At 34.2% G+C, this 60,948-nt stretch overlaps 1 protein-coding gene across 3 annotated transcripts; it reads right to left on the bottom strand.

The window, feature by feature from the left end:
- Window positions 1–30,233: 30,233 nt before the first annotated feature.
- Window positions 30,234–58,120, bottom strand: LOC112776109 (callose synthase 9). 3 transcript variants are annotated; one of them, XM_025820111.3, is made up of 53 exons: window positions 57,916–58,120; window positions 57,509–57,642; window positions 56,903–57,108; window positions 56,320–56,417; window positions 55,374–55,537; window positions 54,328–54,424; window positions 52,851–52,961; window positions 52,645–52,770; window positions 51,242–51,331; window positions 50,130–50,227; window positions 49,922–50,039; window positions 49,359–49,484; window positions 48,087–48,163; window positions 47,934–48,012; window positions 46,976–47,098; window positions 46,399–46,501; window positions 46,054–46,177; window positions 45,769–45,958; window positions 45,590–45,642; window positions 45,243–45,303; window positions 45,067–45,148; window positions 44,930–44,979; window positions 44,270–44,356; window positions 44,083–44,168; window positions 43,866–43,890; window positions 43,482–43,576; window positions 43,291–43,372; window positions 42,652–42,812; window positions 42,421–42,541; window positions 40,968–41,065; window positions 40,779–40,869; window positions 40,542–40,702; window positions 40,366–40,475; window positions 38,886–39,020; window positions 38,614–38,682; window positions 38,353–38,530; window positions 38,121–38,235; window positions 36,800–36,919; window positions 36,294–36,409; window positions 36,118–36,201; window positions 35,914–36,026; window positions 35,192–35,244; window positions 34,941–35,117; window positions 33,754–33,801; window positions 33,017–33,175; window positions 32,594–32,707; window positions 32,430–32,518; window positions 32,051–32,209; window positions 31,873–31,975; window positions 31,581–31,700; window positions 31,266–31,316; window positions 30,991–31,173; window positions 30,234–30,684 (listed from the first exon to the last, which is right to left on the bottom strand). In XM_025820111.3, the coding sequence occupies exons 3-53, from the start codon at window positions 57,102–57,104 to the stop codon at window positions 30,448–30,450; spliced, it is 5,712 nt and encodes a 1,903-aa protein (XP_025675896.1). In that variant the 5' UTR covers window positions 57,105–57,108; window positions 57,509–57,642; window positions 57,916–58,120; the 3' UTR covers window positions 30,234–30,447. The 3 variants fall into 3 exon arrangements, with proteins under 3 accessions (XP_025675896.1, XP_029151419.1, XP_029151420.1); XM_029295586.2 differs by having other exon boundaries at window positions 57,509–57,639; window positions 57,916–58,092; XM_029295587.2 differs by lacking the exon at window positions 57,509–57,642 and having other exon boundaries at window positions 57,916–58,084.
- Between the last annotated feature and the right edge of the window lie 2,828 nt (window positions 58,121–60,948).

A 60,948-nucleotide genomic window follows, 5' to 3' on the forward strand; every position in this document is an offset into this window, starting at 1 on the left:
GTTAGATTATCAAATTATTGAATTAAGTCTCATTTTAGTCTTTGAAAGATAAATTATATTGTTTTAGTTATTAATTTCTTAATTGTTATAACTAGATCTTTTATATTTAATAATATGTATTAATATAGTTTTTCATATATTTTCTGTCACTTCAAACTCAGTACTGATAGTGACGTGACTTAAGTCTTGTTATGCTAGACATATTAAAATGATATTGTATGCATTTTGACGTTAAAAAAAGTATTAAATGACGATGTTTGAGGGTTTGAACAATATTAAAACGTTATACTCTTTCTTTTTGAATAATTAACCCTCAAACGACATTGTTTAGTGTTAAAATACGTACGACATCATTTGAATATGTCCGGTGTAGCAAGATTTGAGTCATAGTCACTAACGGTGTTGAGCTCTAATAATAAAAAATAGACTACATTAGTGTACTTTTTTAAATCCAGATGACTAAATTATAATAATTAAAAGTTTAGGGACTAAATCAATATAACTCGCCAATCTCAAAGACTAAAGTAAAACTTAACTCCCAAATTATTTTCATAGAATTCTCTTAGATATTAAATAAAGTGTATATATATACTAACAACAGAAAAAAGTTTTAAATAAATACTTTTATGTTTATATGATTATAAAAAATAAATTAAATGATTGTATATAAAAAAATTATACTCGTATATTTTAACCATAAATTTAATAAAAGTCAAATGTTATATATACCACTTTTATATATACCCTTTTTTTTTCATTCTTAGTATTCAAAGTAATTGATAAAAAATTGGAGAAGATAAAAAAATTTAATTATTCTATTAATTTTTATAATTTTACTAAATTTTTAGTTAGATATTTATATTTTAAATTTTATAATTTAATTTTTATATTATATATAAATTTATAATTAGATCCTTGTTAGTTGTTAACTTTTAAAAAAAATACAATAATCATAGACTATTTACACTTGCATTTATTATGTAATATCACGTCAACAAAAGAGCTGTTTTTTATATTAATTGTGTGAATAATCATTTAAATAAACCATTATAATTGAATTTCTGTGTAAAATATTTTATGTATATCAAAATTAAACTCAAAATAAATACAAAAGAAATTAGTGTGAACATAGTGTATATTTAATAAAATAATATTTTAATAGTATAAAAAGGTTCTTAGTGATTAACTTGATGCAATGCACCTTACTCTTGATACGTCCTGTTTTTACCCAAACTCCCTCATAGTTTTGTCTCCGGTTACCATGGCTGATTATCGTGAATCTCATAGTCCTAACCATGAAAATGGTATTGGTGATGGTGGTGCTATCAAGAACTTTAATGTTACTCTTTCTCCTCTTTCTTCATCAAAGTCTACATCTGATGGCACTACCACCACCACTGCTCTGCTTCACCCAATAACAATAAATGGAAGTAGTAATAATAGTGAACCGATGAGTGAAAATAACCAATTTGACCTGAATCAGAAGTTGAAAGAGAAGAGAACAGGTGGATATGATGATAATGATTATGTGAATCCTAGTTTCATTCATCATTCATCATCATCATCATCCAAAGGTGCAAGTATGAGTGATCATGCAACAAAAGAGATGCTGAAAACTCATCAAATTGAACATGCATGTCCAATGAAGGAGAGCTTGATTTGGACAAAACAAAATCTCAAAAGGTATGATCATGATTTTCTCTTTAAAAAGATTGACGGGTCTTCTGTTTCAGAAAATATTTTTGAAAAAGTAGTATTGCGGCCACAAGGAGGAGTGGGAAGAGGAATAAGAACAGTGTATCACAACAATAACCGCAACAACGAATCGATTAAAAACAACATCAACCAGCAACACCATCACCACAATGATCCAGATAATAATAATAATCAAAAGAAGGTAACTGATGATGTTGTTAACGATAGTGAGGATGGAAGAATTAAGAGCCTTCCTTACAAAAAAAATGGGCCGTACACATGTTCAAAGTGTATGACGGTATTCGAAACATCACAAAAATTTGCGGCTCATACAGCTTCTCATTACAAGCATGAGAGTAAGGCTCAGAGAATGAAGAGACAAATGGCCAAAATGATGCGTAGAAATAAAAAAAGGACCCGTGAACTTCAGCAACAGCAGATCAAGGATTTTGGAGGAGGAGAAGGAGGAGAATCTGCTTTGCAGGTGGAAGTGGAAGATCAAGACCATAATAATAATAATATTAATAATTATGATGCTCCACCTGGTTTTGATATTCGTTTTGGCGATGACAAGATCAAGATGGAGCCTTTTCCATAGATATTATTATGTTATGTTCTTCGATTCTTGTTTGCTATTTGAATTCACAAGTTCATTAGTATTTTGTTATGGGTTATAATTGTCATGGTTATGGGGTTATATATATGTATTGTTAATTATGTTATATTTTGTTGAATTGTGTAATTTTAGTGTGTTACGTATGTATTGGACATTGATATTTTATATGAAATATTTTATTGTATGTCTGTTACTGAATCGTGAATTTGAGCTATATGTTTATATGAGAATAGAATAATGATGATGATGTTGATTTTGTTCTTCTGTAATTCTTTAATGGCAAAAATGTTGATGGTGCTTTGCAGGTTAATAAATGGTAATAAATCTTCTAAGAAAATCAGAAATTTAGTGAGGTGATAATAATAAATAGGAGTGAGAATGTTATTCAATGTTTATTTATTTTTAATTATTCCCATTTAAATTGAATTTTGGAAGAATAAAAAATGTGATATATAATTAATACCATCTTAATGGACTAATATTTTTAAAATGATGCCTTTCACTCACTCTCATCTAGACCCTGAGACCCAATCATTCCATTCCTTCTCTCTTTTTAGACTTGACCTACTCAGCCAAGTTGGGGACTACTCAGATCACCACTGGCCGTTCTTAGCTCGTCACTCCTTTCTTAAACGTCACTGATTGCTTCTTTCATTTCTGGTATTTCCCTCTTCGTCCATCGTTGTGGGTCATCATTGCGTCTTTCTCGTATGTCACCATGCTGAATTGCGCCTTTGTTCTCGCCTCATCGTGCCTCTCTTCTCGCCTCAATGTCGCCATTATTATTGTTGTATTGCCGTCTGCTATTACTGTCACATCGTTGAAGCTGTTTGTGTCTTTCATTCTCCTTTCTTGTGGTCTGTTTTATTCTTACAGTGCTTCATTCATGAGGGTCCTTTTTATTTAAATTTAGATATAAAAAGGTTATACTGAAAAAAATTACTAATTCAGTTGTTTATACTTCTGTGCTTTATTTAAAAAGAAAATAAATTTATAATTTTAGAAATAAGCTTTTTAATATATTTTGTTTTGCAGAAATATCTGATGTCTAATCCGATCAGCAAATGAGTAGATGAGATTGGATAAGCGTGTAAAAAATGTGGATATCGTATTTTATCCGATCTGCTGAGTTTAGTGCGGATCAAATCAAAATTTTTGTCATATCTGATTCACGTACACCTCTAAGTGGATGTGTGAGTTTGTGATATAATACTTAAAATTAGGGGTTGACCAATCCATCTAAAAAGAAAAAAAAAAGCAAAGAAGGATATTTACAAAACAACTTTATTAAGTGACCAACTAGGAGTGTAGCTAACCAACTAGTAAAAAAAGAAAGCCTATTAAGAAAAAAGCAAAAAAAAATAGAATTGGACCCTAACATGAATTCAAATTATCAAAAAACATTTAAAACTAATTGAAAATAAACATTCAAAATCTAGAAAAAAAAATATAAAACCAAATAAAAACAAACATCCGAAATCATTGTAAAACGAATATTCAAATCCTAATAAAAAGAAATATCTTAATTGTAACAAAAAAAAACATCCAAAATTTAACAAAAAGAAAATATTCAAAATTTTTTTAAAAAGTCCAAAACCTAACAAAACGACATATAAAAAATATTGAGAAAATCCAAAAATTTTAAAAAAAATCCAAAACTATTATAAAAATAATTCAAAACCTAAAAAGAATAATAATCCAAAACATAAGAAAAAAAATCTAAAATATATTAAAAAAACATATTTGAAATCCAGGAGAAAGAAACATCTAAAACTAGTTAAAAGAATTATCTAAATCCTAGATAGAGGAAGAAGAAGATCATGTATGGCGATTGCTGTGCAGATGATGGGCGGTGCGGCAGGCGCGATGCGCGATGAATTGGTGAAGAAGAAAAGAAGAAGGAAGAGAAAGAGGAAGAAGAAGAAGAGGAAGAAAAAAAGGAAGAAGAAGAAGATAAACATGCACAACGCAAATATTGGAGGCGTGTTTTTTTGAAATTTAAAAAGTTGGCTGCATTTTAGTTGGTTAGCTATACTTTTTCTTTACTAAAAAAAATAATATATATAATTTAATTAGGAAAAGAATTCAATTATTTTACTTAGATTTTGCGGCTAATTTCTTTAGATATGAAAAAAGATTGTGTGTGTAATTTATAGTAATGATTAATTAGTGTATTTCTTTATATGAATTTTATATTTTTAATTTTAAATAACAAATTAGATTTTCAATTTTAAAGAATAATGAAATTTGTAATAAAATTTAAGAGTCAAATTTCTTAAGTTTACATATTAGAGAGTTCGATTTTTGTTAAAATAATTTTTTTCTAGCATAAAAAAATTAGAGGATATAATTTACACATTTAAAAAAAATTTAATACTAAAATATAAATTTAAGAGCCAGATTTATATATTAAAAAATTAAAAATTACAAATTTAATTCTTAAATTTATATTTTTTACATAAAAATACATCAAATCTTTATATTATTTTAAAATATTATTTGAAATCCAATATCAAAATTAAAATGCGAGATTTTGCGGCAATCGCTGTAGACAACAGAAATATTATATGATAGAGAAAGAGTACGTACTCCGTACTCAGAGAGAATGAGAGAAGGAGAGAGCGGGAACGAGTGTTTGAGGGCGAAACACAGTGAGCATGGCGGCCATGCCGTCGGAAGAGATAAGGGGGAGAGTGTGGGTGGAGGTGCATCCGGTGTCAAGGAGGGTTTTTCACGAGGGGGTTTTTCAAATCCTACAAAGATCTCCTTTAGAGATAAAGTCATTGGTCCAGAGAAATCGAAGGCGTTTGCACTTGCAGGATCTCTATCTGGGGATAGTATAGCCACGGTGGTGGGCAAGCAGGGCGATTCCCAACCTCCATGTGTAAACTTCACTGAAGAAGCCAAGCTTTGTTTGGCAGAGCCTTATCGAGAAGTTTTAGTGATTAAGGTTCTTGATAAAAATTATAGTTACACAGCTCTTTCACACAAGCTTCGGATGGTTTGGCGCATCAAAGGTGGCTTTGATTTGCTTGATGTGGGGTTTGGGTACTTCATGGTAAAATTCGATGCATGTGAAGATCGTGAGAAGGTCATGCTTGGTGGTCCGTGGTTGATTGAGGGGCACTATGTTGCTGTAAAACCGTGGGATATATATTTTCGGCCATGTGAGCAATCCTTCGGGTCTACGCTTGTATGGGTTCGGATTTCGGGGCTCCCAATCTGGTGCTATCAGGAACAGGCCATGATGCGTATTGCTTCTGCAATAGGAGTTCCCATCAAAGTGGACTTAGCCACTAAATTGGCTGAGAGAGGACGATATGCCCGAGTATGTGTTCAAATAAATTTAGGACTGCCAGTGATCAAGCATATCATTGTGGAAGGCGTAACTCATGTAGTGGAGTATGAAAGTTTAAATTTAATTTGTAACTCTTGTGCACGTTATGGTCACGATATGGCACAGTGCTTGGGTAGAGACTCTAGGGAAGGAAAGAGTGTTGATTCCGATGCCACCAAGCCACGGGACGGTACAAAGGCAGTGCCACATCCTGAGACCAAAAGTCACAATTCAAATGAAGTAGAACCTAATGTGGTAGGTGGCGTTACTGGCGAGAATCCTGCATCGAATTTGCAAGAAGATTTGGAGGCTAATAATTTGGAAGGAAATAATGTTGAGGAGGCTTGCATGCATGATGAACCAGGCTGGGAGCAAGTTGTGAGGAAAGATAAAACCAAGCTGGGTCAGAAGCAATCTAACAAGGTCCAAAGAGGCATTCAATCCAGAATCGATTCGGGTAGAGTAATCAGGCCCACCATTCACTTCTCTCACACGAATGGATCAAGCTCCTATCGTGCTAGGGTCGGGTCACGAGTCAAGGTCGGACACAGCGCTTCCCGTGTTGGTGAGACGTCGATCTCCTCAACCCGACACACCCCAGTGCCTTGCGGGTCCTCTCTCCGGAAACGACCAAGGTCGGGGTCCCTACAGAGCTCGCCAGTTGAGAAGAATGGAGGCACGGTGGTGGAAGCATCGTCATGTCTTCCTGCAACCGTGAAGGAGGGTGTTACCGTGGCGGTTTCATTGGAGAAGGAAGGCGCATTGCCGGCTGTTACTGCGTCGGTAGGCGGGATTAAGGAGATATTCCAGGGAGATCCGGCAAACCTGAAGGTCACGGGAGTCACTTCCGCTGGGCAAGCCTCGGTTTGAGGTTGGTGAAGCACTTTGATTTCCTTGTTTTATATTTTTATATTTTATATTATGGATAGTTTAAATATAATAGCTTGGAATATTAGGGGTGCTTCTAATAAGTTAGCCCGGGTGAATTGTAAAGAGCTGGTTAGGAAATTTAAACCTGTAATTTTTATTGTGGTTGAAACTCACTATCCTTTTCAACACTTGAAAATGTTCTGGGAAAGACTTGGTTATCACCCTATTGGTATAGTGGAGGCGTCAGGACACAAAGGGGGTATTTGGTTCCTTTCTGCAATACAGGGTGTTCACTGCAAATGGGTTGATGCTTTCGATCAGTGTGTTACAGTTGAGGTTCAGGTAAATAATGTGATTTGGAGGTGCAGTGGTATCTATGGTAGTCCTCAATTTAATACCAGAGTTTTGCTATGGGATTATCTTGTTACTCAGTCTTCGTCTTTTTGCGGGCCATGGATTGTTCTTGGTGATTTTAATGAAGTACTATTCTCTCATGAATCTAAGGGTTGCCTCTTCTCGAGTCATCATGCAGATCGGCTTGCTGCCTCTCTAGGGGATAGTAATCTGTTTGACTTGAAGACTATTGGAAGACAATTTTCTTGGTACAGAAGGGTTAAAAATGGTGTTGAGGTGGCGAAAAAACTTGACCGGGTTTGTATCAATAGTGGCTGGCTATCTCTATTTCCAGAGGCTTACGCAGAAATTTTAAATAGGCTTCAATCTGATCATTGTCCTATCCTAGTACGCTGTACAGGTCGTCCCCAACCGAAAAAGAATAGACCTTTTCGGTTTATTGCAGCTTGGGCAACTCATCCGGGGTACAGAAATATTGTGAACCAGTCATGGCAGGCTGGCTACAGAGAGATGCACGGCAAGCTTTCAGAAGTGCAGAAGAATTCTTTGGAGTTTAATTCTAAAGTGTTCGGCAATATTTTCGTTAGGAAATGCAAATTGGAGAGACAGATTAATTTCCTTCAGAAGCGACTTGAAGTAATGGAAGATTTGTCTATGCGACAAAACGAAAAACAGCTGATTGAGGAATTTAATAACACGCTTGTGCAGGAGGAACTTCTATGGTTTCAAAAATCCAGAGAGCAGTGGGTAAAATTTGGGGATAGAAATACCAAGTTCTTTCATGTCCAGACTCTTGTGCGGAGAAAGCATAATAAGATTCATGGTCTCTTTCTTCAAGATGGGGTGTGGGAAACGGACCCGGATGTCCTTAGAAGGGAAGCTGAATCCTTCTATAAACGCCTATTCTGCCAGTCGGAGGATGTAGACTTAGGTTGTCTTGGTGATGTGCCACTACCTTCCCTGAATGATGAAGCCTATTGTAGCCTCACAGCGCCAGTTACTCTGGAAGAAGTTAAGTCGGCTGTTTTCAGTATGCATTCTTTTAAGGCGCCGGGCCCTGATGGGTTTCAGGCTTTCTTCTTTAAAGAATACTGGAAGATTGTTGGTTTTGATGTTTGGACTATGGTTCGTCATGCGTTCTCTGGTTTGGATATGGATCCAAGGATGATGGAAACTCTTGTGGTTCTTATTCCGAAGGTAGAAAACCCGGTTTCCATGAAGGATTTCCGACCAATTAGTCTCTGTAATGTGGTTTACAAAGTTATAACGAAGGTCCTGGTCAATAGACTTCGTCCCCATCTCAAAGAGATTATTGGGCCCCTTCAAGGAGGGTTTATCCCGGGGAGAGGAACCCCTGACAACATCATTGTAGCACAAGAGGTTCTCCATTTCATGAAGAAGACAAAGTCAAAGAAAGGCACCCTGGCCTTTAAGATTGATTTGGAGAAAGCGTACGATAGAGTGGATTGGGGATTTCTGAAACAAACCCTGGTGAGTTTTGGCTTTCCTCCTCCGACAGTCAATCTGATTATGCGTTGTGTCACTGCTTCCTCACTGTCTATCCTCTGGAATGGGGATAGATTAAATAGCTTTACTCCGAGCAGGGGTCTTAGGCAAGGAGATCCTATATCACCGTATCTGTTTGTGTTGTGTATGGAGAGATTGTCCTGTTCTATTAATCAGCAAGTTGATAAGGGCGTGTGGAAGCCAGTTGCGGTTTCTAGAGGGGGTCCAAGAATTTCTCATTTGATGTTTGCCGATGATTTGCTTCTTTTCTGTAAAGCTGAAAAACAGCAAGTTCAAACTGTAATGGTAGCTTTGGAAAATTTCTGCAGAGCCTCTGGGATGAAGGTTAATGTGGAAAAATCTAAAGCGCTATGCTCCAAGAATGTTTCAGCGACAAGAAAAGAGATTTTCACTGGAGTCTCCTCCATCAGATTCGTTCAGAACTTGGGCAAGTATTTAGGGGTGAACCTTAATCACTCTCGGGTGACACGCGCAACTTTCAACGATGTTTTGGACAAGATTCGGGGAAGGCTAGCCAGCTGGAAAGGAAGATTGCTTAATAAGGCAGGCAGACTCTGTTTGCTCAACTCGGTAGTGACTGCGATTCCTACTTATCGCATGCAAGTATCTCTCTTCCCTAAAGGGGTAACTAATAAGATAGAATCCATGATGCAAAACTTTCTATGGAAGGGTCAAGCTGATGGTAGAGGCCTGAATCTAGTTAACTGGAAAGTGTTGGTCACTCCTAAGAAGTTTGGAGGTCTGGGAATTAGAGATCCCTTTTGTGCCAATATTGCTCTTCTTAGAAAACTAGTTTGGCAACTTTTTCACCATCCCAACAAGCTATGGGTTCAACTGTTGACGGAGAAATACCATTCTTCTAAGGATGATTGTTTTAGTCGGTCTCGAGGAAGTGGATCTTATGTTTGGAAGAGTATATGTCGAGCTTGGGATATCCTAAAGGAAGGTTTTAGTTGGTGCATTGGGGATTTGGAACAGAACTTTTGGTTTTCTAAATGGAGAAGAGAGGGGCGACTGTGTCAGGAGATGGATTATGTTCACATTTCTGATTCGGATCTCAGGATCTTGGACCTTTGGTCATCTGGACAGTGGAACCTTGAGAATATTTATTCTCCTCTGAATCAGTCTCTGCAGAGCAACATTAATTCTTACAACCCAGATGTTCAAGCTGGTTCAGAGGTCGGTTGGTGTTGGACTGGTGCGGCCTCAAAGGTTTATGATGCTCATAGTGGTTATTTATGGCTCAGTAAGAAGATGTTTAGTTGGGAGGATAGGGGTAATTGGCTTTGGCTTTGGCGTCAACATATTCCGGAAAAGCACAAATTTTTGGCCTGGCTATGTCTTCGGGAGGCTCTTCCTACTGCTGCATTTCGTTTTAGAAGGGGCATTTCGCACACGGATAGCTGTCCACGATGTTTCTCAAGTCAGGAGTCGGTTTTACATTGTATTCGGGATTGTCCAAAAGCCCAACTTGTTTGGCAAGCTTTAGGGATCTCCGATCAACCAGTGGATTTGATGAGTTGGTTCTTACATAATAGCAAACAGCGCCCCTTTAGATTCTTTTCTGGTCTCTGGTGGATTTGGTGTTCGAGAAACAACGAGATCTTTCATCCTCACGAGCATTGGACCACAGACAAGGTGATTGGTATGGCTTTGTCCTTAGAAAAGGAGCTCCGAAATATTTTTGAGTTGCAACGACTATCTATCCCCTCAACCATTAGTGGCTCTTGGATTCCCCCCTCAGTGGGTACCTTTAAGATTAATTGTGATGCTAGCTATCCTGGCAGTGGTGCTCGAGTTGGTTTTGCTTGTGTTAGCAGAGATTGGAAGGGAAGGTGGCAACGAGGCTGTCTGGGAACAATTGAGAGTCGTAGCATTTTGCAAGGAGAGTTGTTTGCTATTTGGAGAGGCTTTCTTTTAGCATGGGACTCGGGACAAAGAGACATTATATGTGAGACAGACTGTGTGGAGGCTTTTACTATTGTCAATAATTTACAAGATTGCTCTGGGTTTACTGATCCTTTGGTGTTAAAAATCCGAGATATCATGTCTTGGAAATGGCGTGCTGATCTTCGGTTGATCTTGAGAGATGCAAATACAGTAGCAGACATCATGGCAAAGACTGCAATGAGGACTATTTCTCCCCAAGTGGAGCTTCCATTGCCTTGGAAGGAGTTTGAGAGTAGTATTCAGCGGGACTGCCTTTCTTAAGCAGTTTCTTGTTTTTTTTCTTTCTTAGTTTTTGTTTATTTTTCTTTTAAGTCACCAAAAAAAATATGATATGATGAGGAAAACAAAAGCTTCACGCAAAAAGAAACATGCGTGTCATATTTAATCACGGTAATTTTGCTTATGACGTGGTATTTGTAATTATATTTATTTGAAAGAATGTCAATCTAGTATTGGATATGATGTTATTTAAGCTAGATTAAGATTCGCCCGTTGTGAAGTATTAATATGAGTTTATCTCAATTTTTGTCTAATACTAAATTTATTAAATTATTTTGACAATTTATATGTAAAAATTTATATTCAAATAAAAGCATGCACCACATATGCAAATTTGTTATCAATTAAGTAATAGTAGTAAAGAAAACTATGACCAAAGAAAATTCTGGTAAGGTTTTGAGACAAATTGAAAACTTGGTTGAAGAGAACACTAAAAAAGTTAAAACTAGAGAACATGTTAATCTCATTCAACCTATCGATGATATGAAAATTGTTGATTTAAGTGTGAGGGAGACTTCCCAAGGCATAACCAAAGTGTCATACAAGGAATTACTTCTCACACTGACAGGACCTCATTCTCTCGGGGATAACTTTTGGAGTGGGATTCTATTGATGAAGATGATCCTGATCCTGAGGACCGGTGGTACAACGACGCGGATAAGGAAGGGCAAGAGGAGAAACCTTTTGACCCATACCCCAAGATTCCAGTTTTTCAAAAAGAGTTTGAGGAATGGTGCAAACCATGAAAATATGCGCTCATCGTAAAAGTGTTGGAAAAAAGAGTTGGCATTGGTTTTATGGAGCAACTACTCAGAAGAGACTGGGCTATCAAAGGTAAGATTAACGTGATTGATATGAATTGTGACTATTTTTTTGTTCATTTCACATATGAAGCGGATTACTCGCATGCACTGATGGAATGACCTTGGATGGTGGCAGATCATTATTTGGTTCAACGTTGGAGACCCTTCTTTTTGGAGTTAGAAAAAGCAGTCAGAAAGATCGCAGCTTGGATTCGCATCCCGAATCTCCTTATTGAATTATACAACCACCGCTTTTTGTGGACAGTTGGTTCCATCTTAGGTCACATGCTCAAAATTGATCGTACGACCTCTATTCATTCTAAAGGCCACTTTGTTCAGATATGTGTAGAGATTGATCTTGCAAAAAAGCTAATTCCCAGAATTTCAGTTCTTGGTTCTGTGTTGAACGTTGAATATGAAGGACTCTATCAAATATGTTTTTCTTGTGGAAAATATGGATACCGGTCGAAATAGTGCACTAAGTTACTGGAGGAACAAACGGATAACTAGGGAAGTGGGGCCACAGTCGTGGCAACCACCAATCAGAATCTTGAGGGAGATGATCATCAAAAAGGAAAAAAAAGATCGAGATCCTAATAATCAGCATCAACCAAGCTATGATTAAGCACCACCAAATTTCGGACCATGAATGATGGTTAAATGTCCAATTAGGAAGAAAAAAGGCTTAACCGATCACAAATTTGGTGGAAAAAATCAAGGGATAATATTGAATACCAATCAAGAGACAGATATTAGTGATGATTCTTACCAAGTTGATAATAGATCTTGTTTCAATGCCTTGCATGAGGAAGGTGTGTTAATCACGCACGATAGTGAATTGCATGGGAATGAGGAGTCTATTGAAGCCACTAATGCTAGGTTTGAAGTTTCCAAGGCCCGTAAAGGAAAAGAAATAGTGCAACCGACCCAGAAGAAAGTGCTAAGGCAAGATGTGGGCAAGAATCATCTTTAACCCCAGGAACAACTAAGATCACACCCACTTCTCCTCCCAAAAAAAAATCCGAACACTAAAGCTATGGAAGGTGTAGTCATGGAGTACATGTGCCAAATTGCAAGGGATCAATATGAGGACTTCATGGCAACGGAAGGTGTAAATTCATCCCTCGGAGACTATGTCGTTCGTAATAATCCCATGATCAATCCTGATTCATCGCTTTCCTCCACTCCACGCCATGATTTAGGGCATAGGAGAGGTACTGCAACAGGGAGACCACCTGATGCGGTGATGGCGAATTCAGGGGATGGAAGTGTAAGGAACATGGATCCTTCCCTTGCATTAGTGAATGAAGCAGCCCAGGCTTCAACTTTGACTTAGTCACTATCCTTAGCGACTTCCTTTCTGACTCTCGTTTATGATGAATATTGTAAGCTGGAATTGCAGGAGTGCAGGGGATAGAACATTTCCATCCCTGATTTGTGACATCAGAAGAGAATATGACGCAAATTTTCTTATTCTACTAGAGACGCATATTAGTGGTACTAAGGTGAATTTGTTAGGAACAAAATTGGGTAGGATAGTTCCTTCGTGGTAGAGGCGACTGGTCATTCGGGTGGAAAATGGTGCTTGTGGGACTCTACTACCTGGAAGGTTGATGTTCTTGAGCACAATAGGCAGTTTGTTCATCTTAGAGTGACTGGTAACAACTATGATTCTTGGATGCTTTCGGCCGTATATGGTCGTCCCCAACGACTAACTAGGAGAATTCTCTGTAATAGCATTCATAGTTTGTTTGATAGTGTTAATCTTCTTTGGTGTATTTCAGGAGATTTTAATGCTATTTTACATGACTATGAAAGGAGTGGTGGTTCAAACAGGATTGAAAGAGGAGCTTGTTCTAATTTTCAAAGCTGTGTCATTACAAGCTTGTTGACTTCAGTTTTATGGGTTGGCCTTATACGTGGAAGAGAGATAATCTTGTTGAAAGATTGGACAGAGGTCTGAGTAATTTGGATTGGCAGCTTACTTTTCAAGAAGTTGTTTTAAAACACTTGCCTATGTTTAAGTCAGATCATGTGCCCTTCTATCTTCAACTTAGTAACTCTGGATCACAAAATAGGCAAAGAAGGCCTTTTTGTTTTGTTGCTGCTTGGCTCTCTCACCCAGATTTTAGAAACATGATTAATAATTCTTGGGATATGCAGAACTCTTGGATTGAAGGCATCAATAATTTCAAGAATTCTTTGAAGGATTGGAACTAAAATGTGTTTGGTGATATCTTCAAACGAAAAAGGACTCTTCTTAGGAGACTTCAAGGTATCGCATCTAGCCTTGATCAGAGCAGAAATGACTTTCTAGAGAATCTTCAAATAGAACTCTGGAGAGAATATGAAAATGTGCTTGTCAAGAGGGATAGTTGTGGTTCCAAAATCAAGAAGTAAATGGATCGAGTTTAGTGATCGCAACACTAAATACTTTCATGGTTTCACCATGATAAGAAGAAGGGAAAATAAGGTGACCTCGCTCCTTGACTCTACAAGAAATCTTGTTACTGATAATAATATTTTGGAAAATATGGTGTATGATTTTTTTTGTTGAATTATACCTTGATTCTTTGCTTGATATTCCCTTTATCCTTAACAATGCTTTTCCACATCTTAATACAGAAGAGTATAATGATATTTGCAGGGATATCTTGGATTCGAAGGTTAAAGAAGCCGTGTTCCATATGGGCAACTTCAAATCTCCTGGAAGGGGTCTTCAAGTAATTTTTTCCAAAGCCAATGGGAGAAAGTGGGGACTGATCTGTGCTCTCTTATTTAACAAATCTTTGCCAATCCCAATAGAGTAAAAGAGTTATATGAAACTCTGATAACCCTCATTCCGAAGACTGATCCGGTCACCAGTCTTAAACAAATGCACCCGATAAGTCTTTGCAATGTGTCCTACAAAGTCATCACAAAGATCCTAGCTAACCGACTGAGGAGAGTAATGGAAAAGTTGGTTGCACCGACCCAATGCAGTTTCGTTCTTGGTAGACAGAGTACTGATAATATTATCATCTATCAAAAAATTATTCACTCGATGAGAAATAAGAAATGCTCTAAAGGTTGGATGGCTATTAAGATCGACCTTGAGAAAGCTTATGGTAGACTTAAATAGAACTTCATTAAGGATACTCTAATGGAGATAGGTCTCCCTAATCATATTATTAATCTTATTCTTTCATGTATTTCGACTGCCAGGATGAGGGTGTTATGGAATGGTGAAGAGCTTGACGAATTTTCTCCAACTAGAGGTATTCGGCAAGGTGATCCGATATCGCCATACATCTTTGTCTTGTGTATTGAGCACCTGTCCCAACTTATTAATGCGGCTATTCATCATGGGTTCTGGAAACCTATCCGCATTAAGTGGGATTCCCCTCAGATATCTCATATGTGCTTTGCTGATGACTTAATCCTATTTGTAGAGGCTAGCATTGATCAAGCTGAAGTTATTAATAAATGTTTTAATGCTTCCTATGAAAGCTCCGGTCATAAAGTTAGGCAGGATAAGACTAGAATTTTCTTCTCTAAGAATGTTGGCAATAATGTGCGAATAGATATTAGCGAAGCTTTGGGGTTTGCTAAAACTGATGACCATGGTAAATATTTGGGAGTTCTTATTCTCCATTCCAGAGTCTCAGGTCATACCTACTAAGAAATCATTAACAAGATTAATACCAGACTCAACTCGTGAAAAATCTTCTTCTCTTTCCCTAGCCGAGAGATGTACTCTAGTAAAATCTGTTCTTTCTACTATCCCTTATTATACTATGTAATCTGTTCTTTTACCTTCGTCTAATTGTAATGCTATTGATCATAAATGCAAGAGCTTTCTATGGGGAAACACTGAGAGCTCAAAGAAGATTCATCTCCTAAATTGGAGTAAAGTGTGTGTTTCTAAAAAAGCAGGAGGCCTTAGTATACGACACACTAGCAAAGTGAACCATGCCTTTATAATGAAAGCAGTGTGGGGCCTCATTGAGAGAAAAGACTGCCTTTGGGCTAGAGTTCTCCGATCTAAATACGGCAAAGGGAATGATATAATTCCCAAGGTAGAGAGAAGGAGGAGTAAATCCAACCTCTGGAAAGGCATATGAAAAGCGTGGCCTAACGTCCAACAGAACTACGTTTGGCGTATAGGAGATGGTTCGAGGATAAACTTCTGGAACCATAATTAGGTCCCAAATGTGGGCTGCTTGAGTCAACTTGTTAACCAGGTAAGTGCTCTAATAGATAAAAATAGTTCTCTAATGAATTTCCTTACTGTTGTAGGTAACTGGGATAAAAGGAAGCTGGAAATCTGGCTGCCAAAGGAGCTGATCAAGAAAAAATATTAGCTATCTCTTCTCCATCCCCTTGGAAGAACACTGACCTTATAGCTTAGAGCTTTTCTTTGGATGGGGCTTTTGAGATGAAGACAACATACTAGAATTTGAATGAAGAGCCAAATAATTCTGAAAGACTGTACAATCTTACCTGGAAATGGGAAGGTCCTGAGCGCATTCATACTTTTCTTTGGTTGATATCTCACGAAGCCATCCTCACAAACGTTGAAAGAAGAAGACGTCACCTTACAACTACAATCGTTTGCCCAAGATGTTCCGTGCATGATGAAACCATTCTTCATGTACTTTGAGATTGTGTCTATGCGGGTTTTAATAACTTTTTTGAGCTCAATCTAACTGATTAGTTAATTCATAACCTTGCTACCAAAGGGGAATGGGCCTACATATTCGGGGTTATGGTCTCCTCCATTTGGTATTTCAGGAATAGATTTAATTTCGAAGGAGATATTACTGTGGTTCGAGCTAAAGTTGAACAGGTGAAAGTGCAGTTTATTGAGATTGTCAAAGTCATCAAAACCATTCCTAATCATAATAGTTTTTAGAAGCAAGTTATTAAATGGAGTTCTCCTGTCGAGGGACGTATCAAGCTAAACGTCAACGGTTCTTTCTTCTCTCAAGCTAACAGTGCTACTTATGGTAGGATATTTCAAAATCATCTTGGCTAATTTGTTAAGGGTTTTACCTGCAACTTGGAGAGTTGTTCCATTACGCATGCGGAGCTCTTGAAAATTATTCGTGGACTTCAAATTGCATTTAGCTAACAATTTTATTTCATTAATGGTTGAATCTGACTCTAAAATAACTATTAATTTTGCAAAGAATGTTACCTAAATATACACCTGTGTGCTCCTTTTATAGTTGACATTCGCATCTTAGCTGAACATATCCAAAACATTCAATGGTTTCCTATCTTACGTGAAGCTATTCGAGTGGCACATCTTTACTAAGAAAGGACATGATATACTCTTTGGCCACAATATTCTCCTCCTGAGAAGATTTTGTTAGTTTTTTCTTTTCTTTTAGAGACCTCTTTCTCTAAAAAAAAACATACCACACAAAATTTATATTCAAATATTTTGTTAAAATAAACTATTATATGTTAAAATGTGTATTTCTAAATAAACCGTAAAACATATCATAGATACATGATTTAGCCATTTAGATGCTTAATTTATTTGGTATACTAATAAAAAAACAAACAAATAAATAATAATAATTCAACAATCCAAAACCAAGTTTTATCTCTCAAATACAAACCATGCATACTATTAGTATTTAATTAATGGTTTTTTTGAAAATTGATTGAGATAATATATATATATATATATATATAGGGCAAATTTACGTTATTAAATTGTTACACCCTCAATATTACGCAAATGCATTGTTTCCAAATCCAATACGTAAATATATTGATTCACAATTCTATATAAACCGCTACTGGTAGTAACGATTTACAGATGTGCATAAACCGCTACAACCAGTCGCGGTTTACGTGTGCGTGTGTGAGTGTAAACCGCTATAAGCTATAGCGGTTTACATGTAGTGTGCCTATTTCAAACAAAAAATGGACAATTAGATGATAAAGGGATTATTGTCCCCTTTCTCAGTCTGAGATTCTGCTTCCAAATAGATGAAAAAGAAATCAAAATAAAACAAAAGAAAATTTAACAAAAAAAGTTAACTGAAAAAGTTAAAATTAATTTTCAATACATATATATAGTTTCGTCTCCTTATATTGTAATTAAAATATAAATGTCACTTGTATATATTTTTCAAAAAATAATGTAAATTGTACTATCTTCTAAGAATTAATGGAGGTCATATATAGTTCAGTTAGAGAGTAAATTACACCAAAAACAAGAACAAAAAATACTGTTTTAATATATTATGTGTATAATACACCTATATATCTCTCTATTTTTATGTACTCACGTATCTTTTTATTTTGTATATGTTTGATTAAAAATATTATTTATATACTAAAATAAATTACTAAAATTAATTATTATATATTTATATATAAATATATATTATTTAATTTATTTTTAATATATATTTTATATTTTAACTTATATTTTATAATCGTAGATTTTAATATAGGCTTATGTATCATGGCCGATTTTATGTACTCGCTGCAACATCTTTTTAATTAGGCTTTTCTTGTTAAATATCAGAATTTTTTTGTTTGTTTGTTTGTTTTTTCTTTAAAGACAAACATAACTTCTATGTTTTAACTCTTGTTCACCGGAAATAACTAAGTGTAGTTTTTACATTCTGTTCAATTATTAAATTGAAAAATAATTTAAAAAAATATTATTTTTTTGCTAATTTTGTCATTCGATTTTATTTGTAATAAAAAAATCAAGAATAATTATCAGAATTTTGTATTTTTTTCATAGCCATGTTTTATAAATAAATAATTTTTTGTACTATTATTTTTAGTATTCTTTTATAAGTTTTGATTTTTTAATCAATTTTTTTATATTCTCTAATGCATATTGTTATATTTTTATAACGGAATTTTTAGTACTCATTATCCATATAAAATTTTTAATTATTTCTATTAATACATATTCTTTTGTATGGAACTTAGTTTTGTATGGAACTTAGTTAATTTTTATTTAATTTTGTATAATTTGACTATATAGACAGCACACTACACGTAAACCGCTATAGCCTATAGCGGTTTACACTCTCACACACACATGTAAACCGCTGCTGCCTGTAGTGGTTTACACTCACACACGCACACACGTAAACCGCTGCTGCCCTCACACACGCACACGTAAATCGCGGTTGGTTATAGCGGTTTATGCACACCTGTAAACTGCTACTGCCAGTAGCGGTTTATATAGAATTGTGAATCAATGTATTTGCGTATTAGATTTGGAAACAATGCATTTACGTAATATTGAGGATGAAACAATTTAATAACGTAAATTGTCCATATATATATTTTATTTTTATTATTTTATGTAATTTAATTTTAATTTAGTCTTATATATATAATAATTATTTCTGAAAAAAATTATAAAATATTATAAAATATCAATTATACTATACAATTAAATAATAAAAATATCGTTGAATAATTACTCAATAAAAAGAGAGACATTATTTATATTTATATATAAAGAGAATTTGAATTGTTTCATTTAAAATCTTCTTGTTTTTTTTCCGCAATGTTTTTGTCTCTCTCAATTATAGTAAAAATTTGAAGTTGATCCATTAAAATTATACTTGTTATAGATTTTTTAACTATTAAGCTATAATTTTTTGGTATTGTATAAAAATTAATAAGCAAAATGTGATTTGATGGATACAGTACCTAAATAAAAAAGCTAATATTAATAATAAATATATTATATAACATTGCCAAAATATTGAAATAAAAAAATTCAAATTAATATACTTTTAATGTATTAATTAAATTAATAAAAACATGATTAATATGCTTTAAATTTTAGATATTTTAATATTTTTTTTGTACTATTTTTGACCTTTCTACACTACTAACATGTTTTAGATTTATCACTGGTTATAAACTTAGTTTGTAGCAACATGAAAGAAAATATCTATCTATATAACTACATTTATACTATAAAAAAAAAACAAAAACAGAAAAAACAAAAAAATTAATAACAAAAAAAATTATGGCGATCTTGCAGAAGCAGAACGAAGTAATTGCGATGAAACGGCGACAGGCGAAGCAAAAAAAAAGTTAGAAGGAGTCGGCCAAAAAATCGTAAACAGGAGAGTAATAATTTGGTTAAATGATTTTTAGTTTCTGAAATATAAGGGGGTTGGGAGGTGCTGCAAAAGTTAGTATGCTAAAGAATTTTAAAAATAAATTTAAGTTGAAAATGTTGAGTCTGGTAGAAACAAAGAAGGAGGTCATGACTAAATTTGATGTTGTTCGTATTCGGGGAAGTGACAGAGCGTGCTGGGAGTTTGTAGGCTCGATTGGATCTTTTGGAGGACTGTTGTTAATATAGAATGAATCGGCTTTTAAAATGTATAATTGTTACAAAGGAGATAGATGGCTGTGTTTAGAGGGGGTCGTGGTAAAAGATAACTTTCATTGTGCTATTTGTTTGGTGTATGGACCGCATGAGAGAGCTGAGAAGATCTCCACGTGGGAGGAGTTGAGTTATATTGCAGGATTGTGTCAAGTGCCGCGTTCTATTTTTTGGGAGACTTTAATGAAATTCTGCTTTTGGAGGAAAGGAAAGGAGCAACTACATTACCAGCGTCTGCGGCAGAGTTTAGAACATGGATAAATGATATGGAGTTGGTTGATTTAGAACTTAATGATTGTAAGTATACATGGTTTAGGGGACAGTCGTGCAGTCGTATTGATAGGAGCTTGGTTTCTTTAGAGTGGCTTGATATGTACCCAGAGATGAGGCTAAGAAGTGGGCCTCGAGGTTTATCTGATCACTGCCCTTTGATCATGGAAGATTTCAGAAGATTCGATGGTCCAAGACCGTTCCGTAGCCTAGACTCATGGTTCACACATGAAGGATTCTTGAGGATGGTGAAGGAAGAATGGAGGAAAATAGGAGATGTACAATTCCTAGAGAAGATGAAAGCACTGTCAGAACCTTTACGTTTATGGCATAAGCAGCATTTTGGAGATATGACTGAGCGGATAAAGAGGTTTGAGGAAGAAATATGTAAGGTGGATGATATGGTTAGTAGTGGCCGATACGATGGTACAATAGAGGCAAGGAGAAAGGCTCTAGTGAAGTGCTGTGAGAAGTGGTATATAAGACAGGATATGCACTGGAAGCAAATGTCAAGATCTAAATATGCCACTGAGATGGATAGAAATACAAGGTACTTCCATAATATTGCTTCGGCGAGGAGAAAGAATAATCGAATTGAGGCTTTGGTGATTAATGGGAGGCTGGTGAGGAATCAAGCGAGAATCAAGATTGCGATCCGGGACTTTTATAAACGTCTGTACCACCAGGAAGCGTCCCCAAGGGTGACTTTTAGGGATGGATTGGTTAACCGGCTAGAGAGGGAGGAAGCGGAAGCCTTAGAGGCGCTACCATCAGTAGAGGAAGTGAAAAAGGCAGTATGGGACTATGAATCTTCTAAGGCTCCGGGGAGCGATGGGTACAACATGAACTTTATAAAAAAGTGTTGGGCTGAGATTGGCACGGAGTTCACTGCAGCTATGATGAAGTTTTTTGAGACTGCAAGATTGCCAGCGGACGCTAATGTCACTTGGGTAGCGTTGGCTCCGAAATTCGTTGGGGCTGAGGAGATAAAAGACTTTAGACCTATCAGCATGGTTGGATGTGTCTATAAAGTTATTTCAAAAATATTGACACTAAGAATGAGGGGTGTTATGCCAGGCTTAGTAGGGGAAACATGGAGTGCTTTTGTGAAGGGGAGAAAGATACATGATGGAGCTTTAATAGCATGTGAAATTGTGCAATGGTTAAAAATGAAGAAGAAGGCTTCAGCGATTATTAAAATGGACTTCCAGAAAGCCTATGACAGAGTTAAATGGTGCTTTGTTGACACTGTACTGGAGAGATGGGTTTCGGAAGAACATGGAGGGCGTGGGTGAGGGAGTGTGTTACATCGGCATCTATATATATCCTAATTAATGGATCTCCGTCAAAACCATTCAAAATGGAGAGGGGGCTATGTCAAGGATACCCTTTATCGCCTTTCTTGTTTGTACTGGTGGTGGATGTGTTGAACAGGATGATTGGGGAGGCGGTTAGAAATAGGCGGATATCTCCTCTATTAGTCCGTAGGGATAAAATAGAGCTATCACACCTACAATTTGCTGATGACACTATTTTATTCTGTCTGCCGGAGGAGGAGACTGTCAGGAACTATATGAGGCTTCTGAGGTATTTTGAAATGATGTCTGGGTTGAGCATCAACTTCGAGAAGTCTAACTTGATACCAGTGAACTGCAGCCAGGAGTGGGTCAACCGGATGTGTCAGCTACTAGGTTGTCAGGAGGCAGCTCTGCCGGTGCGGTACCTTGGCATTAACCTAGGAGCGAATCCGCAGTTGGTAAAAATTTGGAAGCCAGTGATTGATAAGGTGGAAGAAAAGCTCAGCTTGTGGAAAGCAAAGGTTCTTAGCAAGGCTGGAAAGCTGGTACTTATCAAGTCAGTTATCAACAGTTTGCCCATTTACTACATGAGTTCGTACAAGATGCCAAACGTGGTTGCACGGAGAATTATCTCTATGTAGAGGAAATTTTTTTGGAGAAAGGATGATGGAAGACCGGGTATGGCACTAGTGAAATGGGAGATGATCCAGGCACCTAAGAAGCTAGGAGGTGGGTGATGTGGTGGTCCAAAATGCGGCATTATTGTTTAAATGGTGGTGGCGGTTCTCCAAGGAGGATTGTCCCCTATGGAAGAGGATTGTATGTTCTTACAATAGCTTGAACCCAAGTCACTTACTGTCAACTCAGATATTACCGAAGAGGGGAGGACCGTGGAGGGACATCTGTCAAGTACAAATAAAGGAACAACATGTTAGGAAGAAGATAATTGATGGGTTGGCTATGGAAGTAGGAGATGGTAGATCGACCAGATTCTGGGAGGATACATGGCTCCAAGTGGAAAAGCTGAAAGACAACTTTCTAAGACTCTTCTTGATTTCAAACCAAAAAGGATCAGTTATTGGGGACTGTGGGTTTTGGGATGGGATATAGTGGGTGTGTCACTTCCAATGGAGAAAGGAACTACGACAATGGGAGACAAATGTACTGAACCAGTTGCTGCATGTTCTGCAATCTGTTAGATTGATAGCATATGTGCAAGATAGAGTGGTGTGAAAATTTAACAAGGAAGGCGTTTATTCAACTAATTCATTTGTGCAGGTTTTGCAGGAAGAGACTTTGGATGAGGAGATACTGAGCTATAAGTTCACAAAAGAAATTTGGAAAGGCCTAGTTCCGCCACGAGTGGAATTGTTCTCCTGGTTCGTTTTGGTAGGCAGAGTCAATACTAAGGATCGGCTGAATAGACTGAAAATCCTACAATAGAATGATACTATGTGCATGTTATGTAAGAAAGATGCTGAAAATATACAACATCTATTTATTACCTGTGAGTACTCTTGGCAGGTGTGGTGTGCTTGGGTCTCGGCGTTTGGATAAGAGTGGATTACCCCCGGTACTGTGAAAAAGCAATTTGAGAGTTGGAGATCTGTGTCAATGAGGAAAGAGGTACGCAAGTACTAGTTAGTTGGTTTTTTCTCAGTGATATGGACTATATGGTTACGCAGAAATGATGTCATTTTTCACAAGAAGATAACAGGGATTAGAAAATGCGTGGAGCAATCCTTTTCATATGCCATAGAATGGTGTTGTAAATAACTCATGTTATTGATAGTAATACCGGAGATAACATAGTAGTTATACGACTGTTATGTTTGTTTGTCTGTAATGCTCCATATGTGTGTTGAGCTATTTTTTTCAAAAAATAAAACAACAAAAAAAAGAAAGAAGAATAAAAAAAATTACAGCATAGCACATTATTTAGTTAAAAATTAGTGAAAGACCGAAGAAATCTTTGTATAACCGTAAGTCCATAATCTTAAAAAAATTTTGTTAGAAAGTTATTTTGTCACTGTTAAAAAAATTCCTATGCTATTTTTGTGGTTGACAACTTCTATCTGGTTAGGAAATTTCATGTGTTCCGATGAAGAAATTTTTGGTGTCAAAACTAAAAATTTTTTGTATTATCATTAAAAAATTTTAGTGCTATTTTTTTAATAAATTTTACAAAATTCAAATTTTTTTTTCTTGTTTTTTTTTTGTTTCTCCTTCTCATAATTTCTCTTGTTTTACCTTTTTAACAAAAATCTATGTCATGATTAAAAAATTTTAATGTCAGAATTAAGTAACTTCTTGTGTCGTAATTAAAATTTTTTAATATTATTTTTTTGATAAATTTTGTACAATTTAAAACTCTCATTTCTCTTCTTTTTTATCATTATCTTTTTTTTTTATTTCAACTTTTTATAATTATTTTTGTTTAATTTTGTCCTCTTAACAAAAATTAAAAAAATAAAGCAAAAGAAAAGAAATAAAAATAAATTCCCTAATAGTCAACTAGAGAAGAAAGGAAGAGTAGGAGAAAAAAAAAATACACATAAAAAGATGGTGAGAAAAAACTCACAAAAAAAAAATACAAAAAAAAAAAAGCGTGTAATTCATGCGTATATCATGTGAATATTTTTTATTGGATTTAAATTAATTTAATTAAAATTAATTGACAAAAATATTTAAATATATAGTTAAAATACGATCATAAATATAACTAAAATAGTCTTGTATTTCTTCTTATAACTTAGTATAACCATTGTCTATTTTTGATCTAATTTTAACAGTTCATTCTCCAATAACTCAATAAAAATAGAATACACATTAGGTTAAAATCATACCGAAACTAGAACTGACAGAATAACATTCAACCAAACTACCAAAGATGAACATATTGATAATGTAAAAGATAGATACTAATGAACTTGAACTGTGCATGTGAAGTGAAACGCTGTCCAATCATGCGAATACGCCAGGGATTGTCCCCTCTGTGGTAATTTTTTTTCAAGAAAAGAATAATGAGAAGCTATAAAAATAAGTTCAAGGGGTTTAGTTAGGGTGTATATGGCTTGGTTCAGTTTGTAGATTCGGTTTGAATTCGAACACTTTAAGAATTAATTTGGTGTGATTTTATCGGGTTTAGAGATGAATAAGAATCTTAAAAATAGACTGATCATTATTTAGAGTCAAGTCCGAATCAAGATAAATCTAGTTTTATCCAATCTATATGCACTCTAAGAAAACTAAAAAAATTATATATTTTTTAAATTAATTTTAATATTATATTATATTAATTATAAGTTTATTATTTTATTTTTAATCACGTGAATTAGAAAATAGATCAAAGAAGTATGAAATTAAAATTTATGGACAAATTAAAATTCAAATATGGATATCAATTTCACCGTAACAAGTATATTTTTTTATAAATAAGTATATCATAATTTTTTGACATAAAATTTATCAAGACTTGAGTTTCACCAATTTAGATTTGGTTTTAGTGTGACCCGAAATTAGTAAAATTCCTCGTATTTAGAATCGGATAAGAATCTAAAAAATAGATCCACTCATTATTAAAATCGAATATAAGTCAAAACAAATCCAACTTTATCTAATCCATGTACACCCTTACTAGTAGAGAGGAAAAGTAACTTATGGACTTGTAGTCATTTTGTATTATATATGTATGTATCAATATACCAGTAGCATGTTAGTAGTTGGATGGGTCTTCCGTTTTTGAAAAATTCTTTGAGAAGTAGTATTGGTGTCATAAGGAGGAGTAGGAAGAGGAATAAAGATAGTTAATTAGTAATCACAATAATAGCAGTAACAACGAAGTAATTAAAAACAATATCAGTAGTACTATTATCACGAAAATTCAGATAATACTAATTAGAAAAAGGTATAATGATGTTGTTAACGATAATGATGATAGAAGAATCCAAAGTCTTCCGTACAAGAAAAATGGATCATACATAAAAATTTCAGTTTATATAAATTGAGAGATCAAATAAAGAGACAAAAGGTTAAAATGATGCGTAAAAGAAAAAAAAAAAAAAAAAAACCTTTTTTAAACTTCAGCAACAACAAATTAAGAATTTTAGAAGAGAAAAAGAAAAAAAATCTGTTATAAAAATGAAAGCGAAAGATCACATTCATAATAATAATATTAATAATAATTAGGATGCTCCTCCTGATTTTAATATTCATTTTGGTTGTTGACAAGATCAAGATGGAATCTTTTTTGTAAATGTTATAGTTATTTTTTTAGTTCTTGTTTGCTATTTGAATTCACAGGTCTATTAGTATTTTGTTATGGGTTTTAGTTGTCATAGTTATGTGGGATTATATATATATATATATATATATATATATATATATATATATATATATATATATATTGTTAATTATATTATATTTCGTTGAATTGTGTGGTTTTAGTGATGTTAGTTATGTATTTGGACAATGGTCTTTATATAAATTGTTTTGTTGTGCGTGGGTTCTACCAAATTGTGAATTCGAGCTATGGTTATATATGAATGAATAATCATGATGATATTGATTTTGTTCTTCAGTAACTCTTCAATAGCAAAAATATTGATGGTGCTTTGACTAATCAATGGTAATAAATCTTTTAAGAAGGTGAGGAATTTAGTGAGATGATAGTAATAAATAAGAGTGAAAATATTATTCAACATTTACTTTTTTTTTCTTCAAATATAATATTGGAAGAACAAAAACTGTGATAAATAATTAGTACAATTCTAATGGACTACTGTTTTTAAAAAATGATATTTGCTCGTAAAAGATTAACCACGGAATTATTCATTAAGTATTTGTGTAATATATTTAATTAATTTTAATGTGTATGATATATTTTAAGTAGTATAATTAAATATTTTTAATAAAAATGAGAAAATGATTAATATTGGTTCAAATACAAAATAAAATCTAAAAAAAAAATATTAGTCATCTAATATTTTTTATATAATTATTTAAATTTAATTTTAATATACTATAAATACAAAATTCGGACAATCCTAATGGACTAATGTTTTCAAATTAAAAAATATTAGATATTTGTGCATATAAAACATCAGCAAGTTTTTGTTTGGATGTAAATGAAAATTTGTATAAAATTAATTTTGATTAAAAATGAATTAGTGTTAATATAATTTATGTATGATAACTTTTATATTAAAATAGATTATAATAAATTAAATATTATTTAGATTATACTCGTCAAAATTATTTTTAGACAAAAATTATTAAAAAGGATATCATTTTAAATAATTATTTTATATTATTTTATTTTAGATATTTAAATAAATTTTAATACTTTTTTTAGTGTTTAATATTCTTTTAGCTATAATTTTTTATTATTTATGATTTTAATATTATTAATTTAATTTAGTCTTTTTAATGAAATTAATAAAATTATAGTATAAAATAAAAAAAACTCTATAAAAATTATAACAGCAAAAAAGTTTATGTGAACAAAAATGATAAAAATTATATAAAAAGTAATAACATATATGAGAGAGCATCAAACAAATATTACAAAAAATAAGCCAATGAGTAATAGCTCAAATGGCATAGTCTCCCCATACTTAATTAAGAGGTTGCGGGTTCGAGTCTCCTATCTTTGGTAAAAAAAAAAAAAATATTACAAAAAACAAAATTTATCTTATGGAGAATAAAAGAGTTACGCTAGTCACGAGAATTGGCCATGATATGTGCTTCAGGTTGTGTTTCAAGACAAAATAAAAATAATAGATTGAAATTGAATATAAAGATAGATCAAAATTTAAAATAAAAAATAAAAAGAGTAAATTAAAATTGAATAAAATAAAAAATTATTTTATTTTTTATTTAATTTTTTATGAAATAAAAAAAACTTATTCAACTTAATTTTAACACACTATGATTTGATATAAATTGAAATTGAACAAAAGAAAATATTTTTATCTTCGAGATGCAACAAAAAAATAACTCACTTAATTTTATTTATTCACACTATAATTTTATTATAAAACTAAAAAATGAGTTTTCACTTTTTTAATCTCTATTTTTATTTTACGGTTACAATAATTTAAGAGATATTTATAATTTTATATTAGATTAAAAATAAAAATTCTAAGCCTACTAATCTAAATCCAATTTACTAAATAAATAAATAAATAAAAATATATGAAATTAAACTGAACATTCTAACACCTAAAAATATAAATTAATAACCACAAAATAACGATTAAACTCCTCAGTCCTCATGTCACAATCTATGTATAATCTAATTTTAATAGTTCATTCACCAATAACCCAAATGGAGTGAGACACGTACAAGCCTGGAGTGTTACCTCTCGCAATTCTTTTAAGAATAATGAGAAGCTATAAAAGCAAGTTTATCGTTTTTTTTTTTTTAGATATATTGGATTGCTCTCAATTTTAGGCTATATTAACACACATTACACTCATATACATAAGACTTTTATTTAGAGTTGACTACTTGTACAATATAAATCAGTTTTTAGTCGGCCTTTAAATATAATATTTTATTATTTTAATTTTTTAATTAATCATATTTCCTATTTTTAAGAAACCACTCTTATTTTAAAGAATCTCTAACTTCTTATTACTATAATAAAGCATTTCCTTTATTTTCTCCCTCTCTCGTAATGTAATCATCACCAATCTCTTGTTCACACACACTCTCTCTTTAGTAAAAACTATATTATTCTCTCATATAGTAAAGTTCTTTGCTTCAAATAAAAAAAACTCATGTAAATATTTTATCTACACATTCGAAACTAGAATATCATTATAAATTCAGCTGGTCCAATTAAACACAAACACATTTAAAATTATGTTGCCTTTGATTATTCAAAAAAAAAAAAAAAACAAGAACAACAAAAACGTCCAAAATTATGTTACCTTTCATTAATCGAGAGAAAAATAAAAAATAATATAAACACATCTAAAATCATGTTGTCTTTCATTAATTGAAAAAAAGGAGACAAACCACTACAAGTTTGATTACAAGTTCAGCTGGTTGCAATTAAACACATAAACACATCTAAAATTATGCAACTGTTCAGTAACCAGAATTAAAAAAACAACAATATAAACACATCTAAAACACATAAAACACATTTAAAATTACACAGCCTTTCATTAACCAAATTAAAAAACAGCATAAACACATCCAAAATTATACTTTAATTAATAAAAAAAACAAGAACAATATAAACACATCCAAAATTATGATGCTTTTTATTGATCGAGAAAAAAAAAAGCCAGTAAGATCAGCATACGTTTATTAACAGAAAAAAAAAGGATAAGATACGGGAGAGAAAGCACTACAAATCATTCACAACAGTGAACAAAAATTATCAACACAGCCACATCCAAATACTCATGAGTGTTTCCGACGCGGGGGGAGCGGCGTGGAGGAAGAAGGCGACCCGACTGAGAAGCGGCGTGGAGGAGGAAGGCCGCACGACAGAGCTGCACAGGGAGAGTAAGGGGAGTAGCGCGGAGTGACGGAGCTGCACAGGAGGAGAAGCGCGGTGTGCAAGAGCTGCGCAGGGGGAGGAGACCGACGCGGGAGGAGGAGAGTGCGGGCAGAGACTAACGACGGCGGCGATGAAGATAAGCTTGGAAGGAGAGGAATGTGACGTTGTAGATGAGCGCCGAGGTGGAAGAAGGCAGCATCGAGGATGAGGGCCGAGGAGGACGGTGACGCGGACGAACGGCGGCGGAAGATGACTTCTCTAAGTTTTCAAAGTGTGCCGTTGAGTTTTGGATGTGACTCTTTTGGATTTTGAATGTGGGATAAATGTGACTTCTTTACTTTGGCCATTGCCAAGATTTGAACCCGTGTACAACATATTAAGAGGCAATACATAACCACTTAACCAAAGCCTCATTTGCGGGTTAAGTACTTGGGTTAAGTACTTGTTGGGAAGAAGTGGCATTTGATTTTGAGAATAGGCCAAAAGCCTAAAACAAGACATTGAAAATAGAATACAAAGGACCAAAGACACAATTAGTATTTTTATATTTTGTTTGGTAATAAAGTAAATACACAATAGAACAAATAATAAAAAATTCAATTTACCTTCATTTTTTTCTTCACACAATTTAAAATAAAAAATAAAATAATAAAAAAATATAATTATAAAAATTCGACAATGATAATAAAAAACAATAATAAATTGTTTTCGTTCAGTATTTCTATGTTCCTATAAAAAAGGACACAAAATACACTAATTCAATATCTTACGACACAATGGCTCTATCCATATCTCACCTACCAAACGTAGCAAGTAACTTGTGGACTTATATTCATTTTGTATTATATATGTATCAATATACCAGTAGCTTGCTAGTAACATTATTGTTATCCATGAGAATAGTGACGTTTAAGTGTCACATTTTATAAACATATTGATATCCAATATGTTAAAGATCTATTTACAATTTTGTAGCAAAAAAGAGTATCAAAAGACTAAACAAAGAATCAGATGGATTTGACCTTATTATACACATGAATTGCACTCAACGTCAGGTGGGTTTTGTCTTTCGTGAAATCTGGAGAACTGGTGGCTTAACAGCTATCCTATTAAGCAGCTTTTTCTATTATGCAAGTTAAAGAATTTAGAAAATACTAAAGAACTAACACTTTTAGTGAAGAAAATATTAACTAATATTAATTCAAATATATAAAAAATTGTTACCTATTTAGTGATTTTGATTTTTAATTTCTCATTCCAAGATATACATTAGTTACGGGTTTAGAAGAGCGCAAGAGATCTAAAGTAGGACCACAAAATAAAGCAACCGGGATATCACAATATAACGAAAGTCAAAACTGAGATTTGCGGATATTTGTTTCAACGATACTTCAAACGATTTAAATGACATACACTAGAAGAAATGATGATACAAAATGAAGATACCTACGGGAAATCTAAACATCCTACGAGGAAATATACAAACTATGACCTCCCTTCAACAATACTCATCTGTGGGGGGTAAGACATAAGCTCTAAGTACAAGAACAGGTACAACTATATCCCAGTATTGGGATTGTTCCCGGCAAGGATAAGGGAAATTTCTAGACCTCTGCTAAAGGCTTGGTTAAACATGAGGCGAGTTTGGAATGTTGATACAAATGGGAACCATGAAAAGAATGCAATGGGTATAAAGATAATCATTCCCATGCCAGCATCATACAGGCGAGCAATTGATCGAACGGATTTCCATAGTCCCAGCTTCTTCATCACAGGCTTCCAAGCAGCAGCAATCTACACATGGACATGAACCAACGTAGAAAAATCAAATAGTAGTACTACAAAACGAAATAATTATTAAAACCATTTCATACATTATCTCCTCAATTCAGTGAGCTTTGTTTGGACAGTGGTACTGTTTTAGTCAAAAGAAATGGTTAAAATGGATAAGATTAACAATCAATCCCTGTATGGAACAAGATATATCATTCTCCTTTTGAGTTATGTCCACTCAATCTAAGTAGGAGATCATGCAAGTATCTCTGTCTGACAAGTATAAAAGAAAGTTAAGACATGAAGATCAGGAAAAAGAGAACTCACAGAAAGAATTCCCCATCCGGTGGGAATAAATGCCAATATCGAAGCAAATATGTCAGGTATGGACAACTTTGTCAATGCAACTGCAACGGCTATACCAGCCAGTGCCAACAAGAGGGAGACTCCTTGTATAAAGCGTAACAAAAGCTGGAAATTGACTGATATCTTCTGACTGAAGGTAAATACCTATAGAATAACAATACAAGGCCAACCTCAGGAATGAAGATGCAAAGTTACTGATACACACGCTATATACCACAGGCAATACATTTTCGCACCTTGAAAAGCAATATAAGCACGGCCAACACCACCCATGACAGGCCATAAACCTATCCAAAATACCAAACCTGATTGATTAGTTGACTGGGAGCTCATTGAATACAAGTAAATATGTTTAAAAGTTTTTCTTTAGTACATCAAACTGCCTGCATAAGTTCTATCAGTGAAGATAAAAACAATAAAGCGTATAACAAGAACCAAAAAAACTGCAAATGGAGTTGTAACTATGCAAACTTGATTAACTTTTCATGTTGAAATTTTAAAACACTCAAAATAAGATAAGAGGGAAGAGTTGTCCTCCTAGTTTGTTATACCCTCAATGAAGTATCTGATCCTTGCACATTAAGCTTGTACACAATGCCATACTGGAAGATGAAAAATCTTAGACTCAGGATGGTCTCTGCTATCCTTGAACCAAAACTCTTGATATGGGCCTGTTGACATGATAATTTATGAAAACTATAAGTGGAAAATATCACTGAATAAAGAAAACTTAACTCTAATATTAGGGTAAGGAGGAAGTGAAGTTTGATGGACCAGCTAGAGTCTATAGATACAAATAGAGATGCAAACAATTTTAAAAATGACTAGTTATATATTCAATACCAGTTCTTCATCCCACCAAGCTTCCCAGCTTTCTTCTCCCTTGACACCAATGCCACCTCTGTAAAGCAGCCAATTTGTCCAATCTCTGAAGTCTTCCACTACCCTTAAATGACACCACAAGAGGCTGAATCAGTAAAACTGAAACCAATGCCAGAGAGATTACAAAGATAATACTTACTTTTGCCACTCAAATCCAGACGGGTTGAATAAATAGGGAGCAAATAACCAGGACAGAGCCATAAACCAACTGCTTACTGTCAGAAGAATGTATGAGACTGCACCTCCATTATTATACCCATAAGCAAGATATACAATCAACAGAAGCACAACTTCCAGCCTGAAGAAGAAGACGAATTAGCATGCTTATGGGATAGAGAGGGATATGAATTGCAGATTGTGTGTAATGAAATTCTTTGGAATTCGGGAAACTTAATCTGTCAAAGGAATCAAATTTCAACTTTTATTTGAGGATCTTAGATATCTGCGTCACTTTCAATCACAAAATTACATGTAGATATTTCACTTATGCAATGCCTTCTGAGTTAAAGGAGCCTCACGCTTTAACGAAATGACTACGAGAGTAAAGTCTGTAATTCTCTGAAAATTTGATATGGCGGACAACAAACCCGCGGCCAGTTGCTTGATACTGTTCACAAATGAATATATTAGCAGTCGAAAAGAGTTAATAGAAAAAGATACATGATAAGGTAGGCAGACAAACCCTAGCACCACCATGGAGAATGGTCCGACCAAAATAGTGAGTTTTGGTACCCAATGAAAATGTGAAAAAAACAGAGCACAGCTGGAACTGCATTGTGACAAAACTGACAACAGCCTGCAAAGCAATCAAAATTGAAAGACCAAATCAAAAAAGGAAGAAATTTATTCCCCCTCCCCCAAAAGAAAGGAGCATTAAAGGCAACAGCTATGATGGGAGTTGAGCAAACATCTGGTTTCCAAATCTTGCCTTGTGAAACATGTATGGGAAGTTACTGCCTTACAAAAATAACACTTCCTGAGAAGGGACAAAACCTGGATACACCAAGCTGCCCTATCTCAAATCTAGAGATACGCACGGCAAAAAACGTGTGCACACAGGCATGGATTTCACATTATTTGCAAGTAGCTGGCAATATACACTTACCCTCAAGAAGCCTTGTTCAAGAATGAAGCCCAGGACCATTGGCACGGCTGTGAAGACACCAATCTGAAAGAGAAACTGTGTATTCAATGCAGCAGTCAGGGCAGCATTCTTCATTATCCTGGCCCTTTCTTCAATGGTTTCGCCAACACCAGATAGTGCCTGGAGACAGATTTCACTTAATTGATATAATAGAAGAAAAGTCAAAGTGAAAGATCCGCAGAACAAAACACTAGCCATATGTATTTGCCAATATTCATTGTAAGTAGCTGCTCTAATTATGTTCTTGAACCCTTAGCTTGTGCAACATTCTCATTTATCAGTAAAAGGAAAAGTTTGAACAAGGTTATCAAGCACTTGAATTAATTTGTGACCTCTTACAAATAGCTTGCAAGTTTAGGGACTCAATTGAGTTTAGGATTTTACAAGAACTATACTATTAAGTTCACCTAAACTTGTGTATGCTTTGCAATTTTAGATGAGTTTTGTTATTTTGCATTTGAAAACTTGGCGAAAGAACCCCACCAGCAAACAAGTTAAGAGCAATGTAATATTATCTCACATTTAAGACCAACCTTAGTCATAAAGATCACAATGAATACAGAATTTGCACAAATTATCATGAAACAGAATCACACGCAACATGAACAAGAGCAAACACAACCACCACCACCACTAGGTGTAATCAAGAAATCATGCAAAAATTTACAACAGTAAAAAATTAATGAAATCCAACTTACCAGATATGCTTTCCCATAAAGAAAGATGTATACAGTCAGCACAGTTAACTGCAAGATGACCAAGAAAAGGGGAGGAAATCCTTCAGAAGTGGAATAGTTCAGGTATGAGTTGATGTAGTGCAAAGGCGAGGATGATTATAAATAAGGCATGAATAATTTCATTTCATGATATGCATAAACAGAATGAAGGTTAGGTGTTGGTATATAAGTGTGCAGGTGAGAATAATTCTATATAAGGCACGAAAATTTTCATTCCATGATATGCATAAATAGAATGAGTGTAAGGCCTTGTTTTAAAGTCTCTGCTAGACTCGTAAAGTCCCGGTAGCTTGTCTTCTATCCCCTGGTAAACAAAAATAAAATATCCCATTTGCCTAATTTTGTCATGAGCCTCTTTGCCTGCTTCTGGTTTTCTTTACATAAACCACCTTAGGATATGTTTGGGAGATTTTCTGAGGTGGGAGGGAAAATTCATTGATGACAAGTAAAAAGGGGAGGAGTCGGTGAGAAATCTCTCTCTTGTTTGGAAGCTGGGTGGAGAAGGGAGTGCTTTGCATCTTGTCTCTGACGGGGTCGTTATTTTCATTGTTTGCAAAGGCAAGGGAGGGCTTCCATGTCCCCTGCCACCCCTTCAAAACAATCTTCCAACACATATTTGACAACCTGGCTGCACGACTCCACACCTTGCCCTCTTACACCATTTCTTCCAAACAAGCCTTTAAGCATATGTATAAGATCTACGAATTATCACTAGTAAATTCTTTTATAGTCATAGGCACTTAGGAGGATTGTGCTCCATTGAATGATCAAGTTACATCTCAGAAGTAATTGTAATAGGATACACGTGGTAATTACTTCATCAACTTTTGAGTTTGTCTACCAAGTCTTTTGGCTTTATTAGTAACAAGCTTGGGAATATCAACAACTATGGCCTGTGAGTCTTAAAGCCTATAATAAACTTTATTGTTGTGTTCTTTCTGTCTAGCCTCAACTAACATGCTGTGCAGGGAGGTAGTCTAGACTCACTGTTATACTACTAGGTCGTAGAATTGGTTTTATTAATATTTATCAGTACAGAGTCATGGGGTCTTCATCATGCCACTTTATTGACTTCTAACCTCCATTATAAACAATTATAAAATAATTGGCCAATCAATACTTAAAATAGTTAAAAACAAATGGCATACCATGGTACAAAAGTAGTATCCAACTGTTGTAAAATAGAAGGACATCATCCGGAAGAAATCGAGAAGTTGCCCAAGTCTGTACACATCCCGACTGAGAACTTGTTCACCATTACCACCAGAAACTTTCCCTTCAAATACTGCAATTTGATTGAGTCCAACATCCCTTCCCTTGCCGACCTGTAATTTTTACTCTTAGAACAGGGTTTATTATTGATACTCATACAACATTGTGATAAACGAACATGCCTCACCTGAATATATTCATGATGGGTAACATTTCCTTGACGCAAGGTAGAATTGAATCCTGCATATTAACAATAATCAAGAAAATGAACAGAAAATTTTTTTTGGGGGAGGGGGGGGGGGGGAGTCAAGAAATTCTCATGCAATTAGAACGACGTGATACATGTCATCTCTGCTTTGGGTTCAAAGCAGAATTCCCACCATGCCTGCAGTTTTCACTCATGCAGACAAACAAAAATCATCTTAACACTACCATAAGTAGAATACAAGATCCAACAGATCTTCAAACCATCAACAACTACTTTTCAAGATCATTTCACAGGGTTAATAAAGCCTAGAATCTCTTACTCTGCCTACTATACAAAAAAATATGTAAATTGGAAGTTGTTTTTTCAATAGTAATAATTTTATGACAGGTCATAAAAAAATAGTAATAAAGTATTAAGAGTAGTGAGTAATTAAAGCAATTGTTAGTGACAGCTGTGTCTCCACTATATTGGATTTGGCCCTTGATGTAGCTTACACAGTAAAATAATGCCCCCTATATATTCTCTCAACACTATCAATCTCTCATAATGGCAAAATCATAATTCAGATCCAACATTTGTCGTTGAATTCTAATAGATAGGTTCGCAAAACAAACTTGCAGCACCTAGAAGAGCACCTACAACACTGCAAACATTGTTCCATCAACAGAAACAGCCAAATAAGCAGAAACAAAAAGCCACACCTGCGTAGATATCTTCACTTATGTTTATAACACGAGAAGCCTTGCTGATACCACCACGGGTTATGTGGAAGACTCTATCGAAGACATCAGGATGACCATAATGCATACGAACCCTGAGCATATCATAATTAGCATATTTTATATCTAAATAGAATGGAACTTGTAAAAGATATCAACTGAAAAAAAAATGTAAAATTGGCTTACTTCAAAGGATTTGCTAAAACACGCTGACCCAAAGTCACAAAACTGGTTTCTTGGTTAGACATAAATGAGGCCAATGATGAGACACTGTATGCAAATATAGGTAAGTTACTAGAAGCTGTAAGTATTAAAATTTAAGCCAAATAAACACACTATATCACGTTTTATGCCACACATACCTTCCAGTAAATACATGCTCCCTAACACCAAGTATGGTTGGAGGACGAAGTCCATGATCAGAGTGAAACTCTTCAAGTAGATTCCTCATTTTTAGAGCCTCCTCAAAGTAGTTATCCTATAACAAAACTCACTAAACATCACAAACTTAAGGGAAAGCAAATAAATTTTACATTAATTACAAAACAAGAAAATTATCAACATAAGTTTATTTGCACAATATGTGAAAAGAGTAACCAAAATAAAACTAACCGTTTTCTAGGATACGAAGAGTTTTATTATGGTGTTGGGGAGAGGAGGAGAGAGAATAGAAGAGGAGAAGAAGAAGAGAGAGAGGGGGGGGGGGGGATTCTTAATCTTAGTGCAGTGGCTAATCTTACAGGAAAGTATGGCACACAACACAGGACAGTTTAGGAGGGTGCAGAAATTCAAACTAGATTATAAAGGCTTCACAAATTTTTTAGATGAATCAAATGAATTAGAGACAAATGTAAAAACACTTTATCACCTGATTCATGTCAATTGTCTGGATTGCATTTCCCCGAGTAAATATGATTGCATGGTTTTGATTCTCAGGCTTCCCTTCTCCAATTTTGGGATTCCCAGGTAATTTTACCGAGTATATTTCCTGTGATAAATGCTCAATTAAGTAAAACTACACAAAGTGGTGTAATTCATTAAAGAGAGTAACATCATGAAAGTAGCCTAAGAATAGATGAAATACAGAAGAGTATACTTGAAAGCCACAAATGCTAATTTGTGCAAGTAAATTTTCTGACATTTTGAACTAAACAGATAGATATAGACCAACTATTTTAGGTTTATGCATTTCATACATTACACATGAAAACATTATATAATTATTATTTATTTATTTATTTTCTTTTTTTACCAATTTTTATCATTAAAATCAGTGAATCTAAAAGTGGGTAGTTAATACACAGCAGCCATAAGTTGCAAAGCACTAGCAAGCAAACACCGCCAATCAATATATATGTACAGTTTTAAAATTTTGTGGGACTTAATTCTGTTTGTATAAAGTTTTCTGATTCTAACAAACTCATTCTACAACATAAAGATTGGTGACAGTGTTCTGCTTTTGGGGTTTTACAGCCTGGTTTGAAACAAATGTGCTAGATGTATAACCATTTATATGTCTCTATCTAACAGCTTAAGTTTTCAGAAGAGATGGTTTCATGACAAAATGCTTGCATCTTGAAGCGAGATTCCTCCAACCTGAATTTGTTATACAATAGAATCATTCTTGTGGTTTTCTTCTGGTGTTCAATACATGCTATTTTTAGGGATAGGTAGTTCAGGGTTTTCTATATGTAAAAGAAACAGGGAAAAGATATATTTAATTGTTTGAAGTGAATGACAATAATAAAAGATGCCATAGAAATCTGAAGGAAATTATGCAGAAGCTTCATAGATAAAAGATAAAATAAAAAATGAAATGATATGATTAGATGTCAAATCCATCAACTATATGGTTCAATCAAAACCATTTGAAATGTGCAAGCACAAACAGACCAACCAAGTTTGGACCTTGGAAAATAGTAGCTTCAATTAAGTTTTCCAACAATCTAATCGATAATTTTAGGAGGGAAAATGTAACTGCTTCCATGCAATTAATAACAATAAAGGTTTGGTTTAAGAAGACATACAATAAGTAGTGAAAAATCAAGTGATTGAAAATTCACCCTTGTACTCGGAATGGGGGGAATTAATGCTGATGATAAGGTTGCTAGAAAATAGAGAAGGTAGATACCAGCAAAAAACAAGAACAAAAGACACTAAATAAGACGGAAGGTACAGAAGAATGGCACCTTGTCTTTCCCATTGACATCAGCTTTCACCAGCTTTGAGTAGTACTCAGTGTTTACTTTTCCATCTCTTAAAGTTTCAACAGTGTCAATGAAAGCAACACGAAGAGCTTCATTTCTAAGGGCATGAAGAATTACAAATTAGATACTGAGCTAGAGAACTATGCAACTTGAATAATTAAGACAATGAAGTAGTTAATTGCTAATACAAGTTGATTAGTGAAATTGAACTAACCTTTGCATAAGTAAAGCAACATCAGCAGCCTCAGGCTTTTGCTCTTCTTTCTGCTTACCATAAATTTGACATGTCACAACATAAGTGAACTTAAGATCTGCCTGAGCACGTGCTTCAGGGGACAAATCAAACCCACGTGTATCAGACAGTTCATCAGAACTAGCTGGAGCCTCCAAATCTAAATTGTAAAAAGAAAGAGAAAAAGATGAAAAATTACTAGCATGCATATAAAGAACATATGAAGGAGTCTTATGAACTTACCTCCAACCGTTAACCTCTCCAAATATGTCTGAAGCATAAGAGCTTTCCTGTAATACATCATCCCCCGAACTGTAAATTTGAAACAAGAAAGAACAGAGAATGATCAAGATTTGAAACATTAAATGCAGTATTCAATATAATCCAATAGAATGTAAAATACCCTTCTAAAAGAAAATCGATCAAATGCAGCAAACAAATTTCAAATATTGAATATGACAAGAAATTAAAACATCAGCTAAGAAGGCACAATAAAAATCATTGTCGAAAATTACCAGTTCTGGCCAGTGTTTGTCCACGATATGAAGCCCAAAAACGCAATTCAAGGATATCATTAGCACTATCAAAAAGCTCTGTGTCAGGAGCATTTTCATCATGGCGGATTCGGGCTAGAAAGTTTTTCCACTCGTCTGCAGAGAATTATGAGAATTACATATTGATCAATACTGTTAAAACTGGTATAAGATACAGGAAGAATTGTAGGAACTGTGTGTACTGAATCAGGTATCCTTGACAATGTATTGAGAACATTAAGTACAATTGGGATAATTTCTGGTTCTGAGGGATTCTGGTACAAATAAATGGATAGAGATATAAGATTATTGATCTCACTCTTCCTATTTGTACTGCTCACACTTTTAGCAACCTTCTAACCAATTTTCTCAAACTTTCAAACACCAGTCCTAACTGATTAAGCAGTTTTTAAAAAATTCAGCTGCTGTTCCTCCAGACTGCAGCCTGGCAGCCCCTCCTTCCTGATCCCAACTTATCCCTTCACTATAAACCAGCCCTAAATCTGTTTCCTATCAAATAACAACAAATTTTATGTAAACAAAGCCGGCGTGAAGATAATCCAGAGAGCCTACAATGACAACCAGATAGCCACAACAACTAAACCTTGTCCTACTAAGCGGATTAGATGTCCCCATAGTGTCTATCTTTATCTTCAGACCACCAATGGTCTATATGAACACACTCCATCTGATTTTCTGTCCTTACCTACACTTCTATAAGCCTTCTCCACAAATATCCAACCCACATAACGTGAGATCCTACTATTTTTTTTCCAATGACATAAACCTATTTCCTTGTTACTTAGTTTTGACTGTCCAACATTTAGCCTTGTAAAATATGCCCCCCCCCTCCCCCCTCATTTTTTTTTTTTTTTTGAAGTTTGGTTATTATTCTTTCACCATTATAACACTGGACTTGAAGCGCTTCTCCTAACAAGAAAAGGATGCATATTAGCCCAATTTCATCCATCCAGCTTGAAGCCTATGGTTACATCACTACCAATTTCTTCGTCATTTCTTTCTTAATATAATGAACCATTAACTTGTGGGGAAACAACTTCGTGCTTTTCAACTGGTCTGATTTTAGCTTAAAATAACTGAACTAGCCTTATGGTTGCCTGAAGGTATTCCATAAGTGCAAGCAGAAATAGTGTCAAGCCAATTAGTTTCCATAATTAGGGGTTGCACATGGCCAGGACCGGGGCCAGGGCAAGATTCAGCTAGACCTGGGCCTATCTTAAAATTTCTTAAATTAACCCAAAAAACCAGGTCAAACCGGGGTCAACTCAACATTTAATTAACTACATAGTTTTTAAAATTATACATATTATATAACATCTTACAGCAAATAAATTATTCTAATGCAAAAATAACATCATATAACAAAAGATATTGAGGTACCTATCCATAATATACTTATAATCTTGTATTCTTAATAGAATCAAAATGGAGTGAGGAATACCTGGATAAATTTTCTGAAGATAGAACAGAGTTGATATGCCATCTTCATTTTTCTTTAGGAGTTCAGCCATGCTATAAAGCACAATCTCGGAATAATAAGGGGTGAAAACACTGCAAAAACGGAAGATATAAGTACACAAACAAGTGGAATGATGTCTTCCAAGATAAAAGGGTTACCTGAAGGACAACATCTCTCGAACTGGCTTTGTACGAGGCATCTTCATAAAAAGTGAATTTGTGAAGAACTCTAGCCTTCGTCTGGCTTCAAGATTTTTGGGTATGCTTGACGCGGATTCTTTAATGGTCAACAGAGAATATAATCGTTTGACTTGCAATCTCTGCATATACTATAGTTAGCTAATTCATAGACTAGGTATTAACACAACGATACAAAAACATATGATAATAACATACTAAGTCAGTATTCTTGGGCCACTTCAACTTTGCAAACAACCGCCCTTCATCCCTAGCTTTGGTCAGCAAATTCCATGTATCATAGTTCTCCCTATATAAATAAGAAAATAACATTAAATCATCTCACTGGTGGAAAGGGAGCAGTGCTATTTCAAAAATTATCAGTGTTCGACAACACCAGAGACAGACCTCAGATTTATATGAAGCACATCATATCGCACAACATCATACAGATCCTGAACAGCCCTAACTGCACCTCTTTCCAGTTCAGGTGTTTCAGTCTCTTTCTACACGAAGTAAAAACAATAGCAAGTCAAAATGTTAAGTAAATAACATAGAAGACACTAGGAAGAGAATGGATATATCAGATGCGAATCCCAAAAAAATGCAACTCTACTGCCAAAAAGATGAATACAGAACCATCATTTGAAGCCTCACTCTATTAATATATTCAGCAGGAACAAAAATTGCACCAGGCAATTTCTTCAATAGAAGAAACACAAGAAACAAGAGATAATAGTTAATACCAGGTAGGGAAAACCATATCCTATAACTCGGGTTCCCCACAACAGAGAATCCTCAGTATTATCAAAGAACATGCACAAAGTTCCAATCCAGGTGCATCATATGATGTAGAAACAATGACAACTCCAGAGGCAAGTTATATAGAGGGTACTAAGAGAATGAAATATAATCTGGGATTTAACACAGATATAAAGAACAAACGTATCATATCAATGAAACAGCTGGAGAAATTTAATATGGAATTTACAGTTTCGACCCATAAATATTCAAAAAAAGCATGCTACTGTCATAAGTATAGATGAATAAAGAAGCATTATTTCTAGCATTCAACTCAAATAATATATTCAGCAGGAAAAACCTGCACTGGATGTTTCTTTCTAAAGAGAAACAATAGAAGCTAGAGTTACTATATAGAAATAATCATATCCTCTAAATTGTTTCCACTAAACAACCATGTTCATAACAAGAGAAGCCACAATATTAGCATAGAACATATGCAAAGCAACAATATGGTATGGAAGATGCAAGCTTTCTATCCCAACCACATTCCCCAAAGAACAAGAAATATCTAAAGTCGCAATAATTTTATTGCCTTCCACATCCCTTTTCTCTAGAAGGGCAGCATTGTAAAGAAAGAGCAGTGCTACAAAAGTAAGGATTAGGAGTTCTGCAGAAGAAATAAATTTAAAAAAAAAAAAACACCACAAGAGCAAGGCAGTCATTAATCACAACAAAATGCATAGTTTTCCTTCAAATCCATGTGAATTTCACAGACAGCAATGACAATTCATTACAGTACTTCAATAGAAAAAAAAAAACACAGATGTCATAAAACAATGTCTCCTGAAAGGTCTATAATACCTTTAAAAAAAGGTTTAATCCTCTTGTTATAAAGAAGAAATCCATCAAGACAGAGAAGATGCTTATGAAGGGTTAGCGTTACGGATTAAGGGAAAAAAGGAATTTCAGAATAAAGATTAGATACAAGATGAACAAATTAAAGTTGAAAAGCATACAAAGAAAGAATATGCAGCATATCAAAATTTTGTTGACTAAAACAGAAGATATGGCGATGTGATCATTTATAAAATAGTGCAATAAAATATTAGATGCTAACCAGAATCCCCATCAAAGCAGTTACTCTTGATATCACAAGAGCCATCTTGTTTAACTGGAAATCTGCATGAATATTCCCATTATCGATACTTGCATTAATATCCCCATATATCCTTTCAACCCTGGTATAGTGGAAATAATTGTGCAGGAAAAAACAACCAAAAATCAATAAATATCAACAATAAAGTTCATCACAAAGGTTTCATGTGCTTCAATATAACAGCTTACTCACCACATCCTTCCCACTTCATCTAATATTTCTGTTAAAATGAGTTTAATAGCATAGTAACACTCCTGAACAGCATATTTCATATAGTCATCTCTTGAAATCCTATCCCAAAGCTCATACTGAGTGTCTCTATTCTCAGTAGCAATATCCTTAGCCAAAAATATCTACATAATCATGCACAAGAAGTAAAGACCAAATCAAAGAATCTAAACAGAACGATAACAGTTAGTACTAAATCTTTCATGGTAATGCAATACATGATTATCAGAATCAAACAGTTCTTTTCTGTTCAAGTTGTTCAATTTCATTGGATTCTCAAGGGCATGAAGGTTACAAATATGACATGGCAAGAATTGCGGCAAGGATTGTGGGAGGATTCAAATTATTAGTTTCTGGCGACTAGCCAGATTACATCCACATTACATAGGTCCAACACAACCCAAATGATAAAATTGAGCTTTTTCCTTCTGCAAATAATTCTAGGCCCTATAATAATTATTGAATTTCAAAATCATTTATAAAGTTGCCTATAAGCTGTCATGACAACTGTAGAGCGAAAATATTTAAAACTGCATGAAAAACTCGGAAAAATGGTCTTCCAATTCACAAATAGAAAAACATGAATACAATATCTGGAACTACCTTGCTTGCAAGTAGGAAAAGTGGCCACTGAACCAAAGGAAGATCCCCCGAGTTTCTAGGCATTAAAAGCAACTCCATTTCACTGCAAGCAAGGGAGAACAACATACATGTATTAGAATCTGATAATTAGAAAAGAAAAATGCTAAATACAAGAAAAGCCAAGAAAAATATATAATAGCTGAAAGACTAACAAGTCAGTTATATAATCTTCCTCCCTTAGATTTGTTATGATCTCATTCCAAAATGGCGAAAACCGAGCAGCATCAAACTTTTGCTTCTCCACAGCCTTTAGATGAAAGAACAATTGAGTAAGAAGAAATTGTTGAACATCAAAAGGACTCGACTAATCTTTATCAAGACATCAGATCGATGGAAAATGTTTTTTAGAGACATTGTACTAAGTTAGTATAATGTTATTAAATTTCTTTATATCAATAAAATTGCTCGATCCCCCCAAAATGCAATGATGGCAGTGTTGTAGTCAGTACAAAAGATATGTGATTAGTTAGTAACCAGCAAACAGTAATATGTTGTGAACAAATTTTATTTTCCTTTCCCCAAAGCAAATGGCTGACCTGAGAAGTTGACTGGCGGGAGCCCCTGAAAATATGTAAATGATCGAGAAATGTATGAGTAGATATAAAGAATATGACAACACAGCGGGGGCAAAAACCCAAAATGGAGATGTAACTTAAACAACTATGATAGAAAAAGAAAACATACACGGACAACTATCTTCCAATCCCCCCCCCCCCCAACAAAAAAAAGAGAGTTCACGGCCAGAAACAGCACCTGTTGGATAAAGGAACATGAAGGGTGTCCATAAAAGCTCTAGGAAACTGCTCAAAAAGTTTGTGTAGTGCTTCAAGTGACCTAATCTGTTGCCAGACAAAGGGGGGAAATTACATACACACAGACCCAACAAATTGCAAGAGTAACAGATATTAATAACAACTTCAATACCCAAAAAATCACATACCTCTCCTAGACGATCTCTTGCCCCAAGCAAGAATCCCCAGATAGCAGATACAAGTGTGTAAAAAACTTGAAGATCTAATAGATAGATCTGAAAAAATGGGAATCGATAAATTGGACAATGTGGGTGAAAAGAAATAAAAGGGATACAAAATAGAATATTGTGTAAAACTTGGGGTACAAGTTATAAATTATGTAATAGGAAAACACATTTCTAACAAATCAGTACATGACCAGAGATTTGATTGTAATAATAAGACATGCAATCATACTGAATTTCTTTCAGAATATTCCTCTCATCTCTCTTATATCTCTCCTCAGTACTTAGATTTTCACGAGGTTTCACTCAGTTTCACTCTTTTTTGGACACTCAAACTATATAGTACCACAAACTGTTAGTAATCAGCACAAGTGTACCAGGGTCAACACTAGGAAGTACAAGAAAATTTTCATGGGGTGTTTCTAGAAAGCCTATGAGAGCATATTAGAGTGAAGAATTGCAGAGTAAGGAGGATTGGAGCCCTACTTTGAGGCTGGCTACACCAAAGCAAGTGTCTGAGTTATCAAGTGATTTGATAAGCAAAATCATACTTTATCCTTAACAACAACTTGCAAGATAAATTCAAGCGAAAAAGAGAACAAACAGAAACAGGCATGAACTTACAGCAAACACCGGAGCCCATAAGCTAGCAACTGTCAATGCATTATGATTATCTGAACAAACAAAGGCTCTTTTAAGTAACTGATAGAATCAACCAGGAAACAAGACGACAAAAGAAAAAAAATCAAGTCATTGCTTACTTTTAGAGACAAAATCATGCCAAGAATATTCTATATTATCCTGTTTTATTATCTCCCTTGTTGGCTTCACCAGGGGCTTGATCTAGAAACCACAAAAATTTAAGGCAAAATAGTATATAGAACAAATGGATGCATGCAAGCACACATGTGTAGCTATCTAGACAAGGAGGACAAACCTGGAGAAAGTATGCGAACGAGAACTTTCCACTCAAAATAATAAGCCAAAATAGCAGATACCTGAAAGGAGAATATAACTACCAAGTAAAGAACATGACCTAGATTTGAATATAACTACCAAGAGTAATCTCCCCGAGATATAATTTCCACGTTTGTTAGTTTATGTCATTAAGAAAGAATTGCTTGTGCCCCATATCTTTGTATTCTAGTTTTTCATCTTAATAAAAATAATTCTTTTATTTTTATTTTTTTTTGACAGGAAAATGTTGAGATGTGGATGCAAGAACTATAAATTCCCAGTGTTCTAAAGTAAGACTATAGCATATAATGGAATTCGAGTGTGTACTTTATGAAATCTGTAGTCCTTTCATACATTCCTCGCCCAACATAATGGCGTTCCTTAAGAAGTTCACAGAACACCCCAAAAAGAAAACACAAACCAACAGTCAGAATGACTCAACAAGATATTTAACATAATATTAAGAAATATGATCGCCGAAACTAAAGCAGCTGAGCACATTAAACCTGGCGCATCCATTTCACAAAGCGAATTACAGACCATCGGTCGCATTGATTTGTAAGCTGATGCATTGCAGGTATCCGCATGAGAAAACCAATGAAAAATTGGACACCGGCATAAATCCCAATGACAAACACATACAATTTGTAAAAAGCTGAATTTCCATTTCTTTTATTCTCTTCCATGAGTGCTTTACTGCAGTGAGATATGATCACTTCAGACAATCCAGACTTCAAAGAAAAATCATAAAACCAGATAAAGAACAATAACATAATTGAGGGCATACATACACATAAAGGAAGGTAATGAAAACTGAAGCAAGGCTGAACCAAAGAAAACGTAGAAATATTCGGGACACAGCTAGACCCCTTGTTGTTGAATATGCACCATACATCATCAAAACATCCAGAACACCTAAAGTAATGAAGAGATGAAAGGATGAAATAATATATTAAGGCCTTCTCCTCTACTTAATGAAATTCCTTTCCGTATAATAATAAAGTACTAGTAAGAAACTATTTTAGTGGAACAAGCCCACAAATAACTTGGTATTTAGATCAAGAAGTTCAGCAGAACAGAACAGTTACAAATCCATAACTTAAAATATAGCATAACCTCACAAAATAAATACATACTCTCTAGAAACTTCATCACAACAAATGTTGGTCCAAGACTAAGAACCTCTCGCAAAGTCTTCGCATTAAGATTTTCATCATTGAAGGCAAGAATGGTTAGACCCTAAACATTAAGAATTAAGTTGAAAATTAGCACAATGAAAAAAGAAAGGCTAATAGACCATGAAAGTATATGCCAAATAATATGATATTATCCAAAATGTGAAAGGAGAAAAGAGAATTTTGTATTTAAAGGAGCAATTTTTATAACAAAAGAAATTTCATTAAGGTAAAGAGGAAAACAAATACGAAAGAAAAGGAGTAAATAAGATCCACCCCAACCAAAAGAAAAACTAAGAAAGCCACAACATCAACGGATAGTAGCTTTGCAATCTCTCAACGTGTCTGAGAGAGAAAGTCCTCTGAAAAGTTTATATGCCTTACATGATGTTAAACTCCTAAATTTATCCCAAACACTAACTTTTCCTGAGAATCTATCATTAAAGGTGCATAGGTTGTATTCTACCCAAATATCCCAAATAGTGGCATATATAAAAAAATAATAATAATAAAAAATACACTGAATGTTTAATTAAACCTGAAACATCATGAAAAGAAATATCCACAAACGGTGGAAGCTGTGATAGAGATGAAAAAAGGTCCGATGCTCCACAAAAGATGTTTTCCCTCGATGCTGACTTCCACCAGATATAAGCATTTTCTGAAAGTTAAAAATACAAATAAATAGATCAACAAGGATTTACCCAAAAATAAAATAAAATTATGATAATGATCAGTTTTCAAGAATCAGATCATATACTAAGTTTCATTATGTAATCAATGCTTGGCTCAACCTAACTTTCACTAAAAAAACTTATATTGTTAAGTAGAAATATATGAAACGCTTATATCTAATAGTATACATGGTCCCACTGTACGTCAAGAGCAAACAATGCAATGCCTCATCTTACCTTCTGATTAACTTTTATTTGCACAACACAGGGTAACAACAACCAAACTCTGGACCATTTGGCCAAAGAGGCTCCAGTAAAATATGATCAATTTCTTTTTCTTTTTCTTTTTCATAAAAGCTTAAGCTATTAGATAGAGAACACGAATTGTTTCAAATGTAATAACCCTCTTATGCAAGGTCAAGATGAGTCTTGTAAATAAAATGTGGCGGAAAATGGCACAAATAGAGCTATAGCCCTCTAACAAATTGGCCCAATTTATAAATCAAATTAGTTGTGGTTCAATCCACTGATTCTGATTTAGATCAAAAGATTAAGTTTCATTTCACCATGTATAGGTTCCACCATACATTTAAGTTATGCTACTGCTAGAGGCAATAAAACCTACTTTCTGTCTTTCTCGTCCTCATCCGGTATCACAGCCCACCATTATTATATCTTGCTAGCACTAGAATGCCGAGAACTACTAGCAGACACCTTTTTAAAAATAAGTGCAGGCAGGAATATTGTTCATAAAGCAGATACTAAGTATTGAATTGCCGTATTTTAACACTACTATAGCATGTCAATGGAAACCACACAAACCTTTGATTTAGGCAGTGGCTTTTGGAAAAATGAAGAGCTTGTGCGCCAAGGCCAACTAAGCTCAAAGCAATGAAGTGACCTAAAAAATGGGGATCAGATTAATGAATAAGAAACAACAGAATAATCATTTGACACTCACTGACGACTCCTTACCAGAAGTACTCGTTAAAATCATCATAATTTCTCCAGGATGAATGAGGTGCCTTCCCATTATCATTGTTACCAGCTTCCTAAAATTCCATGTAAAATTAGTGATGAATTCCTAAAGGAAAAAAAAAGAGAGAGATAATCTACCTAAATTCCAGTTGAAAAGCATTTCTCCAATTATAAAAGAAAAACAACATAACCAAGACATTAACTATTGCCGTTCAAAAACCCAAGGAGAGAAGTGAAAATAAAATAATACACTATGCATCTTTTGTTCTTTATTTAAATGGTTGGAACAAACAGTCATGAATATTTTCCTGCACAACTCCTGATCCACAATTACATAGAACGCCTTAGTTATAATACCTTGGTTATAATTTAAGGCACATGATCAGTGCAACTTGCTAAAATTTCTTAACACTTTAACAACATTCACCAAATACCTTAGCTAGACCCAATAAAGTTTTTCGGTGAGGTAGTTATTGACATTATCATCCTGTTTCTAAAACTTCTTGGCTAAAACCGGACAAACTGACCAACGACATAGGACACATCAAAATGCATCTAATAATTTTCAAATCACAAAAACTTGCATAAATAAATAATTTTCTACAATTTTGACAACTCAAAATTCCAAGATACTGTGTGGTTTCCCCGTGAAGAGGGAACCATTTCCTATTTTCATCTTTATTATAGTTTGAGAAGTTGAGAGAGGAGAGAGAAGAGAAGGTAGAGAGTGAGAGAGAAAGTTAGAGTGAAAACATCTTACCAATCACACCAAATTTTTAACTTCCTCATTTATGAGAAATATTGTCATTAAAAGCTTAACATAGTCAGTCCCAAACACAAATAAAAGAGGAGATTGTGTTAAGCTATTGGCAGTCAATGTAAAATTTCACAAAACACTATGTGATGGATCAGATTTAAAATAGAAAACAGTGACCTTATTTCGTCCATGTATATCTAGTGAGAAAATGCATAATTTTTCTAGGCTGTATTAAATTTTTTATTGAAAATAAAAAACGGGAACTGTGCAACTCAAACTATTACAAGGTCTCAACAGAATTTTCAGCTCAACAATGACACTTCTCATCAGAGATTTTAGACCATGTTTTATAGGGTAAGCATCCTTTTTAATGTCATCAATAGTACCCAGTCAGTACCCACAACCAAATATTCTGGTTACGATCTACTAGCAATCTGCACAGCTTTTTCCCGTTTTTGTATTTCGTAAAGTTTAAGAAACTAAAAGTACACATAGAATAGTGGTAAACTTACTGCATTAACAACATCATAAAGAGGAAAGATAACTTTATCAAGAAATGAGACACCATTCTCAGAGGTGCAACTCTTAGCTGGCTGGGCAACATGTTGTCTTAATATCTCATCCATCTCTCTAACCATCTGGATATCAATTAAGAAATTATCAGGCTCCAGATAACAGGGAAAACAACATAGACAAACCATAAACCCTACTTGGTAAAATCATTATGAAAGGAGGGGGAGGGGGGGAGGCAGAATATATGCAGTATACCAAATAAAAGTTAAGTAAATAAGAAGATTCGTTAGGAACAAAATCACAGAATTTCAACGTATGAATGGCAATTTAGGAGCTCCAGCAACATCACAACATCCTCAGAGCAATTATGGAGTCAAATTATGATTAATATAACTAATAAGAGAAACTTCACATCCTCCTGTTCACTAGAATGTTGGAGACTTGAAATTAATAAATAATCCTATTACTTGGCAATGGTTTACAAAACATCAGTAGATTAATAAGAAACTTTACAGAGCCAATAAAAAAGAGCTTTCACTCAGACTTCATCCAATTAACTTACATGATGGAATATGTAGCACAAACATTCTGGAAGAAACCTGATATTGGCAGCTTCACCCCATATTAAAAAGTATAAAGAAAGATATAGCAATATCTTCTCCTTATTAACAGCTTCCAAACTGAGAAAAACCATTTGACCTCCTTTAGTGACAATCTTTGTAAACCACAAAAAGTCAACTAACATTAAACCAAAAGATGTGTATCATTACTTGCTCCAAACTGGCTGAATACATAAGTAGTCACACCACTTTATATAATTATCAAGGGACTTAAGGAAAACTTGCCGCACAGCTGCTTCATCCAATCTCTGGAAACAAGATATACAACATAAGAGAAAGAGAAACCAACAGATGAACCTTCTCTAGTTGGTAGTGTAAGTGTAATAAAAGATTAGTAACACTAAGGACTTCCCAATTGCCTGAACAAGTAATATGTGGCAATCAAAAACAGAAACAGTGAGGGGAGATATGCAGGATAAAGATACATAACCAAGAGTTTACATTATATTTATGATACATAAAATGTTGGCATGTAAATTACTTTACATTAGTGATGGCATAAGTTAGTGGCCCTAGTTGACAGGTACCCACATGAAATGTAAGTGGAAAGGTGTCTCCTTTTCATCTTTATCATCAAGCAGAAGAGATAGCGGACAATGTGTAGTATGTTGATGTATTAATAATTTTTTCTTCTTAATGAGAAATGAAAGATTAACCAGAGATAGAATATAAGGTATCCATCAGGATATAAGAAAAAAGAAAACAAAATAGCTACTAAAAGATTGATACATCTAATAAGACAACCTCTCTATGTATCTACCAAAGAAAGACATTTCAAAAGACCATTTGCAGAACACCACAAAGAAGCTAAGAAAGTAATCGTATCTGAAGTATTGAAAAACTGGAGACTTCTCAAAGTTCTAATATTCCAGCTTAAAGACAATAGAGAACAGCAGAAACTGAACAATGACAACATTGATTATTACACTGATCTGAGCACCATTAAAATGTGGGAAAGGGAATGCTTCTTCAAACGCACCAATAAAAATCAGGCATTCACTATACTTTCAAAATTTGACTTGTCATTGCATAGATCTACTAAATGAAGTAATAATTAACAAATGGAAATAGTGTTGCTTCAGCCAGCCTTATTACACAAATTCCTAGTTCATATCCTTTAGAATTGCATATCTCTATTTTTACACACACAACTGTTTACCTTGGGAAACTTTAGGAGTTAAATATGGACTAATGAACAGTTTAATCAATTTCAATGAAATAACATAATACAACTCTGACATCTAAAAGAAACAAAGAATTACAGGATCAGTTGCATCTGGAATTCGAAGCCGAGATTGCTCATTCGCAAGAAGGTGGACTATGTGCTCGCGCTGATTAGATACATTATCTTTCTGCCAGCAACAAATGATAGTTATTTGAGGCTTCAGAACATCAAATAAATTAGAACAAACAAAATTAATGAAAATGAAGATAAAGTACAAAATCCAAAAGGCAGCAGAGAACTACAATTGTCAGAAGAACTCTATTTAAATTAAGAGTTTTTACAGCATAAATAAATTTCCTTGCTTTAGGAATTTCTGAAAAATGATCCAAGTAATTGAAGTCATATTCATGCACCTTATCCTATCAGCTTAAACTTTTGGAACAAGTGATTTCACGACACAGTATTAGAGCTTCTATGACCTAAAGGTCTATAGTTCAATCCTTGTTGATGATTTCAAAAGAAAAAATTTTTAAGACATTAAAAAGGGGAAAAAATACTGTGCAAAATTCATGCAAGGAAAAAGAGACTCTTGAGTGAGAGCACCGTGTTAGATACATAACCATTAAAGCTCAAACTTTTGAGACAAGTGGTTTATGACATTAAATATGGTCTAGCCCATCATAGATGGGATGCTGACCCATCATATTCTACTACTAACTCTAGTCCTTTAAAATTTATTCTCAAGTTTCATGTTTCTTTTGGCTTGGAATTTTGTGTTTCAAGATTTGGGGGAATTTTTAGGTGGAGGATGTTCCTTACTTTAAAGATTTTACCAGCTTATATAATTTCTCTACTTTACATAATCTGCCCAAGAGAAACCTTTCATTCTATTCAAGAAAATTATTTGAGATGGAACTTTCACTTTATTAGAGACACGAGAATTAGAGAATGGGCCTTTTTAATTCATTTGTCAATGTTCTTGTTCATTTTCCATTAAAAATAAGGATTTAGCTAAAGAGAACCCTATGAGCATTGGCTAAGAGAGTTAAAATAAAAAGTTTTGACGCTTCCAATGTATTACCAATTCAATCAATGCATTGGGAACTTAAAAATTTTGTGTGTTCTATTAAAAATATACTTAATTAGTACTCTTAGGTCACTTGTTGGCAAGACCTAAAAAAAAGCAAAATCTTTCTATTAGGAAACCTCTAATTGAAGGAATAGACATCTTCCTATTGTTGCAGAGAACCAAAAGGGAGACAATGAGGATTACATCAAATTTGAAACAAGAGTATGCAAAGTAAATCCCAAGCTAAATGTATAAATATTCAAGGATTAGTGATGAACATGAAATATTAATATTTTTCTAAAAAATAAAACAATTAAGTTTCAGAAAATATCAGAAAGATAAATTAGTTTAAGTACAGGGAAGAATGTGAAAAACAGAGAGAAGCATATCAATCTCGACTTGGAACCACATAGAAACCCTGATATACAGACCTGAAATCCAAAAGTATACTGCAAAAAGTCAAGCATGTCAGCATTCCTTGTAGAAGAAGTGAAGGCTTCCCTAGGCAACTCTGGCAAGCCAGAAAAATATCTTAAGGCTGACACTGCTGCTTGAACCTAGTAAAAAAATTTCTTTAGGTAATAAACAGACACGAATTCACAAAAAATGGCGATTTAGAACAAAGAAAGTCAATCACCTCAGGGAAAGAAACAATAGCATTTGTTGAAGATGCAGCATCTAAGGGAATGATGTTGTAAGCTATCAAGTCCTCCGTTAATGCAGAATCTGATTCCATGACCCGCTTGAGCTGCAACAGAAAGAAAGCAATTGAAGGGAAGCTCAAATCTAGGAAATATTTCATTCTGATCGAAATAGACAGTTTCGGAGTGCATAAGATGCTTCCAAAGTCAAACCAAGATAGTCTGTGTTAACTGCAATACCTTGGTAGCCAACTCCATGTTAAACCAACTACACACATTTATTTATTTAGTTATATAAAATATTTCATGAAGAAATAAGTGAAATGTGATGATGAAGGATCAACTATCAACCTGAAAAGAAACAGTGAAAAATGAAACCAAGGCTAAACTTAAACCTTTCTGTTATTCTTCACTTTTAGAGTATTGGATGCATCTTAAAGTAAAATGACATTATCATTGCTTCAAGTGTACCACTATAATAATAATTCTGGTCCAAAATAACCGCCATGAATCCACTTATCCCAAAAGCTTAAACTAATAAGAGAAGACACATGAATGGTCCTATCTCTAACAAGCAAAAGCCTCTTTTGGGCTTGAAGCCTAATAGTGCATAAGCTTTTTTCCTTTCTTTTTTGTGTCTTATGCACTTTTTTTTTTGGGCGTAACAAGAATCAAACTCTTGACCTTTTAGTCATAAGATCTAATATTATGTCATGAAACCGTTTATTCCAAAAGTTTAAGCTGATATGTGAAGGCATATGAATGGTTATAAGGCTTACGCACAATCACATTTCAAGTCCAAAAGAATTCTTGTGTGAGGAGGTGTAATAGAAATATAACTATTCATGCGTCTCCTCCTATCATCTTAAGCTTTTGAAATAATTATTTTCATGATATTGACCTAAAAGTCTTAGAGTTCAATCCTTGTCAAACCCAAAAGAAAAAATGTAAGCATAAGGCAAAACAAAAAGATAAAAGGGAAAAAAAGCCTATGTAAAATTCACAGAAATCCAAAAATGAAAAAAAGAAAAACACTATTGCATGAGGGGCATATTAGAAATATAATTATTCATATTCCTCTACTTATCAGCTTAAGATTTCAGAATAAGTGGTTTTATAATGATAATTGTCTAGCTACAATTATGCATATACATTAAAGAAATTATTAAAAACATCTTGATCTTTAGATCAATTTAATTGAATGTTTGAATATTCAAAATAACCCTTATCAATTATTCTATTCTTATACTTACTCTTTATTTCCATTTAGTGGAAAAAATAATTCATTTTACCTTATTTTTTCTAAATGGGCAATTATTTGAGACCAAATAAAATTTTAAGAGTGGACAAATAATTTCAGACCAGAGGGATTAATATATTACATTACATGCATTAAAGGAATCTTTTCCAGAACAATGCACAGGCAAGAATCAGTTTAACCGTTTATATATTTGTGCACTTCAAGAAATCAACCTCATCTGGAATTTCTTGGGTTAGCTGCTCAAGTACTGTCCCCAAAACCTTTAAGGTAGCAAAAACCCGTTTCCTCTTCACAGTCTTGCGCTCCAACCTGTATAAGAAGAAAAAGCAAAACTGAGGAAAACAGCTACAATCAATACAAAACAATTCAGATGATAAAATTAAAGCCATGATAGATAGCTAAGATGTTTTTGAAGTTTCAGTGACCAAGTATTATGTAGTGCCTAATCAATCATTTTGGATAAACAATAAAATATTCTTAGGAGGGAAGAAATAGAAGTACGAGATAGGAAACTTTTAGCATCTATTTGGTGTTAAGCTCATGATCTTTATAGAGGATTTTCCCTTTCGGACTTGTTGAGAGATTAGAAAGCTATGCTTTATAGATAAATCTTTTGCTTTGTTTTGATTTTCTATAGTGTATGCAGTGTACTAGCTGCCCCATTTGATTCAATCTGGATTACAAGGATACCAGATTCACAGTCAAAATACTATTCTTCATGAACAATAATTATGACATATACCTCTAAGTTACATTTATTGTGCTATTCCGGTAATAGAAGATCACATAAAATAAAATATAAAACATATTTTCACAAACATAATAGTGGCCAAAGTTGGATACAGTTTCCCTTAAACAACCTTCTGAAACCAAAGCAACTTGTGTCATATATGTTCAACTTTCTCCTCATGTGTAAGATTAGAGACATGAATGACTTCCAAATTCAATTTTGAGAGGATTTGCCGGACTGTATATATTAAATCAGTAATAACTAAATAAAAGTGAAACTCAACTCCATAAGCTTAATGCCTGATTGCAGAATAATAACAATTCCAATTTTTGGTATACTCCTTATCTACATCTCTATTTCACTGAACTAAGGGGAAAATATTTATGGAACTTATCAAACTTTGTAATAATATGGAAAACAACAATCAAGCTATGCCATTGCATTAAGCAGGACCCAATGGAGGGCAAAAAGAAAGCATAAGATTATCCAAATCAGTGTTATGTCTATCTACTTGGACAAAAAACATACTCGCCAAGATCCCGGCTGAAAGCACCAGATTCCCTCAACTTCATCTCTTCCTCGTGCAATTTCTCTACATTATTCTTCTCTCTATAAAGCTTATAGAACTCTTGTAATCGAGCAACATCCCGACTTCTATCTATGGTTCCAACTTCTCGTTTAGCCAGCTTTTGCTGAAAATATAAGTAAAAAAGAAGATAAGAAAGTAATAAAACATAGCTACCCAAAAGAATCATAGGAGAGGTCTACTAAGGTGGAAAGAAACATTAGAAGATGATAATGAATACTTTACAAATAACAAAGGAAAACAAGAACAAAATAGGGGGTTTCACAAAAATTCCCTCTGGGAATAAGTGGAACCTTCTTCGGCAGTCCTCCCAGTTCAAAAACAATTTTTATAATGGTAATTTTTTTTGGGATAAAAATGTGATTATTATAATAAGTCCTTTAAGAATATAAAAGGAAAAAGGGGGGGGGAAAAAGTAAAGGTTGCACAGAAAATTCACTTTTAGGTTTAATTGAACCTTCTGAGGCCTCCCACAAAAAAGAGAATGACTATGACTTTACTGCTTAGATATGTAGGTCATGAAATAATCGCATCACATAATAATAAAGAACTACAATGCAAAAGTAAAGAACAACATAAAATTTTAAAAAGAATTACAAATTGAAGAAAAAATTAAGAAAGAAGTGTGGGTAAAAAGATCATGATAGTATTTCATTAAGCAGCAAAAATTGTCATAGAAAATAGTTGACAATGATTATACAGGAAAGTTTATGCATTAAACTTAAATCAAAGGTGCATCCAGTCCTAAAATACAAAAGGATGCCAAATGACAAGAACTTTTCAGAGACAGGCTTTGAGAAACCATGTACATACACACCAGGATGCGCAACACAAGTATTTTAAGTAAAATTTGCATTCCAGATAGAAAATCAGAAAAATACTATGTACCTTAATGACAGACATCAAACCGGTCTTAAATTGTAAAACACCCCGTCCCTCACTGTTAGGGTCCAAATTTTGTGACAATGAATATGCATGCTCACATACTGCAAATCGAATAAGATTCCATTAGAACAATTGTTAGGAACTTTAAGAACTTCAATGACCGAATTAAAGGATATATCGGCACTCCCAAGCGACAATATCTTAATTCAAATAACATATACACTTTCAACATTTAACATTGATAGAAATATGCACATGTTAATAATGTGCCTTCTCATATTACTAGAACTCCTAGTTTATAGTGTAAATTAATGTAACAGATACTTTTTGTTTTTAAATCAAATATTTAAAATCGTTAGAGATACGCACATGGTAATTATGTGCATGCTCATATTATTCAATATTCTTAGTTTGCTAATGAGTTGATTGACAGAAGGGGATATCTTTTCCTTCTCCTCTTTCTTGTTTTGTTGACATATATATCCATTATGCTGACTATATATTGGATGTCAAAAAACCCATATCAACAAAAGTAAACAGAACACTCGCATAAAGAATACAAAGTAGTAAGTGAAGAAGAACATACAAATTCTAGAGACATTGGGATCATCATCTTGAATTTCGTCTGCAACTCGAAGAATTTCATCAATATCCCGGTTTTTTGCAAGAGCGGATGGCACATTCCCAGCAATTCCACCAACAGGTCGCCCATATGCATCATCACCAATTCTCTCCCTCCTTAATGCAGCACGTACTAACCGCTCCCAAAGTTCCTCAACTCGAGGCATTTTTCTAACAATAATATTTAGTGAAACCACACAAACTAACAGTTAAAGAAAAAGTAAAATAAAATTGAGCAAAAAACCCATTATAGCATGGGGACAATAAGTAAAACTAACATATAAAGAGTGACAGGGAGTCACCACTGAGCCCCAGCAGAGCATTTACCAATATTAACTTATTCTTTAAACAAAATTATCTTGTATATTTAAAAATGTGGAGGATGCCAAACTCCACAAACAGACCAAATGAATAAATGCACATGACTTGTGCTATGAATGCAATGCAATGCAGTACTCTGCAATACAATCATTAAGAAATTACGAACAACAGCGATATTCTTTATATATTGGCACTGAATAACCAGCTTCCGGCAAGGTATGCAACGACTCAAGCTTAACAGTACTCGTACCTATGGAACTTAGACGTTCATAACAGCATGAAATGATAACAAGTTGATAAGAAAGACGAGAAACGGTTCTTGAATCAAGTGGATCCAATTCAGCTCGCTCTATAGCATCAAATCAGTAGGCACTAGACAATCTACTGCAAAATACAGGTCATATTCCATGTTTAGATAAAAGACATGAGACGATGCAGCAAACTATAGCCAATAATAAACCGTCATTGCAATAATAAACACGAGATCACATTATTCAACCTAAAATGGACTTCCTACACTTCAGAAACCAAATTTCCAAAACAAATAAAACAAAACAAAAAGTGAAGATCGAAGAACTTCCATTGGAGTGGTTAATTTTCTCGAAAAGTAAACAGAATAAGAGGGAAAATAAGCGAAGGAGAGAGGAAATGAGGAACCTGATAAACCCTAGAGGTATGGTCCGGAGTTGAAAACGAGCAGAATCTGGTCTCTGATTAGTGTGATTCGAACGAAAAAGCGGTTTGTGTTGCTTTTCTTCGTTTTGAAAAGATGAAGAGGGATGCGAAATGCGGAGATATAGAAAAGAAAAATGGGGTAAAAAAAAAAGAAAAAGATGTAAACGACAAAGCTGAAAGTTTAAGTGATGGGCAACGGGAAACCGGATATGCCGGTTAAAGCCGGTAGTGCACGCAACAGCGTTTCGGTTCGAGCTGGTCTCAGCGTCAAACCCATGACGCGGAGAAGCAAAGGGGAAATCAAACCCATTAAGACAAGACAAATGGACTGTAATGAATAAATAAGGAAAAGTATAGAAACTAGAAAGTATATAAGGGTGAACGTGTATCACATCGGATAGGATCAAAATTTCGATCCGATCAATACTAAAATTATTGAATTGAATCAAATTTAATATTCATAACTTTTAAGTTTGGATCTCAAATATATGCACAAAATATATAAATAATTTAAAGTTATTAAAAATATCAATAAAATATTATTTTTTTATTTTTTATATATATTTACTCTTAAATATTGTTAAACATGTCTTTTTAAATAATAAAAATAAAATAATACAACATATATAATTATTATTAATTAAAATAAAATATAAAAAGAATATTAATTTATTTATTTGTTTTATAGATATGTAAATTGGATATATAAATACCTATATAAAATCTGCAATCCAATCTTACGAATCGAATCGATATCCATAATTTTTTAATAGAATTTGGATAAATATCGTGAATATACATATCGAATTTGATTCATAAATACCTCTAAAAGTAAAGGTACTCAACAGGATTGAACATACTCTAAAATTATTAGTTAATCAAAAATTACTATCTAAGCAGGGACAATGTAAGGAAACAAATTCAAAAAATTAATGTTAAATTATATTGTGTAATTATTTATTATTAAGATTATCCATAATTTTTTTATTTTTTATTGAATATTAGTAATATTGTAATTTTAACTGCACATATACAGAATCCTCTCATTTTTAAAACTTTTAATTTCATAAATAAAATTAACAAAAATAATATGCACATATCAAAAATTAATTATCAAACTAGTCATTATATATTTATGTATAAATATATTTATTATTTAAGTTATTTTTAATATATATTTTAATTTATATTCTATAAGAATAATTAATTTGTAATTTTTTATATATATTTAATATAATTATAAAATTATAAGTATAGAAGATATATGTATAATACTATGATTCTATGAATATATCAAAAGTCACTTTTACGTCTATTGGCTCCGTTTTGAAATATTCGAAAGTTTTTTTTTTTACTTTTAAATTATGAAAAAGTCACGGCTTTTTTATTTAAATACGCATGGAAAAATGATTTATTCCCTAAATGTGTATGGTTAGAAACGCTTCTCAAAATGCGCAATTTCATTTTATGTATGGCGACCACGAAATGGAATTTAACACCATTTCAGGCTTGGTGACCGCGAAATGAAGACACCATTTCTGCCTCATCGGTTACGAAATGGAGGTCCCATGTCATGCATGGCAGCCGTGAAATGGACATGCAAATCCAGGGACGACAGACACCAAAATGGTGGCATGCCAGACGTGAAAATGGAGAGCATGTCAGGTAGGACTCACACGAAATGAGACAAGTTAGTGTGTACCACACACGAATTGCAACGAAAGTTGGGCTATATAAACCCCCCTGCAGAAGTAATGCCACAATTCCAATCCTCACTTCTTCTACTCTCTCTTCCTCTCTGTGAGTTTCATTTCTATAGAGCTTAGTATCATAAATTTTTGGTGTGAAAATGGCCTCTGAACACATTTACGTGGTCGTATATTCGAATAGAGAAATTTTTCATGCTATCGAAGGGGTGACATTTATATGTGATGACCCACTTTGGATAATGATTCCCCCACAACCATGTTTGCAACAACTAAAGAATTTGATTCTGATAAACACTGGGTTGGTTGGGAAAAAGGAGATTAGTACATTGACTTACAAGATGCCAATTGCGGTAGCTAGTTCGTTTGCATATTAGAAAATGCATATTAAATCTGACCAGCAGATTTCGATGATGTTTGCATATCATCGTAGTATTGAAAGCATCTATTCGATGGAACTTTGTGTGAAGTTTCAAGATGTGGGGGGTAGCTCATCTAGTTCGAATAACGTGGAGGAACTGCGGAATTTTGGTGCGGGTGAAACCATTCCGTTTTCGAAGATTGGCAAGGCTCGCAGTCCGTTGTTTAACTCCTTCGTTGTGCCAGCCCAGAATGTAAAAAATCCGCACGGACGTCCCTCCCTCACAACTTATGGGGAATCTCCAAAAGGTATTGCACACAGGTTGGCTGACTCGTCTGACGAAGACGAGATTGAGGATGATAGTAGAGACGAAGCAGAAGTTGTTCCGGAAACCCAACCGATTCAAGAAGAAACGTTATCCCAACTCAGGTCGAACCGATAAATGTGATGGGGGTAGGCGGTTTTTCAAGCAGCACTCCCGGCCACTATCTTCAACTGAGTCTTGGTCCAATGAACTCGACTACCGCGGAAGACATACCGAGCAACTATGCTTTGACCGGTGAAATGGAGCTGGAGATTGGCTTGAAATTCCTGAATAAAGAAACAGGGATGCTAGCAGTTAAGAACTACAACATTCGTAGAAGTGCAGAATTCAAAGTGGTAGAGTCAGATCATACTCAGTATATATGTTGTTGCAATATCAACGGCACGATCGCGGTGAAGAAATCACCATGTGGGACTCCAAGAAACTTTGCAGGCACTCTCGACAGAATACGTGCATCCCTGTACGACATCCACGTAAACTACAAATACCGAACATCACAAAAAATTGTTAAACAATATTCTTGGAAAAAACAAAATCATACTCTAACAAACGACGAAAGTAAGTACCTCATCCACCTTCAGACCGCCCAATCTCAGGCGGTGCCTAAGCAAGCGTTGCTCAGC

Source organism: Arachis hypogaea, chromosome 19, assembly GCF_003086295.3.
Source record: "Arachis hypogaea cultivar Tifrunner chromosome 19, arahy.Tifrunner.gnm2.J5K5, whole genome shotgun sequence".
In the NCBI taxonomy this organism is placed as follows: domain Eukaryota; kingdom Viridiplantae; phylum Streptophyta; class Magnoliopsida; order Fabales; family Fabaceae; genus Arachis; species Arachis hypogaea.

Excerpts from the sequence above, each read along its gene's own strand:
- LOC112776109 (XM_025820111.3), bottom strand. The coding sequence starts at position 57,104 with ATGCCTCGAGTTGAGGAACTTTGGGAGCGGTTAGTACGTGCTGCATTA. Across the intron at positions 47,099-47,933 it reads AGCCACTGCCTAAATCAAAG|AAAATGCTTATATCTGGTGG; the intron begins GTTTGTGTGGTT and ends TTTAACTTTCAG. Across the intron at positions 45,959-46,053 it reads TTCATTACCTTCCTTTATGT|TAAAGCACTCATGGAAGAGA; the intron begins GTATGTATGCCC and ends ATCTCACTGCAG.